The sequence below is a fragment of the Scleropages formosus genome, chromosome 17 (assembly GCF_900964775.1).
Source record: "Scleropages formosus chromosome 17, fSclFor1.1, whole genome shotgun sequence".
Lineage (NCBI taxonomy): Eukaryota > Metazoa > Chordata > Actinopteri > Osteoglossiformes > Osteoglossidae > Scleropages > Scleropages formosus.
This window is the reverse complement of record NC_041822.1, coordinates 22,288,055-22,354,077: the sequence shown is the minus strand read 5'-3', so window position 1 is coordinate 22,354,077 and position 66,023 is coordinate 22,288,055. Positions and strand designations below refer to the sequence as shown.

The 66,023-nt window shown below is 45.9% G+C and overlaps 40 non-coding genes across 40 annotated transcripts; 1 reads left to right on the top strand and 39 right to left on the bottom strand.

Annotated features, from left to right (window-relative positions):
- Positions 1-26,257: 26,257 nt before the first annotated feature.
- Positions 26,258-26,351, top strand: trnai-uau (transfer RNA isoleucine (anticodon UAU)). Its single transcript has 2 exons — positions 26,258-26,295; positions 26,316-26,351. It is a non-coding gene; the product is annotated as a tRNA-Ile (tRNA).
- A 3,778-nt stretch (positions 26,352-30,129) lies between these two features.
- trnai-uau (transfer RNA isoleucine (anticodon UAU)) lies at positions 30,130-30,223 on the bottom strand. Its single transcript has 2 exons — positions 30,186-30,223; positions 30,130-30,165 (listed from the first exon to the last, which is right to left on the bottom strand). It is a non-coding gene; the product is annotated as a tRNA-Ile (tRNA).
- Positions 30,224-30,747: 524 nt separating this feature from the next.
- trnai-uau (transfer RNA isoleucine (anticodon UAU)) lies at positions 30,748-30,841 on the bottom strand. The gene is made up of 2 exons: positions 30,804-30,841; positions 30,748-30,783 (listed from the first exon to the last, which is right to left on the bottom strand). It is a non-coding gene; the product is annotated as a tRNA-Ile (tRNA).
- A 524-nt stretch (positions 30,842-31,365) lies between these two features.
- trnai-uau (transfer RNA isoleucine (anticodon UAU)) lies at positions 31,366-31,459 on the bottom strand. Its single transcript has 2 exons — positions 31,422-31,459; positions 31,366-31,401 (listed from the first exon to the last, which is right to left on the bottom strand). It is a non-coding gene; the product is annotated as a tRNA-Ile (tRNA).
- A 527-nt stretch (positions 31,460-31,986) lies between these two features.
- trnai-uau (transfer RNA isoleucine (anticodon UAU)) lies at positions 31,987-32,080 on the bottom strand. Its single transcript has 2 exons — positions 32,043-32,080; positions 31,987-32,022 (listed from the first exon to the last, which is right to left on the bottom strand). It is a non-coding gene; the product is annotated as a tRNA-Ile (tRNA).
- A 524-nt stretch (positions 32,081-32,604) lies between these two features.
- trnai-uau (transfer RNA isoleucine (anticodon UAU)) lies at positions 32,605-32,698 on the bottom strand. Its single transcript has 2 exons — positions 32,661-32,698; positions 32,605-32,640 (listed from the first exon to the last, which is right to left on the bottom strand). It is a non-coding gene; the product is annotated as a tRNA-Ile (tRNA).
- A 536-nt stretch (positions 32,699-33,234) lies between these two features.
- trnai-uau (transfer RNA isoleucine (anticodon UAU)) lies at positions 33,235-33,328 on the bottom strand. The gene is made up of 2 exons: positions 33,291-33,328; positions 33,235-33,270 (listed from the first exon to the last, which is right to left on the bottom strand). It is a non-coding gene; the product is annotated as a tRNA-Ile (tRNA).
- A 533-nt stretch (positions 33,329-33,861) lies between these two features.
- trnai-uau (transfer RNA isoleucine (anticodon UAU)) lies at positions 33,862-33,955 on the bottom strand. Its single transcript has 2 exons — positions 33,918-33,955; positions 33,862-33,897 (listed from the first exon to the last, which is right to left on the bottom strand). It is a non-coding gene; the product is annotated as a tRNA-Ile (tRNA).
- Positions 33,956-34,479: 524 nt separating this feature from the next.
- Positions 34,480-34,573, bottom strand: trnai-uau (transfer RNA isoleucine (anticodon UAU)). Its single transcript has 2 exons — positions 34,536-34,573; positions 34,480-34,515 (listed from the first exon to the last, which is right to left on the bottom strand). It is a non-coding gene; the product is annotated as a tRNA-Ile (tRNA).
- A 536-nt stretch (positions 34,574-35,109) lies between these two features.
- Positions 35,110-35,203, bottom strand: trnai-uau (transfer RNA isoleucine (anticodon UAU)). Its single transcript has 2 exons — positions 35,166-35,203; positions 35,110-35,145 (listed from the first exon to the last, which is right to left on the bottom strand). It is a non-coding gene; the product is annotated as a tRNA-Ile (tRNA).
- Positions 35,204-35,727: 524 nt separating this feature from the next.
- Positions 35,728-35,821, bottom strand: trnai-uau (transfer RNA isoleucine (anticodon UAU)). Its single transcript has 2 exons — positions 35,784-35,821; positions 35,728-35,763 (listed from the first exon to the last, which is right to left on the bottom strand). It is a non-coding gene; the product is annotated as a tRNA-Ile (tRNA).
- Positions 35,822-36,351: 530 nt separating this feature from the next.
- trnai-uau (transfer RNA isoleucine (anticodon UAU)) lies at positions 36,352-36,445 on the bottom strand. The gene is made up of 2 exons: positions 36,408-36,445; positions 36,352-36,387 (listed from the first exon to the last, which is right to left on the bottom strand). It is a non-coding gene; the product is annotated as a tRNA-Ile (tRNA).
- Positions 36,446-36,981: 536 nt separating this feature from the next.
- trnai-uau (transfer RNA isoleucine (anticodon UAU)) lies at positions 36,982-37,075 on the bottom strand. The gene is made up of 2 exons: positions 37,038-37,075; positions 36,982-37,017 (listed from the first exon to the last, which is right to left on the bottom strand). It is a non-coding gene; the product is annotated as a tRNA-Ile (tRNA).
- A 524-nt stretch (positions 37,076-37,599) lies between these two features.
- Positions 37,600-37,693, bottom strand: trnai-uau (transfer RNA isoleucine (anticodon UAU)). Its single transcript has 2 exons — positions 37,656-37,693; positions 37,600-37,635 (listed from the first exon to the last, which is right to left on the bottom strand). It is a non-coding gene; the product is annotated as a tRNA-Ile (tRNA).
- Positions 37,694-38,229: 536 nt separating this feature from the next.
- Positions 38,230-38,323, bottom strand: trnai-uau (transfer RNA isoleucine (anticodon UAU)). Its single transcript has 2 exons — positions 38,286-38,323; positions 38,230-38,265 (listed from the first exon to the last, which is right to left on the bottom strand). It is a non-coding gene; the product is annotated as a tRNA-Ile (tRNA).
- Positions 38,324-38,847: 524 nt separating this feature from the next.
- Positions 38,848-38,941, bottom strand: trnai-uau (transfer RNA isoleucine (anticodon UAU)). The gene is made up of 2 exons: positions 38,904-38,941; positions 38,848-38,883 (listed from the first exon to the last, which is right to left on the bottom strand). It is a non-coding gene; the product is annotated as a tRNA-Ile (tRNA).
- A 522-nt stretch (positions 38,942-39,463) lies between these two features.
- Positions 39,464-39,557, bottom strand: trnai-uau (transfer RNA isoleucine (anticodon UAU)). Its single transcript has 2 exons — positions 39,520-39,557; positions 39,464-39,499 (listed from the first exon to the last, which is right to left on the bottom strand). It is a non-coding gene; the product is annotated as a tRNA-Ile (tRNA).
- A 524-nt stretch (positions 39,558-40,081) lies between these two features.
- On the bottom strand, positions 40,082-40,175 carry trnai-uau (transfer RNA isoleucine (anticodon UAU)). Its single transcript has 2 exons — positions 40,138-40,175; positions 40,082-40,117 (listed from the first exon to the last, which is right to left on the bottom strand). It is a non-coding gene; the product is annotated as a tRNA-Ile (tRNA).
- Positions 40,176-40,705: 530 nt separating this feature from the next.
- Positions 40,706-40,799, bottom strand: trnai-uau (transfer RNA isoleucine (anticodon UAU)). Its single transcript has 2 exons — positions 40,762-40,799; positions 40,706-40,741 (listed from the first exon to the last, which is right to left on the bottom strand). It is a non-coding gene; the product is annotated as a tRNA-Ile (tRNA).
- A 536-nt stretch (positions 40,800-41,335) lies between these two features.
- On the bottom strand, positions 41,336-41,429 carry trnai-uau (transfer RNA isoleucine (anticodon UAU)). Its single transcript has 2 exons — positions 41,392-41,429; positions 41,336-41,371 (listed from the first exon to the last, which is right to left on the bottom strand). It is a non-coding gene; the product is annotated as a tRNA-Ile (tRNA).
- Positions 41,430-41,953: 524 nt separating this feature from the next.
- On the bottom strand, positions 41,954-42,047 carry trnai-uau (transfer RNA isoleucine (anticodon UAU)). The gene is made up of 2 exons: positions 42,010-42,047; positions 41,954-41,989 (listed from the first exon to the last, which is right to left on the bottom strand). It is a non-coding gene; the product is annotated as a tRNA-Ile (tRNA).
- Positions 42,048-42,577: 530 nt separating this feature from the next.
- On the bottom strand, positions 42,578-42,671 carry trnai-uau (transfer RNA isoleucine (anticodon UAU)). The gene is made up of 2 exons: positions 42,634-42,671; positions 42,578-42,613 (listed from the first exon to the last, which is right to left on the bottom strand). It is a non-coding gene; the product is annotated as a tRNA-Ile (tRNA).
- Positions 42,672-43,195: 524 nt separating this feature from the next.
- Positions 43,196-43,289, bottom strand: trnai-uau (transfer RNA isoleucine (anticodon UAU)). The gene is made up of 2 exons: positions 43,252-43,289; positions 43,196-43,231 (listed from the first exon to the last, which is right to left on the bottom strand). It is a non-coding gene; the product is annotated as a tRNA-Ile (tRNA).
- A 521-nt stretch (positions 43,290-43,810) lies between these two features.
- trnai-uau (transfer RNA isoleucine (anticodon UAU)) lies at positions 43,811-43,904 on the bottom strand. The gene is made up of 2 exons: positions 43,867-43,904; positions 43,811-43,846 (listed from the first exon to the last, which is right to left on the bottom strand). It is a non-coding gene; the product is annotated as a tRNA-Ile (tRNA).
- Positions 43,905-44,432: 528 nt separating this feature from the next.
- trnai-uau (transfer RNA isoleucine (anticodon UAU)) lies at positions 44,433-44,526 on the bottom strand. Its single transcript has 2 exons — positions 44,489-44,526; positions 44,433-44,468 (listed from the first exon to the last, which is right to left on the bottom strand). It is a non-coding gene; the product is annotated as a tRNA-Ile (tRNA).
- A 527-nt stretch (positions 44,527-45,053) lies between these two features.
- On the bottom strand, positions 45,054-45,147 carry trnai-uau (transfer RNA isoleucine (anticodon UAU)). Its single transcript has 2 exons — positions 45,110-45,147; positions 45,054-45,089 (listed from the first exon to the last, which is right to left on the bottom strand). It is a non-coding gene; the product is annotated as a tRNA-Ile (tRNA).
- A 522-nt stretch (positions 45,148-45,669) lies between these two features.
- Positions 45,670-45,763, bottom strand: trnai-uau (transfer RNA isoleucine (anticodon UAU)). Its single transcript has 2 exons — positions 45,726-45,763; positions 45,670-45,705 (listed from the first exon to the last, which is right to left on the bottom strand). It is a non-coding gene; the product is annotated as a tRNA-Ile (tRNA).
- Positions 45,764-46,284: 521 nt separating this feature from the next.
- On the bottom strand, positions 46,285-46,378 carry trnai-uau (transfer RNA isoleucine (anticodon UAU)). Its single transcript has 2 exons — positions 46,341-46,378; positions 46,285-46,320 (listed from the first exon to the last, which is right to left on the bottom strand). It is a non-coding gene; the product is annotated as a tRNA-Ile (tRNA).
- Positions 46,379-46,906: 528 nt separating this feature from the next.
- Positions 46,907-47,000, bottom strand: trnai-uau (transfer RNA isoleucine (anticodon UAU)). The gene is made up of 2 exons: positions 46,963-47,000; positions 46,907-46,942 (listed from the first exon to the last, which is right to left on the bottom strand). It is a non-coding gene; the product is annotated as a tRNA-Ile (tRNA).
- A 536-nt stretch (positions 47,001-47,536) lies between these two features.
- On the bottom strand, positions 47,537-47,630 carry trnai-uau (transfer RNA isoleucine (anticodon UAU)). The gene is made up of 2 exons: positions 47,593-47,630; positions 47,537-47,572 (listed from the first exon to the last, which is right to left on the bottom strand). It is a non-coding gene; the product is annotated as a tRNA-Ile (tRNA).
- Positions 47,631-48,152: 522 nt separating this feature from the next.
- On the bottom strand, positions 48,153-48,246 carry trnai-uau (transfer RNA isoleucine (anticodon UAU)). Its single transcript has 2 exons — positions 48,209-48,246; positions 48,153-48,188 (listed from the first exon to the last, which is right to left on the bottom strand). It is a non-coding gene; the product is annotated as a tRNA-Ile (tRNA).
- Positions 48,247-48,782: 536 nt separating this feature from the next.
- Positions 48,783-48,876, bottom strand: trnai-uau (transfer RNA isoleucine (anticodon UAU)). Its single transcript has 2 exons — positions 48,839-48,876; positions 48,783-48,818 (listed from the first exon to the last, which is right to left on the bottom strand). It is a non-coding gene; the product is annotated as a tRNA-Ile (tRNA).
- Positions 48,877-49,397: 521 nt separating this feature from the next.
- Positions 49,398-49,491, bottom strand: trnai-uau (transfer RNA isoleucine (anticodon UAU)). The gene is made up of 2 exons: positions 49,454-49,491; positions 49,398-49,433 (listed from the first exon to the last, which is right to left on the bottom strand). It is a non-coding gene; the product is annotated as a tRNA-Ile (tRNA).
- Positions 49,492-50,019: 528 nt separating this feature from the next.
- On the bottom strand, positions 50,020-50,113 carry trnai-uau (transfer RNA isoleucine (anticodon UAU)). The gene is made up of 2 exons: positions 50,076-50,113; positions 50,020-50,055 (listed from the first exon to the last, which is right to left on the bottom strand). It is a non-coding gene; the product is annotated as a tRNA-Ile (tRNA).
- Positions 50,114-50,640: 527 nt separating this feature from the next.
- Positions 50,641-50,734, bottom strand: trnai-uau (transfer RNA isoleucine (anticodon UAU)). The gene is made up of 2 exons: positions 50,697-50,734; positions 50,641-50,676 (listed from the first exon to the last, which is right to left on the bottom strand). It is a non-coding gene; the product is annotated as a tRNA-Ile (tRNA).
- Positions 50,735-51,255: 521 nt separating this feature from the next.
- On the bottom strand, positions 51,256-51,349 carry trnai-uau (transfer RNA isoleucine (anticodon UAU)). Its single transcript has 2 exons — positions 51,312-51,349; positions 51,256-51,291 (listed from the first exon to the last, which is right to left on the bottom strand). It is a non-coding gene; the product is annotated as a tRNA-Ile (tRNA).
- Positions 51,350-51,879: 530 nt separating this feature from the next.
- trnai-uau (transfer RNA isoleucine (anticodon UAU)) lies at positions 51,880-51,973 on the bottom strand. The gene is made up of 2 exons: positions 51,936-51,973; positions 51,880-51,915 (listed from the first exon to the last, which is right to left on the bottom strand). It is a non-coding gene; the product is annotated as a tRNA-Ile (tRNA).
- A 530-nt stretch (positions 51,974-52,503) lies between these two features.
- On the bottom strand, positions 52,504-52,597 carry trnai-uau (transfer RNA isoleucine (anticodon UAU)). The gene is made up of 2 exons: positions 52,560-52,597; positions 52,504-52,539 (listed from the first exon to the last, which is right to left on the bottom strand). It is a non-coding gene; the product is annotated as a tRNA-Ile (tRNA).
- A 521-nt stretch (positions 52,598-53,118) lies between these two features.
- trnai-uau (transfer RNA isoleucine (anticodon UAU)) lies at positions 53,119-53,212 on the bottom strand. Its single transcript has 2 exons — positions 53,175-53,212; positions 53,119-53,154 (listed from the first exon to the last, which is right to left on the bottom strand). It is a non-coding gene; the product is annotated as a tRNA-Ile (tRNA).
- Positions 53,213-53,741: 529 nt separating this feature from the next.
- trnai-uau (transfer RNA isoleucine (anticodon UAU)) lies at positions 53,742-53,835 on the bottom strand. The gene is made up of 2 exons: positions 53,798-53,835; positions 53,742-53,777 (listed from the first exon to the last, which is right to left on the bottom strand). It is a non-coding gene; the product is annotated as a tRNA-Ile (tRNA).
- Between the last annotated feature and the right edge of the window lie 12,188 nt (positions 53,836-66,023).

Sequence of the window (66,023 nt, the reverse complement as noted above, 5' to 3'; positions counted from 1 at the left end):
GGAAAGAAAAGCAGCGGATTAATTGAGAGCGACGTGGTCTTTAATTAGAGTGATAGTCACACATTGTGATTTTATGAATGAATGATTTCGCCAGGTTTTTTTTCCTTTCTTTTTTTTCTTTTTTTTTTTTTTACGAGCCTTCATTACACTTAAGGAGCTGCTAGCTGCCATTACCATACATTTCTATAAATGGGACAATATGTTTCTGGTCATTTCTGTCCAAACAGCAGATTTTATCTCGAGGCTCCATCGCCGGCCTGGTGTTAATTAGGGGTGTCCGGGCGCAGGCATCCAATTACATTTTCCTTCGTTTATTTCATTTCGTTTTATTTTATTTTATTTCATTTATTTGCCGTTTGGTATACGATGCTATTTGGGACATTTAAATACAGGGTCGTCCACGCGCTTCCTGGAGACATTCGGATGCCCGGCACCGCCTTCCAGTTCTCCCGCACTTTTGATTAGCCGCACTTTTGATATGCAGGAATCCGGGCCCGGCTTAGCCTCGGCCGCGGACGTTTCATTATCTTCACGCTCTCGTGAGTTCCTCACAAATAAATTAGTGCATAAACAGGACGGAACACGCACGCGCCTAATCAATTATTTATTTTCTCGATATCCTCTTTAGCCGGGCCTCGAACCTTTGATCCTGTTGTTGCCGTGTTTACGCTCCCTTTGTGTCGCGTTTTAATTGAATTTCATATGAGCTCGGGAGAGGGCGAGGCGCCCGCGCAAGGATGCTCCTTCGCGTGTGTGGGCCAGAAAGGTCTCGGTTTCGCTCCCTGCGTCTGATTTCACGATGTCGCAGAGGCATAGCCTCCTCTGGTCGTTTCAACTAAATGTGACTGAACGGATCCATGTAAAAATTACCATTTGTTTCAGTTACATCAACAAATCAGTGCGGATTCTTCATCTACACGAGATTACTAACCATTATTTGTCTGATGGCTTTGTCAGAATCAATGTACACTGTTAGATTGCCAACTTTATTTTAATTAATGTTATTATTTTATTTGGCTGACATTTTTCTCCAACATACAGGATCGGGTCTTTTTATGTACACTATTATAATTATTTACTCAGTTACAAAGGCGAGTAATTCTAAACCCTCACTTTATTATTAAAGGGCTGTCCTCATTATTGATCAATTATTAAAAGCTCGTGGGGGGCGCGGTGGCGCAGTGGGTTGGACCAGATCCTGCTCTCTAGTGGGTCTGGAGTTCGAGTCTCGCTTGGGGTGCCTTGCGACGGACTGGTGTCCCGCCCTGGGTGTGTCCCCTCCCCCTCTAGCCTTACGCTCTGTGTTGCCGGGTAGGCTCCGGTTCCCCGCGACCCTGCATGGGACAAGCGGTTCAGAAAGTGTGTGTATTAAAAGCTGTTGAACTGATGTACAATGTAACTTCTTTACAAAAAGCACTTAAACTGATTTGTCTGTTTAGACGTCGGGGGGTGCGGTGGCGCAGTGGGTTGGACCACAGTCTTGCTCTCCAGTGGGTCTGGGGTTCGAATCCCGCTTGGGGTGCCTTGCGGCAGACTGGCGTCCCGTCCTGGGTGTGTCCCCTTCCCCCTCTGGCCTTACGCCCTGTGTTACCGGGTAGGCTCCGGTTCCCCGTGACCCTGTCTGGGACAAGCGGTTCTGAAAGTGTGTGTGTGTGTCTGTGTGTCTGTTTAGACATTTCAACGGTATCCATATAGCGCAAAGCACTTTGCCCAAGAGTACTATGAGAAAAGGAGGGGTTTGAACCCATGAATCTCTACTTGCATGACAATGGCATTGACTATATAGTGACTGGAGGCACAGTGGCACAGCAGCTTTAGTTCGCCCCTGCTCTCTGGTGGGTCTGCGGTTTGAGTCCTGCTTTGGGTGTCGTGCAACAGACTGGCATCCCATCCTGGGTGTGTCCCCTCCCCCTCCAGCCTTACGCACTGTGTTGCTGGGTTAGGCTCCGGTTTGCCGCGACCCTACTAGGGACAAGTGGTTTCGGCCAGTGTGTGTGTGTATGCAGTGACTCTCCCATTTATTCCACAGGCTCTCCTTGATGCATCAACCCATGATAATCTCCTTAACCCAGATGATTAGCTGAAAGTGAACCAACAACCTTCAGGACAGAAGACAAAAGCCAGCTGTATGAACAAGAAAAGTACTGCAAGTCGCTTTGGACAAAAGTGTCGGATGAATGAAGTGTAATTGTAACTAGACCTTATGGATCAGGTGTTCTGAAGGAGGTTCAGTTGAGTCACACACGGGAAGAGACTGGATGGGTCCACCTCGGTAAGACCCCTTATGAAGAGAAGGTGTCTCAGCATGCAGCTGACAAGCTGAGCCTCTAGACACCACCTGTACAGGTAATACATAACAGCCGGAGCGGTGCACGTGTGTGTCCTGTCGGAGGGCTCAGATGCTCTTCCGCCGCCTCCCTTGCGAATTCGGCTGCAATGAGAACTGACAGCGAAAATCACGTCACATTTAACCTCTCTAAGTATGGAGTGTAATGGACACGTGTCCTCCAGTAACACTGTCGGGGATCACAGTGTGTTGCGGGTGTGAAAGTTGCGCCTGGTTGACAGCGAGAAACAGGCGCCATGTACAGTATAAGGTACGTGTCATCCTGAATAAAGAGTAGCGGAGCAATAATAAATTCCTCCAAGTCACGTACAAGAGACCAGGGCTCACGCTATGAATTCTGTAAATGGGGATTTCACCAAGAGCAGGTGAAATACACACACACATATACAGTATATACAGGCTCTGGCCCACTGTGACCCTGACTTGGACAAGTGGTTAACAGCAGCAGTGTATGAGTGCAATGGTACGTGTGCAGTAGTGTGATACTGGAGGAAATCTGTGAGCTCTGTTGTCACGGATACGGAGAGGTTGCAGATGTTTCTCCTGCTCTTTGCATTTCCTTTCAGGGAAAGGAAGCATTTTGACAAAAGACCGGTCAAAAGTTTGAGTACACCATGCAACCTTCTCAATAACTTGTACATGTCTTATTTGTCTGGGAGTTGCTGTGGAAGAGCTGGGAAGAGATATCAGCTCATTTCCCATTCAAACTGGTTAACTGAGAGCACGACGTGGTCAAAAACTGGTTTCCGGCAAATGAACTCAAGGTCTATTACTGGTGCTGTGGCTTCCTGTAGTGAAGGGCCTAAGTGGTAGTCCTTTGCAGAGGGTTTCACTGAGTTGACCGTCAGCAGAGGTAATAAAGTTCACTTTTGATGGAGCTGAAGAACTACGAAGCACCCACCACCTTCCCAGTCTCCAAGACCCTAGGGCTCACCGTCTCACCATGCCTTGCCGAAGATGGGCGGATGGCTGGTCCTGCATCCCTGGGTCCTTTTAGGGGCCGGACTGTAATGAGAGTGTACTGTGGTGCCGGGTTGTCAGGATTCACTGAGGTGGGTGTCAGAGGCTACGAGGTTCATCCTTATCCTCCATGTTGCAGACGTCATGGCAACGGGAGCCAAACTTGGTGCAAAACCATGGTCCAAATGATCACAGTCCAAAAGACCATGGCAGATGACTCAAACAACTCAGTTTGTGAAACCTAACTGTCAGTCCCAGTATACCTCTGGTACTGGGTAGATAGATAATCCCAGCAAGGCTATTCAAAAATAATCTATCTATCTATCTATCTATCTGTTCACACAGTTATCAATAAACACTGGTAGTCATATGCTGACACATGTGTGTACGAGCACACACACACACACACAGACACACACACACACACGCACACGTAGACTGTGCAGTAATTGCACACCTCTACGGCTCTCCTCTTCTCTGGCTAATGAACATGTCTGCGCCTTGTGTTCTTGTCCGTGTTAAAGGAGCGGCTCTCCTCCGTTCCCCGGAGTGCTGCTTTTCGATCCCTGGCCCCCGAGTGCTCCGGAGAGGGCTGTGAATGGCCGGCCGACGCCTAATGCACCCGAGTCACACGTGCGTCCTTCAATAGGCTTTTATCCGCTCCGCCGGCAGGCCATTAATCCCCCCTCCCTGAAAGTTTGCACCCGCTCTTAAAGAGCTGGAGTCGAGATGTGTGGGAACAGGCGCGCGTCATTAGGCTGAGGGAGGTCTCGACCGTACCACGTCCCGACAAAAAGCCAGAGTCAAGATGGGTTGGGTACAGGCGTCCGTCGATAGGCAGAGGGAGGCCTCTTCCATACAACCCCCTGACAAAGAGATAGGCAGTGAGGAATCTATGTGCGTGTTTTGCTTTATTTATTTATTTATTTATTTATTTATTTTTTTTTTAGTTATTTATTTAATCACAAGAGATAAATACAGCAAAATCACGGTGAGGGCATACATGCATGTCTGGATCAGATTTAGGCCACGTGTACAACTTGGAAGTCTATGATGCATTATGGTGCTCATCTTTATTACTTATCTTTCCCACCAGCCCCCCAACCACCCCCAAAAAAAAATAAGATAAAAAAAACATGCATATCTTTGCAGCTGCTCAGTTCACATCTGAAGAAGCAGAAATCCTCCACTGCGATGGGATAATCTCGCATTTGGAGGCAAAAGGCCGGATCCCTGATTTACGGCGAGGAGTTCCTGCTGGAGGCCCGGTAGCCTGTTTGGCGACGCGCCTCTTTCCTGTTGCCCCCTCATCACCTCGTTTGTCAATGCGCGACGCATCTCGCCGCCGTCGCCCATAAACCTGCTTCAAAGGCCAGCGCTAGGATCGTGTTCCACCGATGCCCCCGCTCTCCTCGACAGAATAATGGAGCGTAATGGAAGTCTTAATCAGAATCACATTGACTCATCGATCTCCCGGGGACTGTTTTTTCTTCTTCCTCCCGTCCGGCTCGGTGGATAGGTGGTGTGTTGTGGTTGTAAACCTCTCGCACGCTAACATATTTCCAGGAATGAGGTGACTCAGGACAGGTCCCCCCAGCTGCGACGCGAGGGCCAGCTGGTGGCGCTGGGTGGTTGGTGTATCTTGAAGGGAGGCTCCACTGGAGGTCCATATTTGTGCGTTCGGCCTTACGTCCCCTCTTGGTGAATTCGCCATAAACCAACTATAAAGTCTCCGGTCTCGACAAAACCATTAATGACTGTGGTAAGATTAGTTCCTCATCTGCCTGCGGGTCTCATTTATTGCAAATAATTTCTCGCCGCAAACGGAACAGATGGTTTCCTCTAAGATGTGATCCAAAATCCAAATGAATGGATTCCGCTGGTTAACCGACACTTTATACAGTCCAGCACATTTATACGACATGACCACTGACCAGAGCTATTCCAGCTGGTTACCCCCCTCAAAGGTACGAGAGCATTCGACAGACTGATTGGACCGAACCGATTAACTAAACCACATACGCAAGCCAGGACACACAGAAGAACAACCACCGGACTAACAATAGCGATATATTTGCACTTCCATCATGGTCCTTTGTTCAACTTGCAGTCAATAAAGACATTATTATGTATGATAAAGTTTGGCTTCAATACAATGTTAAGTATAATTCCTCATAGAATTTTACTTATCAGCTGAAATGTAACCTTCAGAACTCCTTTAGAACTAATGGACTTCATATAGTTTGGTAGCACCTTGCATTCTTTTCACCAGTATTGACACACAAGTTTTCACCTGTCAGGCTGCTAAAACACAGAGTTCCAAAATTGTCCCCCCTTACTCTGGAAAGACCTGAGAAGTTTGGTAGACTAGAAAAAATTTCAGAAACCGGGGAGAGGTTTCGGCTTTTGCTTTGCTGTAGTTTGACATTTATATGAGGTTGGAGCTGTTGAGTGACCCCATGTAAACCGGTGAGGTGGAGAACTTGACTGTTGGCAGAAGTCAGTGGTCACAGATTGTTGTGTCAGGACACCTGTGAACCACCTGCCTGAAATGTTAAGCCTGGTCTTCAAAGGATTTGAAGTCCGTCCGTCCGTCCGTCCGTCCGTCCATCCATCCATCCATCCATTCAAATCAATAAAGAACCTCTGGCACAATGGGATGTTCAACTAGGAGTTCCAGAGATTCTGGAATTGCACACTCACCATATAGAAAAGACTTTACATTGATTTTGAAGAACTTCCAGGACCTGCTAGTAACCTTTGCCCTGTCAGAAACTGTAGTAATTTCCGGGAGCAACTCACCTCAAAGGAAGGACCTGTATGACTCCATGTAGGCATCATTCTGTGACCTTCAGATTCTCACAAATGTTGCCATGAACATTATTCACATTGATTCCCTCCACCACCTAGTATCCCAGGACTCAAGGTTTGCGCTGAGGCCTTGAACTTTGACAGCTTGCTGCATGTACAGATGACAGTCAGACACACACCCAACACACACCATTTGCACGTGCTTGCACCACATTGGTCGTCTCTCATTCAACACATAATGGACAAAGTGCTTCACAATTTCCCCGCCATTTTGGGTATTCTTTTGGCCACCGTGCTTTCTCCTTCCACCAGGCTTTAAGAGCTTGTTTAGCTTAGTACTCGACAGTCAACAGTTCCCACCAGACTCCTTTCAAAATCCATTAAGACTTTCATCTCCACTAAATTATCTACAGATGACTCCATCGTTATTTATCCTCCGCTGTTCCACAGTTACTCGTTTTTTTTTTTTTCCCCCCATCTTTCTACAGTCGTGTGATCTGATCCTTCCGTCTGGCATCCCTTTCGCCGCCAGCGTGCGCCACGGCCCGGGGGTTTCCGTGTGAACGTGAACGTGGACGCTGGCGGTTTGGGCGCATGTTGGTGCCACCTGCTCCTCGAGTAGCCTCTTAATTATGAGATCAAAGCCTCTGAAAAGGTGCTAAGTGTTTGGAAGCAGGAGCCACCAGCTCTCCTCTTTCATCAGTCCCACACTGGGCTGCCAAACAGTGGCCTCGCGGAGGCAGGAGGGGGCAGCGGTGGTGGAATTATGCCATATTGTGTTTTTTTTTGTCTTTTTGAATTAGTTTAGATTTGATTACTGTGACTGAAATGGCTCCTAGGGTACGTTGGTGCCCCCTCATTGCCTGGGCTGGCGCTCTTTGATGTCGCCGGGGCTGGCGACCTCCACTGAGTGGTGGGGGGGCCAAGAGGAAGCGGCTGATTGGAGCGAATTGGCTCTCTTTGTGTTGCTTGAAAAGGTGCACGCTCCTGTGGGACCGTGAGCCGAGGCTCTTCAGTCTTACCTGCGATGAGATGCTACGTGTTCTACCAGTGCCGTTTGAAGTCTAATTGTTACCGTGATCGAGTGTTCATGCACCCCCTCCCACAGACATCTACCCGCTTGTTCTACTACACCGGGTTTTCAGGGAAAGGAAGCATTTGACATTTATACATCAGCGTCTCAAGGGGCTGATCCTGCCATTTCCCCCTGTGCATTGAAAATACCCTCCTCCCTCAACCCCTGTGGACAATAATGACTTGCTGTTGTATGAGCGTCCTGCATAAAAAGCTTTGCGCATTGGCGTTGCTGGGTGGGCACTTCTGCGACATTGTCTTGACTCTGGGATGGGATAATCGATAGTATTGTCTGTGAAGGATGACTAAAGCATTGACTTGTCATGGATGACTTTGCTTTGACTCTAGGATGGACGGTAAAGGGATTGCCGTGTCTTGGGGATGAGAAGCTTCATGCTTTTGTATGAGAAGAAAGTATGCAATTGCCTTGACATGGGCTGGATGACAAAGGACTTGCTTTGACTCAAGGACGGATCACTAAGGCTTTGCTTTGACTCTAGGATGGACGGTAAAGGCATCGCCTTGTCTTGGGGATGAGAAGCTTGGTGGTTTTGTGTGAGAAGAAAGAGTATGGAATTGCCTTTAGTCTGGGATGGATGACTGAAGCATTGCCTTGACTCTGGCATTGCTGACTCTGAATAATTGCCTTGCCTCTAAGATACAGGACTAATGCATATCTTGGCCAGAATGAATAACTAAGGCCTCACTTAAACTCCAAAAATTCCAGCTTATATTTGATCCTATGGCTTCACCTTTGCCTTTTAGCTGGAAGTGTATTTTTTTAACTCATTGGAGGGTCAAGCAGATGTCATTTGGTAACACCCTTGGGTCTCAACACACAACCAATCAGGACAATTCAAGGAGTCTCAGCACCACAAGATGACTGATGACACAGATTTCCTTCTAGATTCATTTTAGCCAGAGCTTGTAATTTTATACTTTATCACTTTACCGGTCCATGATACTGATTAAAATGAAATAAGGATTTAACTGTGGTGCCCTTCCTGGGATTTGGACCACAAACCCTCCTGTGTCAAGTCTAGATCTATATCCATTCTGCAACCTCCTGTTCAGGTCCAGAGAAGAAATGTTGCCAGTTATCTTCGGAGCTCCTCCAGAAATGAGGCCGTTTATGACCGCACTGGGCTGGCTGGGCTGACAGTCAGAGCCTTGTGTTCCCAGACATTTTACTGGCAGCGTAGAGCAGCTAACGGGATTCCGGCCTGGGAGTTTGCTGCTTTGCAGCACTCAGGTGTTGTGTGCCTTTTACGGCCGTAACAGGTAATTAAAGCAGGGATCTCTGCATCACTGTATAACATCAGAAGCCCCTCGGCCTATAAAGCCAGAAGCCGTCCGGCACAGGAATGTCATAAAGCTTAAAGGGACTTCCTTCCCTTCATTATTCACCTTCAGCTTATTTTTATAACTTAATCCTGGATTCGTTTTCAGCAAAAAAAAAAAAAAAAATCACTGTTGTGTTGACAAGGTGAACATGACACTGAGAGCATGTTTGCTTCTGCCTGTGGGTCACGTGTCTGAAGGGGGAAATTCTCCATTAGACTATTTTGTGATTTTTTTTTTTTTTTTAATTGCTTTACACATTTACACTTTTCCAATTAATATGTAAGGTTACTTCACATGTTTTCTCCTTCCAAAAGAAACATATGTACAGCATCTATATATGTGTGTGTGTGTGTGTGTGTGTGTGTACAGTATCGTGATTAGATGTGCTCCCTTTTGGACACAGACTGTACAAATACCACTTCCTACTGTTGTACCCTTGTGCAAGGTACTTATTCTAAAGAACTACACTGAAAATTGTCAGCTGTATAAATGTGTAAATCAGTGTTAATACATAAATGTTATGTATAGAGTATAACATTCTATTGTAAGATACATGGCAGTGCCAGAGACACTGTGGAACCCCAGCGGTGAACAGTGAGCACTACGGTGGCATAATAGGGGCTGGCCATGGGCTCTAGTTCCCTGGCTGCAGCCCTGCAGCTTTGGAGGACCCACATATGGGATTGATAAAGGAGGTGTGTGGGGTGTTTTCTGGAGGGGCGCTGCAGTGTTGACACTTCTGAGGCTTCATGGTGTAAAGTTGCCTGAGAGAGAAGACGCCGGAACCGTCCCCTAAGGGCCCCACCTCGTCCACACCACACCGCCGTCAAACCGCATTCCTGCATTTCCAGTAGACCTCCAGGGATGGTTGGGTTACACTGCGAAGATGTGGTCTTGCAAGTGCCGCAAATTAAATACATTTATTGCCGTTCGCACCTGAAGCTTTTTTTACTTCTTAAACATTCCCCTTCACGCACATCCAGCTCCGCACGTCCTTCGCCCCGCGGCTCTGGAGTGTTCGTCACGCAAAGCCTAGCGCAAGCAAAAAAATAACTTGCAGATTTCCCCACATAACGGGCCAAATTCATACTGTGAAATAACCGTTATTTCTCAAGGGCGGGAAAAAATCAAGTGGAAGTTGAACCAAGTTGGACGGCGGAATCACGAAGACTCCAAAATAAAGACTTTGCAAGCAATAAAATGATCACACTGCCACATTTTACTCTAGTTGGAGCTATGGTTCTGTCTCAGTACCCACTCATTTGTATTTCAAAACTATACAGCTGATGCTTGATACACTTTTTTTTACCCACCTTCATCTATCCATTTTTATTAACCGCTTGTCCTGAACAGGGTCCCGGCAGTGCGGATCCTATCCCGGAATTACTGCGTCCAAGGCTTGGGGGGGTACACCTTGAACGCAGGTTTTTACAAAGGTAAAAAAAAAAATCAAATGCGGTATTTCAGTAAGAAAAACCCGTACCGCAGGTGCACATCCAGCTATTCTCAGTCATACCCTTCATATGTGAGTCCAGGGGTCCTTGTTTTCAGAAACATTGATTTGTTCAGTCAGCACTTTTCTGCAAACGTACTTACAGAGCAGGGTAGTTTTTTACTGGAGCAGTTCAGGGTAAGTACCTTGGTCAAGTGTACAACAGCAGGTGTGACTGGAACCTCTGTTAATCAGATGGAATGGAGCGGCACTAACCGTTACCCCACCTAGTGGCCCCCTTACAGTGCTGTACCGCATTCTACAGTCTGCGTGAACTCAACTCTTTCACTAATGCGAGCATAAAAATATAGAGCCTGCATCACTGGAGGACAACAAGGAGCACACGGGGAATCCAGAATGAGGAAAAAAGAGAGATATTTAAGCGTCCAGAGCGTGGACTCACCCAAACATCAGATTTTAGACGCCCGTTCCCGTTACGCTGCACACACGCACTTGTAATCCCGCTTCGCTAACAAGACATGACACGCAGCGATGGAGAAACAGAGAGAAACAACCCAGGAGGAAATGGGGGGGAAAGGAGAAGGGATTATTTCGGGCCTCCTGCTTGCGCGGTCGCAGTGCCGGGATAAACGTTTGACGTGCGCAGGGAATTCATCCAGAATAACGCCGCTGTTTACTTGTTCGGCGCTGTCGGTCAGGGTCGCGGATAAAGAGCGCGGACGCTGCCGATCGGATCAAACCGGCGGGCTGTCAAGCGGCCTGCGGGGAACGGCCTGTAAGGGGGGCCCTTGGGGGGGTCGGTGGCCGGCGAGCGGAGAGGAGACAGCTCGAGTGGGACGTCACACACGGAGACGGCGAGCTCCACGTGCCGTCGATACCCATTGCCCCCCCCCCACCCTGGCGCTCCTTCTGGGGCTGATTAGGCCCGAAGAGCCCGATGGCGCTGTGAGGGGCGCTTCGGCGTCGCGACACGGAGCCGCCCGCCAGTAATGGCGTGTTCTCGAGTTAAGTTGCGCGCTGAACTGTGAGCGGATCTCTCAAACATCCCGAATTCCGCTTTACCCCTCGTTGTTTTGTGCTCCTCGTTAGATGCGTCCTTTTTCATTTGTAGTTCCTTTTAAAGATTTTAAGAAGGGAAAATGGACTGTGCATGATTGCATCAAAAACGGTTGTATATGTATATTTTATATAGAATTATTATCAAAGATATCTAAGATAATCTAGGGTAATTATACAATCATATATACATGTAAAAATGTTATATAGATATACTGTATATATATATACACACACACATTTTCAGAACCGCTTGTCCCTGACGGGGTCACGGGGAACCGGAGCCTAACCCGGCAACACAGGGCATAAGGCTGGAGGGGGAGGGGACACACCCAGGACGGGACGCCAGTCCGTCGCAAGGCACCCCAAGCGGGATTCGAACCCCAGACCCAGCGGAGAGCAGGACCGCAGTCCAACCCACTGCGCCACCGCGCCCCCTGCCTATATATATATATATATATATATATATATATATATATATATATATATATATATATATATATATATATATATATATATATATATATATATATATATATATATATATATATATATATATATCCAGGATTACATCTATATATACTTTATTATTGTAAATCTATAAAATGCAAATACACAATTATCAATTTTCCTGTTGCATGATCATGACTCATTTATGATTAATAAACCGCACTGGGGAAAACAGACTTCTTGAAGTGTCCTCACAGAGGGTTTCTATATTACATCCTGCCAACTGAAGAAAAGACAATGTTCATTAAAAGTGATTTTGACAAATATCATACATTTACATATGGCTGTTTTACTCAGGTGGGTGCGGTGGCGCAGTGGGTTGCACCAGGTCCTGCTCTCCAGGGGGTCTGGGGTTCGAGTCCTGCTTGGGGTGCCTTGTGATGGACTGGCATCCTGTCCTTGGTGTGTCCTTCCCCCCTCCAGCCTTACGCTCTGTGTTGCTGGGTTAGGCTCTGGCTCACCATGACCCTGCTTGGGATGAGCGGTTTCAGAAAATGTGTGGGTGTTTATTAATAGACATACTATTCTGCATTTGCTTATTCAGATTCCACCATTCGCTCATCGGATCCACTTTCGAGTCTTCGCTCTAAAATTGCACATGGGGGAGGACAATAAGGGGACAATGAGACCGGTCACTCAGAGCCCAGCGCTTTCTTCGGAAGGCTGAGGATCTTGTGTCTTTACAGGGACGGATCTGTGTGACCTTGATGCTGGGGTCACGTGGGGAAAAGACGGAGGAGGGCTGCGCAATGGCTCGGCTGGAGGTGCGACACACACACACAGAGAGGCACATTCTCCCTTGTGGTCAGGCACAATGTGGACTGTCCTTCGCAACATTGCGTTCCTGCCTGGTCACAAGAGCCCTGACAGTGGCTTGCAGACAGTTTGAGGAAGAAAACACATGACTTTTATAAGTTTTACTTCTGCTTTATGAATCAGTGCTGGTGTGTAGGTTAACACGTTCGACTGTTTCCGCACAGATATAGTGTTCAGTGTATTGCATTTACATTTGTGGAGTTTGTGTGTTCTCCCCATCCCTGTGTGGGTTTCCTCTGGGTGCTCTGGTTTCCTCCCACACTCCGAAGACATGCTGTTCAGGTTCCTCCATAGTGTGTGAGTGACAGAGAGAGTGTGTGTCTTCCACTGATGTATGGATGAATGACTCATTGTAAGCAGTGTATCTAGCAGTGTAAGTCACCGTGGTGAATAAGGTGTGTGGGTTGATAACACTACACAGAGTTCGTTGGAAGTCGTTTTGGAGAAAAGTGTCCGCTAAATCAATAAATATAAATTGAAGTATTACATTAGTAATTATTAAGACTTTGGATTTGTAATGATATGACCAGAATCTCCACTCTACAGTGATGCCTACAAACTTCGGAGAAAAAAGAGGCAGAACATGATCAGTAACCAGATGGATGAACTCGAGCACAGTGACAATGGACACATCCCCTTTCAACGCTAAGGACACAAGCGGAACACAGAAGATTCTGGAAGGACTCCAAGTCTGTGGCGAACAAGAGTTGACATCGACTCAACTGCTCTCAGTGAGAATTATGCGCAATTGAGGCCTTTATATAATTCGTGTTTTGACAGTGATAAGAATTAATGTCGCTCTGTTTCATGGAGACGTTGCACGATTTTTAAGAAATATTAAGATCAAAGTCGCCACACAAAATAAAGTCGACTGAATGTAAGTGAAATAATTCAGTCCGGGCAAAACCATGTCAGTCGCCCCTCACCTCCTTCACTGTCCCCTCTTTTTAAATCTGTGAGTAGAGCCTCAGCCGCCATGTTCAATCCCCTCGCGTTCCTCGACTTTCCAGAGCTCAGTCTCTGCCGTCGCCTCCTTTCTGCGCAGCGTTCCTCCTTCGTTTTGTCCTCCTTCGACCGCCCTCATCCTGCTCTCGTCCCCGGTCTCCGCGGCTCGCCTACAATAGCAGCTAGACCGTCTCCGCGGGGAAGTTAGGGGGTGGGAGGGGAGGGCGAACGCAAGTCGGGGCGATGAGGGAGGGGGTCGCCCTCGGGTCGGCACGCAGAGTTCATGCGTGGACGGTCAGAGCGCTTGTGGTCATTATCCGATTCAACTCCCAATCCTCCCCGCACCAATTACTGTTGACCCAGAAGGTACACGCGCGGGGCATCGCTCTCCAGAGATGGGTGGGGTTGGGGGGGCATGCCAGGACTCCGAAGGCGGGGGTACGGCCCAAGGGACACCGTGAGCAGCCCAGACCCCGGCGTGGGCGGAGAACGTGACCCTGTCGTCTTAGGGAGGCGAAACTCTCCAGGTGTTGTGCTGCCGTACAGCTGTGAGGACGACACCTCACGCAAGGAGTATTTAGAGATCGCACTCTGTAGGTGGAGGGGGGGGGGGGGGCTGCGGACGACCGAAGGACGACCGCCACGTTACATTTCTACTTCGACGTGGCCGTGACTATAGCGAGGTCGTCAGATTACTGCGCAGGCGAAGCCCTGCTGTTCGACGGCAGATCGCCGAGCTGTTACCCCTCCCCCGCCCGTCAGCCTCGCACATAAATATCCGGCTGCTTTTATTTCCTCTCTTCGAAAAAAAAAATTCCTGTTTTTTTTTTTTTTCTTTTCACGTTATCGCTGTCGCGGCGGTGGAGCTCCGAGAAGCGGGATGCGGATGCCCTCCGCGCAGACGGCAGTGCCGGGGCGAGACGGCAGCGCTCCAATGTCGGAAAGGGCCCGCAGGAACTTGGAGAGCTCTCAGGCCAGATAATTAGGCTGCCTTCTCCCCCAGCCCCCTGTTTGCAGTGTGGCGCGCTGCGGTACGGCCCAGGTTCTGCTCTCATTTGTAAAGTAATGATCTAATCTCCAGCCATTAGGGACCGCCGGGCTCCGGCGTTTAGTGTCTGGCCAGGTGGTCCAGCTGCCCGTAATGTGAATTAAACGACTACATAATGAGGTGGCGTTGGAGCTTAGCGCTGCCACTTCTGCGCAGCGGCACTCCAGATCCCAAAGCGGAGATGTCCGGTCCTCCTCGTGATCGCGGAGCGCGCAGGCCGGCTCCGTGGTCCGGGGTGGGGTGCGTAGGGTGGGAGCAAGGTGGCCGGAGGGGGGGGTCCCCACCGCACGTAAGCAAGACACGATGAGTGTCACGTCGCATCACATGCGCGCCGCTGCGTCCGCTCCGGCCAAGCGCGGGCCCAAATATGTTTACGAGCCCTCGCCGCTTAATTAGCGTCCTTTGCGGGGAGTCCCGGGGCGCTCTTCCGTTCGTCCGGCACCACCGCAAGGGACGCGTGTGTGATTCTGCTCACCGACTCCAGTGGGTCTGGGGAAACATGGCCACGTCCTTGCAGGCTTCTGAACGTGAGGTTTCGTTTCCTACAACCGGTCTCCGTTGTGGAACGAAACACTCCTCTGTGGTCTCACACCAGGACAGCTTTTGCATTATTAACCTTTATTTAGCTGATGCTTTATTTGAAAGTGACTTACAATGTGAGGTTTGTCCTCAAAGCTACAATGATTCAGGGTAATTTTTACTGCATAAGGTTAAGTATCTTGATCATTGCCTTTTATTACATTTATTTCTTTGTCAGACACTTTTCTCCAAAGCAACTTCCAGTGAACTCTATGTAGTGTTATCAGCCCACACACCTTATTCACCATGGTGACTTACACTGCTAGATGCACTACTTACAATGGGTCACTCATCCATACATCAGTGGAGAACACACTCTCTCTCTCTCTCTGTCACTCACACATTACGGGGGAACCAGAACATCATGTCTTTGGAGTGTGGGAGGAAACCCACACAGGGACGGGGAGAAGATGCAAACTTCATACAGACTGAGCAGGGATCAAACCCATATCCTTTTTCCACCACCCAGGTGCTGTAAGACAGCAGCGCTACTCACTGTGCAACCATACTGGTTTTCAATTCAGGTCCCTTCATTGAAGGCTCTAACCACTAACTACCTAGTACATCTACATCTGCCATTCCAGGGTGTCATATCACCTCTCCTTTTTAGGATTTACCATCACTTTAAACATGGAGTCATCAAGTATCATGGTGATTAGTGCTGTCACCTTGTAATCAAGGACTTGGGTTCAAATTCCCACCCTCATTTTTGAATCCTTGATGAAGGTACTTTTTTGTCCAGTAAAAATGACCCAGCTTTATAAATCTTGAGTAAATCAGTTTAGTATACAAACCTAACATTGAGAGTCACCTTGGAAACAAGACTGAGCTACAACATACCACTGAACCGTTTGGCCCAAAACGAACAGTTAAGCGACGGATTGTCCGAATGCGGTGATGTCCGTAGACTTCAGTCAGTCAAGCGACAGAATGAAACAACAGCATAATGAGCTCAGATCCAGTGGATGTGAAGGACTGGGGCTGATCAGCTCCACTCTATAGCATTATTTATTGATATTGCAGGCTCATGTAATCGATCCAGGGGTGCAGCCATTGAACTGCATTTTTTCAGTATGTATGGCAGCTTTGCGAAGGAGGAGACGGTGACCCCTAGCTCGATTTTACGCATGCGTGCAACGGAGATGTCATTAACAGACAGAATGTGAATATTCAGATGGCTCTTTTAATTGAAGTGAACGAGTGTTCACACATGGCGGGGCTCTCGGTGTTGGGAGCTGCCTCGGGCCTCTGGGTCCCGTCCCGGACTCTGCTGGCTCATGCGATCACGGCTCAGTGACCATACGAGCCCAAGACGGTGCCGCTTGCTTTTGATGCCCTGCGGAGGGAGTGGGAAAGGAGTGGGGAGGGTGGCGTTTGGAGAGACAATACTGATGCGAATGAGCAAACACACTAAAGCCATCTCCAGAAGCAAGGAGGCATGAAAAGGGCTCGTGTGGTGGGAAGGCTGGGCAGCCAAGGGCCCCCCATCCTCCCCCATCTCACAAACAACTCGCAGAGTCCTTGTGGGCGCTGCAGCTGTGGCACAGAAAGTAAATGTGATAAAGGTTACATCTCTCTGAAAACACGTCTCAGTTCATGAACGGACCAAGAACTGGACCCAGAGGTACCACATCACGGAAGCTGCGTTGCCAGTGAGGATGGGTCACGGTGGAGGCAGAGGGGTTGTCGAGAGATGCCCTCTTCCAGCACAGGGCAGCCTCATCAGCAGCTGACTAACCTGTTTGGCCATTTCTCTCCCCCCATGCATGCCATCGCTATTAATTGACTGTCAGAATATGCTGAATTAACAGATTAATGACCCTGGATTAAACGCAAAGTTCGTCGACAGGGAGTCTTGCACACCGTCTCCCCACCCCGCCCTCTCTGCTTCCTACCCTGTGACCCCCCCCACCGTCTCCACGCAGTGCCGTTACAGATATGCATCCAGGACATTTGAGTGGATTGCATTTCATTAGTGTGATTTGAGCGGACAGCGCTAAGCTGCTGTCGGCCCCGCGCTGACAGCTAATTACAAGAATGAGGCTTGTACACTGATAGAGAACAATGGGCTAGGATGAGCTCCAACTCGCCAGGGGGAGGAAGTGTGTGTGTGTGTGTGTGTGAGTGCGTGTGCAAGCCCGTGCATCTGAGCATTTTGTCTGCTCCTTTGACTCGTCCCATAAAATCGTACATGTGTTTAAATCTCTATTCGTGCCCTGAGCTTTCAGTCACGTTGAGAAACACACTGTTTTAGAGATGGAAATGGACTCGAGAAGCTGCATTGTTTTTAGAAACGTGGGGACATCAGGGAGGAAGAGCGCCACGTCATGCGAGGGTTCGACTCCCCTCCACCCCCCCCCATCTCCCGAAGACATTCCCTAAAGGTTGCGCGCAGCATTGGCAGGGAGAGCCACGCACCGATCTGTCTGCCTCCATAACTCTTTTCATCTTCAAATAATCAACATTAGGGCCCGACTAAGACTTCCGCTCACTCATGTGGACGCTGTTTCCCCCTTAAAAGAAAATTAAATGGATTAGCGCAAACGTCAGTAAATTTAGCCGTGCGTTATACTCACTGCATTTAAACGGCATATCAGACTTGAGCGATTGGATTAGCGGCTTCTGCTCGGCGCAGCCTTTTGTCACGATTCTTATGTGAAATTCAAAGTTTCCCCCCCTTTTTGCTTTCTTACAAAACGCTTAACGATGGATCCACTTAGCGGAAGGAAAATGTTGAATCCCTATGAGCTGCGCTCGCTAACCACGCGGGGTTACTGGGTGATGTGCCGTTACTAGACCCTTGCATTTCTGGTTTGCTTTGACATTTCGGCACACAGGCCCTGAGATCCATCCATGTGACCCAATAAAACCCGGTTTCGTTATGGCTAAAAGTTCCGCTCGCTCTGTGACACCGCGGAGTCTCTGTGAGGACTGCGGCAAAGACCGATTTTTTTTTTTTTATTGTTTCCCTCATGCCAGCTTTTTGGTTCAGATTGCACCTCTCTTTGGTGTAACCAAGTCATTTTCCATGTGAGAACACGCCAGCTCTTGCTCTCATCTCTACATCCAGCCCACTGATTCTCATTCAGATGTTCTCCCCGGTCCTGGGGTGTCTCTGTGAGTCCGGCTCTGGCGCGTCGCCTTGGAGATGGTGGTAAATCGAGAGAATGGCAGAGCTGCTGCCCCAGTCCACGCTCAGCTCCCCAGGGTCAGACAACGGGGCGGCGGGTTTGTTAGTGGGATTTTTCTGGCTGGAAAAGCCCACCGTGTTGGCAGCGCTGCCAATCCCACCCCCCCCTTTCCTTACCCTCCCCCTACAACTGACAGGTGAGCTGCAGCATGACTCCCTGGCAGCCTAATTGTACCCCCTGGTCCTGTGTCCTCCCAGCCAGGGGTCGGTCTGTCCAACCCAGCCTTTCCAGCTGCCCAGGCACCACTCCAACACCCCCGCCCTCCGGCCGCCTGGCATTCAGCCTGAGAACGATCTCCCCAGCTGGGGATAGTGAATCCCACCTGGGCACCTGTCCCTCCAGCACCATGCCGAGGCAAGAGGGAGCGGGGTAGGAGGAGTCCCAAGCCTATACCACGGTGGTCATAACACAAGTTGGGGACCGCCACTGCTGCCGACCCTTGACTGGTCATCTTCGGCACCGGGCGGATGGATCAGGGTTGCGAGAACAGGCTCAGCTTCCCAGGGAACTTTTATAAAACAGCAGGGGTTTTTACAGGCTTCGGCGAAAAGACGGCACACTCCTGTCAGCTTTGAGGTCCAAATTCCCCCGTGTGTATGTGCTGCAAATGTAAATTGGGGAAATGTGACTATTTGTGACACATCGTCGACGGAACGTACACAGACACAACAAAGGGGAACTGTCTGACTATGGCGTTTATGGCTTGTGCTGATACAGCAAACAGATTGCTGTTCAGCTAATTTTTTTTATTGCCGTGCTCATTTACATCATCAGGCGGGCAAGTTCACGAGAAGCTCAATTAAAAAAAAATGTGAAGAATCTCCCATGATGCATTCTGATACCTGAGCTAACGATATATTATTATTATTTATTTATTTATATGGCTGACATCTTAGTCCGAGGCCACTTAAAATTTTTGTAAACTTATCTACTTATGGTGATTCAGCCATTTGAGAAGGACACCATAAAAGATTTATTTACTTATTTATTGATGGCTTTCCCCAGTGTACCTTACAGTGTTAACTTATTTAGAATGATTTAACAAATTATGCAGCAGAGTAATTTTTACTGTATTAATTCAGGGTGAGGACCTTGATCAGAAGTAGTGGAGCAGGGGCAGGATTTGAACCAGTCTCAGTCACAGCTCGACAGCTCCTAACACCACGCCGCCTTTACACACTGTCCTTTGGCTGGATCAATGCAAATTGCTCCCGAACCTTCTTTCATTAAGATAAACAAGCTAAAATAGCAAGTTACACAATGTACAGAAATTACTATGTTACTAAATCTAAAGGTACTTCTGCAAATTTTTTTCTTTCATTAGGGGCATCTGGTAGTGTAGTGGTTAGTGCTGCTGCCATTGAATCTAAAAGTTGCAGGTTTCATCCCACCTCTGGTTGTAGTACCCTTGAGCAAGGTACTTACACTAAATTACGCTAGTGAAATTACCCCACTGTACAAATGGATAAATAATTGTAAGCTTGTGGTAATTGTAACCTTGACATTGTAAGTGGCTTTGAAGAAAAGTGTCAGCTAAATGAAGAATACTCTACCTTTTGGTATAACAAGCAGAGTTGAGCACACATAGCTGAGTGTGAAGTGTGCTAGGTGTGTTGGTTATGTGGTGAGACATGATGGTTGGGGGTGGGTTTTGGGGGAGGGGGGGCTACGTGCCATTTCCTGGCACACACGTCCCCCCTGCGCCAGCTGCATTCAGCTGGTGCCGTTTCCTGCGGGCACGGCTCACCAGCCGGATGCCCACAATGCGCCGCCTCCTCCTCCTCTCCCACCTCCTTGGGCTCCACCCTCCTGCCTGCACCCAGCCCCTGGGGAAGAGTCTGCAGCTGCGGGGGCATTAATTAGTTTAGCCACCCCCCACCGCATACCCGTAACTTCCACGGTACCCGTTAAAGCAGGGACAAACTCACACGGGCAAGTAACTTGCGGAAATGGCGCCACGTGTACTCTGTTTTTATGGCCTGGAATGTAGGTTAGTGCTTTTTGGGAACACGGTCTCCATCCCTCTGTCATCTGGTCCTCTCTTTAGGTATGCCCTGTTACTGACACAACACTGCCATCCAGAGGTCCAGCCAAGAAATGCAGCAATGCATCGTTAGGGTTCGCGTAACGCTGAATAACGAAGGAAGGTGAATTCTCTATATGTATTACTAGGATTTTTAAAAAATATTTTATTGACAACAACAATAGATTTTTACCATTTTTAGTGCATTCACAGTGTTCCCAGTTTCATTATCCTACTGCTCACACACACACGGGCACCCGCACACACACAAATATGTTGTGGCTGTATCATCTATCCTTAATAATTTTCATAGATTTCCTTTCTAACAAAGGTAATTTCAAATTGGTTTTGTCATGTGCTTTTTCTTTTATTGGCACAGAATATGGGATTTGGACATGGAGCTCTTTCAGCAAACACCGGGTATGTGTTTACTGTCAAAAATGCCGTCTGAGAGCGGTAAAGATTTCCAATAGGTCCAGCTTTCAGCCACAGCTTTGTATCCACTTCCAATGCTACCTGCTTCCCTTGATACCTGCATGGGATTTTACCAAAGGTCTCTACAAATATGTGTGCATTCCATTCGGCTTCCATACAGCCCCATAGATACCTTTACCCTCCACACAACTCATCCAGGGTGTTCGATCAGGTCAGTTTGGGCTGCAGGGGTCAGTCAGATGCTCAGTTCACAGACCATGTATGTTCGGCCAGAATGTGCGTACCACGGCCACGGTGCCCGGACCTATGTACCGTAGCTGTCAGGTGCTCAGGTGTGCAGCTTGTTTACCGGGGACCGTGAGCACAGTCAGCTGTTGTTCTGTGGTGGAGATTACACAGCTTAATCATTAGCCCAGATAAGCCACAGCTGATGCCAGCCTCTACCCCCTTTGCACCTAATTAGCCCCATTAATGAGCTCTCCAGGTCTCCGCAGAGAGGGCTACCTCCCTGGGACCGCAGGTAAAAATACCTCACACAGGTACGCCTGAGCCTGCCTGCAATTACAGCACCTCCAGTCTTACTGCTGCCCAACACGCACAACACACACAACACAAACGCACATGCAAGCATAATCACATCAACATCCGTATGCACGGACAAACACACATATGTAAAAACACATGCCTAAAAAGACAGCTGGACACCTCCACACACAGATACATGCATGTACATGCCTTATACACACGTACAAATGCCAGTAAGCAGACAGACTTTAAGCAAGCTTTTCTTCCACTGTACCTGTATGCACCTCACACAGTGTGCTACTAAGAGGACGTCTCTGTCATCAAGGGAGGGCGAGGATATGCTATCCCCACTAAGCCAGAAGCAGTACGCCCTGCAGGCAGAGCAAGACCCCCCCGGGGGCCACCGCTATCCTCGGAGTGAAGTAGGCTCTGCTGCCTTGGCGACGTCCTTTCGCTGCACTGTACCTGGAGGAACTGGAGCTTCCCTTTGGCTTGTTTGTCACCATTAGCAGCTTCAGCTGAGAGGAAGCACAGGGCGCACTAATACAGATGCTAAACCGTGCTTCTCTCCTGACGGGGGTGGTCCTGTCCTGGGAGGATTGGCCCAGCCCAGAGGGGTTTGACCACACATATAATGAAGAGGAATTGTCCTGAAGGTCATGACAAACCATTCACCAGCCGAGGCTCTCTGCTCAGATTTTAAGTACAATGGCTTCTGAACAGGTCTTCATGTGAAATTCAGATACTTTAGACAGAACATGTCGAACGCGATGACCCAAACGAGCATTCCATTCATTTTGCTACAAATGAAAAACCCTACAATTCTACATTTTAAAAAATGTCGGGAAGTTGCGTTGTTTCTGGAAACCTGTATGCCCTGACTTTGAAATGTTTTCATGTCTTAATTTGCCTATCATTGCATCATTTATATTATTCCAGTCTTGCAAAGTGAAAATTTGCAAAATATGGGCAGCCTTTGTCCTACAGATGTCCTCTTGCAATTTTCCCACATTTTTACTTTTTAAACAAGTAAAATTTTACGTATGAAGTTTTGTATTTATTTTTACAGCGTATCTGTCATTTTCATCCTACCAACAAGCTGTAGGGCCATTTCTTTTGTTACTGATACGATTACAGAATGGAAGTATTGAGATACTTTTATATAACTATTATAACCATAACTACATCCCTAACCATGAATGCTGTCTTACTCCAGTGAAAGGGCAAGTGAGTATCGTTGAGCGAAGCGGATGCACAAAAACCCCAAGTCTCAGCTGGAAGGTCAACAGGGTTCATGAAGTTGGGGAATTGGAGGGGGGGGCTGCCCGTCTGGTATGTGTCACAAGGAGTTAGACCACTCCACCCATTCCTATAGGCGTGTATTGTCGTGACAACCAGACCAGCCCTGAGATGTGGTTTAAGTCCCCTGTTGGGCCGAAGGGAGACTATTTAAAAGAAACACCTACTGGGGCTGCTGAGCCCAAACAGTAGTGTACCAGCAGGCCCCTGGTGGTCTCCTTCAGTCTCAGAATCTACAGAGCTCCCCCGCCGCTCTCCCCACAGCCTGAAAATAGCACATCACACAGGTTCAAATACTGGAATATGACAAAAAATATTGATATTTATTGATAAATATCCAGCTTTACACAGAAGAAGCTGTCAGAGTCTATAAGTCACATAAATTGTGTTGGCAGGACAGCAGATTATTGAGCGGGTTTGTCAGATGCTAAACTACAGTTCCTGCCGACTAAAAGCCTACCCTGTCTTTTACAGAACTTACATTTTAGTAGATCCTAATTATTAAATAGATATCATCATATACTGTAAACCAGCTCTTAAAGCAAGAATAATGGTGCAAAAAATACATCATTAATTTCAGAATTCTGCCACAAATGGTGAACAGCAAGGTGTGACATGTTTCAGATAATTTGATGCGAGCCGTCTTCCTGAAATTTCTTTATTTCAGATGTTTCAGATAGTTCTGACAGTTAAAAATAAAATTAAATGGAATCGTATCAACGCATGATTGATTTTAAAGGACTGCACTTCACTGGCGGCACTTCAGATGTGTGAACTCGTTTCAGAAGTGCTCTTTCTTTTTATATGAACATATTCTTGTCTTGGAAATACTGTAGATGAAACACAACCTTTGCTCAGTAATAGACGTACTTTGTTTATTCAAAAGCAATTCTATTTTCTAACAGACATTTTGCAGATTTTTCTGTTCGTTTAAACATAGTAGTGATCTGTGCCTTTATGAACTTATGATTAATTTATTGATTCAATCAGCTATTAATAAATGATACTTGGAGTTTTTACCTTGCTGGGCCTGGTGGTAGCAAGACGCCCATCTTTTGGGCTCATGGGAAGCCAGCTCTGTGTCAGGCCTCTACGTGGAGATAGAAGAAACACACAGAAGCTCAAAAACAAAAAATCTGCTTGAAGCAGAATAGATGAAAAGGCTGTCGGACCCCAACGAAGCACATCGGCACTCTACTCCGCACATTGACCTCCACGTTCATTCATTTAGAAGACACTTTGGTCCAAAGCAGCTTGCAGGATGATTGCAAGAAAGTACAATAGTTGCATCTACTGTGGCAACAGGGTATCCAGAGGATGTCCGAATAAAGTACACCTGCCCCTCACCTAATGGGATTACATGAAATACCCATTAGGCAAATTCCTGCTGTAAGGGGGTTGAATTATTACTATTATTATTATTATTATTATTATTATAAGAAAGTGTTGCAGTCGTCCAGGTGGTATATTACCATGGCCTGGACCAGGAGTTCTGCAGAATTTCTTGTGAATTTATTGGGGAGGTGCAGCAATTATTCTATACTTGTATTAATTTAATATAATGCGTTAAATTAGTGAAAAAATATAACAGAACACTTTTATAGAACTGGCATTCAAGCGTTAATTGTTTATTTATCCTTATTGTTTATGTAATACATTATAATGGGATTTGAGAGTTACGACAAAGTCAAATTATGACAAAGTCGTTGGAATGGAGCCCCGTCATAAGTGGAGGACCACCTGTATTTCATCTGTTCCAGCGGATTTCTGTTGTGTGGGACCCCGTTATATGAGAAATGGGTCGATTTTTCGAAGGTGTCACCGCGATGAGCCGATCGTGGGTCGGCCCAGTGCGCCACCTCTCTGTCCGTGCAGGTCTCCAACACCTTCCAGCATGGGTTGAGTTGATCTCCTCTACATCCCACCCAGGCTTTTCAATGGCACCCAACTTTGAAGAGGTGCAGCCAAAGGTTCACGGCATCAGGCCGCAACATGGAGGACATGTGCCTGCGGTTCCAGTGCACAATGGGACAGGAGGGGGCTGGATGTCTGAGGGTGGCATGATGCTGTCACGGAATCGACATTGCACGCAGTGCTGCTCCACGGGAGACTGTCATGCTGCCAGCAGGGTGGGAGAACGGCCCAGGGGGGTTCGGGTGCGAGCTGGCGATGGAGTTTCCTGCCGCGTGCTCAGCTTCCCTCCTGCCGCACCTCTGCGGGGATGTGCCGGGGGTGGGGGTCTGGCAGTGAGCCTCCGGAAGGCAATGCTGACAGGTGAGAACTTCATTCCGGCGACAACTGCATGCGTGCGTCTGTGTGTGCGTTCGGCTCAGAGAGGGGATGTGGTGGTGGCGGGGGGTGTTCCAGAACCGTGCCCAAGCCCTCGGAACCGCAACAGCCCACAGCCAGACGTTGACGACTCATTATAGCAGAAGCCTGTCCCGTCCCGCCCACGGGAGCCTCGTCCCGGAGAGCAGAGTGTGACTGCACTCCCGGCGGAGCCCCCCCACCTCCCGGATGTCCACCCGCCGGATGTCACATGCGCTGTCCTCCGTGTCCCGTTCCAATTCAGCCCGAACCCACCCACAGTGTCCTGAGATTAATTAAGCACCCTCGTCCAGGCGGCTCCGTCAACCCACCTGTCAGCTCTCACAGGCTTCAGCGGGCAGAGCTGGGTGGGCGTCTTCCCTCCCTTGGGGTGGGGGATGTGGAGCCCACCGCTCTGGCGCTAAGCTCACCGAGTGTCCCGGCTGAGTTTCCGTTCTCTTCCGAGCTGGAACTGACGCACGTTGTCGCTTCTTGTTTACCGCCGCTGCTACCATGGTGACCGCTGTTGCTTTTGCGCCACGGCAGCCTTGTGCGTTCCTGGGCCCTTGCTTTGCGTAGCTGGGTGCCGCTCTTGTGCTTCAAGGAATCCTTCTGCCACCACGTTCTTTAAAAAAAAATAAATAAAAACGTTTCTCCTTTGTTCTTTTTGTCACACTCATTTCCTGTCCTTAAGGAAGGCGTGCGAGCGCGCGGGGGTCGCAGGCGTCCGTCGGCGAGGCGGTCGCCCAGATAGGAAGGCCGGTGGACACTGGCGTGGATCCTTAATTGAGACACGCTGTCAGAGTGACAAACATTTGCATGGCGAGTGTTTCGTCTGGGCAGCGAGGTGTGTGAGCGCCGGCGCTGGCGTGATGTTAATGAGCTTCACCGCCGTCCTGCACCGCTTCATCTCAGCTCTACATGACAGATTCCACATGTCAGGGGGGTCCGGGGTGGGTTTCTTTCATTCTCCTTCTCCATGGCTCATTTGCTCCTGTTTGTTTCCCTTTGTCTGGGACTCCAATGGCCTCTTGTGCCTCCATCCTGACTGCCTGCAGATCCAAAGGAAATAAATTTTCAAAATCTGAATGAAATGAAAATGTATGTATTATATATAAACAGGATTCGAGGCGGAGCACTGGATGCCTTAGCAGGTAAGTTATGAAGAGAAAATAAGTGAAATAACTGGAAAGCAACTGAGTTGAACCCCTTCTGTGAAAGATGCAGATGAGCAACTAGATATTACAGTCAGACTCTTTCAATCAGCAGACACTTTTCCCCAAAGATATATAATAACTGTTATACCTTTGTACAGTTGCATCGTTCATTCTGGGGACAATGCTAAGAAAGGATCCTTTCTCAAGGGTTTCATCGGCTACAGCGGCACGGCGGCACAGCTGGAGCTCTTATATGAGCGAACATATAGGTATAACTAAAAAAGTGGCCAGTAAGTGTATGTGGTTGAGGACAAAATGAACTCTCTGAACCTCGATTACAAGAAACCACAACAAAGAAGTAACAAATTATTCCCTAGGCTCCAGTGGCGCAATGGGTTAGCGTGTGGTACTTATATAGCAGTACTCAATAGAGCAATGCCAAGGTTGTGAGTTCAAACCTCACCTGGAGTAGGACCCTTTTGGCTCAGCAGGTGGAGAGGTGGTTGGAGGCAATGCTACTCCAATGAATGGTCCACTTTGCTCAATACAGTACTTTACGTGAATTGCTGCAGCAAAAATTACCCAGTTTCCCCTGTATAGAAGGACAGGTGATGTGGTTAGACAGTGGGTTAAACCAGTATTTCATAGCTGTGTGGGGTTCGAGTCCAGCTCTGGGTGTTTTAACTTAGTATGTTTCTCCATGTTGATGCAACCCCCGCGCAACAGCAAACCACTTCTCTTTGCCCCTCCTCCCTCACCTTGGAATCATGAGACTGGGCACTTTGAGTTGGAATTGATGGCACAACCATCTGTAGAGGATTGCAGGTCACTTACTTTACAAACCTGAAGTTAGGCTCCTTGGCCGGAAGGTGGTATTTCATTGACTATTAATAATAATGAATTAATCTTCCATTTAACATCTGTATAGCACTCTTTAACAAGTACAGTATAATAAACTTAGTGGTGCCTGTGAGGAAAAAAAAAATCACAAAAGGTTAAAGGTTAATCGGCTTTGACCAGACAAACACCAACAAAAATAACATTTGAAAGTTATTTATTTACACCTTGAGCTGACACTTTTCTCCAAAGGAACTTACAATGTTTCGGTTACATTTATTACAAAATAACAATTATTTACTCATCTATACAGCTGGGTCATCTTTTTTTATTTGAGCGAATTAGGGTTAATACGTTGCTCAAGGGTACTACAGTGGGAGGTGGGGAATTGAGAAGACTTGATCAACCGCTACACCCCAACCAGACCGCTTTGCTCATCTACTTCTGCCCGCTTGGTGGTCCCACGCACGAAAGGTAAAGCACGGAGGTTCTCAGTTCTGGCTCTGTTGCGGTGGAATGACCTTCCCCTCTCACTCAGAACTGCTGAAACTCTGTCCAGATTTAAAAAGAATCTGAAAACTCACCTCTTCCAGACTCACTTCGCCCATCGTCTCTTAAGTTCATGTAAGGTGTAAATGTTTATGCACCGTAACTTTATGATCATGTGCAGATAAGCCTTCACATAGCTGCTACTCCTGTATTGTTTGTAAATGTTTGTTTACCTTTTAAAACAAAAAAAAAAACTGTAGGAAGGTGATCAGAATTAGTCTATTCTGAGTTTTATGCACCTACACGTGCGATGAACATTGGTGCGTATAGTGCAAAGAAACTAATTTTACTTAAGAATCACACGTCTGCAACTATGTCTCCCTTTCCCCTAATGTAATGCACAAACTGTATTTCTCTGAGATGTACGTTGCTGTTGAGAAAAGCGTCTGCTAAATGAATAAATGTAAATTGAACCTACAGCCTTTGAATCCAAAGGCAGCAACTCTAACCACTATACAGCCAGCTGTTATTAAAGCACTACTGTTCAGACTGCTGTTCCAGTAATTTTCAAGAAGAATTATCACTGAACCAGAACACCCCAAAAGTGCGGGGAAGGTGGAGGACAGCACTCGCACCCCATCACTGGAGTTTATGAGCGAGCACAGCGTTGTCATGCCCACGCCATCAGCCCAAGCGACGGCACCTGCACCGAATCAAAGCAGCACGGTACAAAAGCACGGCGTCCACTCATCGGGTTGCGGAACCTTCTCGGAACCACTGCTTTGACTACACATCCACAGAGCATACGGATACTTTCCCCGTCCCTCTCGATCCTCTTTGTTCCTGATCTCCTTGCTCCACGTCTTTGGTTCCAGACCTTGACTTCTCTAAATCAACCTTGGCTCCTGTTTTGTCCAGGGAACAACGTTGCCCCTCGACTGACCCGTCCCTGTCCCATGACTACGATTCTGGTTTGCCCTTTTGGTGTTCTTAATAAAAGTTCCCACAGTTGGGTCCACCTTTCCCTTTACCTTTCAGTCTCGTCCATGACAAGCATCAACCAACAGCTACTGAAGGTTCTGTCTTTGAATCCCCACTCACACTGTAGCACCCTTGATCAAGTCACTTAATCTGAACTGATACAATAAAAATACCCTCCTGTATAAATGGGTGCATCTTTCTTGATTATACAATGCTATACTGTAAGTCACTCTGGACAAAGGTGTCAATTAACAAAAGGATAATTATGATAAATGTAGTAAAAGGGCCAGAAATACTACAGTCTATTATAGGACAAAATTGCAGCTCTTATTCAGGCATGAGGATCTCCTCCATTGACAGACGTTGTCTTAATGAGGGTTTCAAGCACAGAGTGGACCGCCCAACCCATCCCCCCATCACCACCCATCACCCCCCATCACCAAGCACAGAACATTCACTAATGTGTTTCATTGAAATGCAAGGCTTAACAAACATTTGCTCCATAAACCCCTTAGATGACCCGATAGCCCGATGACCAAACTCATGGCAGAGGGCACTTCAAGTGGACACAGAAGAAAAGGCCGGCTGTGGCAACACAGTGCTTGAACGTACCTAACATCTGCCCAGGAACCCAGCCTTTTGTCCGTCTCAGAAGGTATGTGTTCAAGGGTTAATCCGGACCCTGGTGACGGTGGGGGACCGATTTCGGAGTCATTCATTCTGACTAAGCAGCTTTGGTTTGCATCTGTCTTCCTTGTTTGCAATTGTCACGTTACATTTGACATCTTTTGTCGCTCACTGTGTTTTTTGAAATGTTCATGCAGTGTTTAGGCTCCTAAACTCCCACCTCCAGAAAAGTAGAAAAAAATACGCTTTTGTTGTGTAACCCTCATCAATTACAGTTTTATAATTATTCGTTGACAAACTGAACATGCCAGTCGGTGAAATATTAGTTTTCTGAGTTTTAAAGGGCCTTAAACATCATTCAAATGAACTTTTTCTGACACTGGGTTGATGTGAAATCCTGTAACGGTCAGACCACGGTTATTTATCAAGTTGAGGGAAATGTTAACTGACCAGCAATGACCACTTTAAGCATTTTACCAGTTTAATAGGATTTAATTAGCAATTCACTTAATGAATGACAGGTAGCAGAGCAGTGCTGTCTTTGCATTCACAGGTTGTAGGTTCAGATCCCACCAACTGATGTTGACCCTTGTGCAAAGGATCTATTTTGAAATCCTCCAGTAAAAATGATCCAACAGTGAAGAAGTGGGTTAAAAACCACTGAAGGTACATTTACGTTGTAAGGTACCAGCTTGGAGAAACATGTGAGCTGAGAAGAGAACATATTTTGCATTTATATATGTATACATAGACATATATACACATGAATACATACTGTAAATATGTATAGATATATCTTAATACATATATAAATATATTTTCACTGAATTTGCTTCTTATTTTTCACTGACATTCTCACCTATTATTGGCGGACTGGTGTCAATGACTCCAAATTCACCGAACATATTCAAAAACAGAAAATTCTGAATGTTAGTTTTAGCAATGAACCCCAGGCAATGACAGACATATGACCATGCATTAGTGATCGTGAACTACCTTACTCATACTACTGGTCTTTTTCTTTTTAATTAACCATTACATAGCTGATTTGTCCAAGGCTACGAACAGTGTGAAGTTTTTGTACTCAAGCAAATTGTCTCTTGCGTGTGTGAATTTCAAGTGGACAGAGAGCAGACAACGTGATGGAGAAAGGAGCAGAGTAAATACAACCCTGTTCAAAGTGCATTATAGGAGGTTGACTCATATTGGTTTATTGAACACTTTTTTCCAGAGTAACTTACATTGATTTACCCATTGATACATGTGGGCAATTTTAACTGCAGCACTTCAAGGTAGTGGCAGCCTTAAAATTTCATGCTCCAGGTGAGGCTCGAACTCACAACCTCGGCATCACTCTCGTGAGTACTGCTATATAAGTACCACGCGCTAACCAATTGCGCTACTGGAGCCTGACACCCCTGATGGTGACAGTAAACTTCTATTGTGACTTCTTCTTGTTCCATCCCAAGGAGTGTATTCGTCCTCTTGTTCACTACATGCACTTACCGACCACTTTTTAGGTATACCTGGATGTTCACACATTCATCTCACATCTCACAGTTAGTGAGTCACATGGTTGTGCAGTCCCCAAAACTGGATGAATGGAAACTGCTTAGAAATTGGTGAAAAGAATGAATCCGTTGACACATAACAGCAGTACAGACTGGTGGTGGTGGTGGTGTAATGTTTTGGGGGGTGTCACAAGCAAATTGTCTCTTGTGTGTGTGTGAGTTTCAAATGAACAGAAAGGGGACAAGGTGATTGAGAATGGAGCAGAGTAAATACAACCCTGTTCAAAGTGCATTATAGGAGGTTGACTCATATTGGTTTATTGAACACTTTTTTCCAGAGTAACTTACATTGATTTACCCATTGATACATGTGGGCAATTTTAACTGCAGCACTTCAAGGTAGTGGCAGCCTTAAAATTTCATGCTCCAGGTGAGGCTCGAACTCACAACCTCGGCATCACTCTCGTGAGTACTGCTATATAAGTACCACGCGCTAACCAATTGCGCTACTGGAGCCTGACACCCCTGGTGGTGACAGTAAACTTCTATTGTGACTTCTTCTTGTTCCATCCCAAGGAGTGTATTCGTCCTCTTGTTCACTACATGCACTTACCGACCACTTTTTAGGTATACCTGGATGTTCACACATTCATCTCACATCTCACAGTTAGTGAGTCACATGGTTGTGCAGTCCCCAAAACTGGATGAATGGAAACTGCTTAGAAATTGGTGAAAAGAATGAATCCGTTGACACATAACAGCAGTACAGACTGGTGGTGGTGGTGGTGGTGTAATGTTTTGGGGGTGTCACAAGCAAATTGTCTCTTGTGTGTGTGAGTTTCAAATGAACAGAAAGGGGACAAGGTGATTGAGAATGGAGCAGAGTAAATACAACCCTGTTCAAAGTGCATTATAGGAGGTTGACTCATATTGGTTTATTGAACACTTTTTTCCAGAGTAACTTACATTGATTTACCCATTGATACATGTGGGCAATTTTAACTGCAGCACTTCAAGGTAGTGGCAGCCTTAAAATTTCATGCTCCAGGTGAGGCTCGAACTCACAACCTCGGCATCACTCTCGTGAGTACTGCTATATAAGTACCACGCGCTAACCAATTGCGCTACTGGAGCCTGACACCCCTGGTGGTGACAGTAAACTTCTATTGTGACTTCTTCTTGTTCCATCCCAAGGAGTGTATTCGTCCTCTTGTTCACTACATGCACTTACCGACCACTTTTTAGGTATACCTGGATGTTCACACATTCATCTCACATCTCACAGTTAGTGAGTCACATGGTTGTGCAGTCCCCAAAACTGGATGAATGGAAACTGCTTAGAAATTGGTGAAAAGAATGAATCCGTTGACACATAACAGCAGTACAGACTGGTGGTGGTGGTGGTGGTGTAATGTTTTGGGGGGTGTCACAAGCAAATTGTCTCTTGTGTGTGTGTGAGTTTCAAATGAACAGAAAGGGGACAAGGTGATTGAGAATGGAGCAGAGTAAATACAACCCTGTTCAAAGTGCATTATAGGAGGTTGACTCATATTGGTTTATTGAACACTTTTTTCCAGAGTAACTTACATTGATTTACCCATTGATACATGTGGGCAATTTTAACTGCAGCACTTCAAGGTAGTGGCAGCCTTAAAATTTCATGCTCCAGGTGAGGCTCGAACTCACAACCTCGGCATCACTCTCGTGAGTACTGCTATATAAGTACCACGCGCTAACCAATTGCGCTACTGGAGCCTGACACCCCTGATGGTGACAGTAAACTTCTATTGTGACTTCTTCTTGTTCCATCCCAAGGAGTGTATTCGTCCTCTTGTTCACTACATGCACTTACCGACCACTTTTTAGGTATACCTGGATGTTCACACATTCATCTCACATCTCACAGTTAGTGAGTCACATGGTTGTGCAGTCCCCAAAACTGGATGAATGGAAACTGCTTAGAAATTGGTGAAAAGAATGAATCCGTTGACACATAACAGCAGTACAGACTGGTGGTGGTGGTGGTGTAATGTTTTGGGGGGTGTCACAAGCAAATTGTCTCTTGTGTGTGTGTGAGTTTCAAATGAACAGAAAGGGGACAAGGTGATTGAGAATGGAGCAGAGTAAATACAACCCTGTTCAAAGTGCATTATAGGAGGTTGACTCATATTGGTTTATTGAACACTTTTTTCCAGAGTAACTTACATTGATTTACCCATTGATACATGTGGGCAATTTTAACTGCAGCACTTCAAGGTAGTGGCAGCCTTAAAATTTTATGCTCCAGGTGAGGCTCGAACTCACAACCTCGGCATCACTCTCGTGAGTACTGCTATATAAGTACCACGCGCTAACCAATTGCGCTACTGGAGCCTGACACCCCTGGTGGTGACAGTAAACTTCTATTGTGACTTCTTCTTGTTCCATCCCAAGGAGTGTATTCGTCCTCTTGTTCACTACATGCACTTACCGACCACTTTTTAGGTATACCTGGATGTTCACACATTCATCTCACATCTCACAGTTAGTGAGTCACATGGTTGTGCAGTCCCCAAAACTGGATGAATGGAAACTGCTTAGAAATTGGTGAAAAGAATGAATCCGTTGACACATAACAGCAGTACAGACTGGTGGTGGTGGTGGTGGTGGTGGTGGTGTAATGTTTTGGGGGGTGTCACAAGCAAATTGTCTCCTGTGTGTGTGTGAGTTTCAAATGAACAGAAAGGGGACAAGGTGATTGAGAATGGAGCAGAGTAAATACAACCCTGTTCAAAGTGCATTATAGGAGGTTGACTCATATTGGTTTATTGAACACTTTTTTCCAGAGTAACTTACATTGATTTACCCATTGATACATGTGGGCAATTTTAACTGCAGCACTTCAAGGTAGTGGCAGCCTTAAAATTTCATGCTCCAGGTGAGGCTCGAACTCACAACCTCGGCATCACTCTCGTGAGTACTGCTATATAAGTACCACGCGCTAACCAATTGCGCTACTGGAGCCTGACACCCCTGATGGTGACAGTAAACTTCTATTGTGACTTCTTCTTGTTCCATCCCAAGGAGTGTATTCGTCCTCTTGTTCACTACATGCACTTACCGACCACTTTTTAGGTATACCTGGATGTTCACACATTCATCTCACATCTCACAGTTAGTGAGTCACATGGTTGTGCAGTCCCCAAAACTGGATGAATGGAAACTGCTTAGAAATTGGTGAAAAGAATGAATCCGTTGACACATAACAGCAGTACAGACTGGTGGTGGTGGTGGTGGTGGTGGTGTAATGTTTTGGGGGGTGTCACAAGCAAATTGTCTCTTGTGTGTGTGTGAGTTTCAAATGAACAGAAAGGGGACAAGGTGATTGAGAATGGAGCAGAGTAAATACAACCCTGTTCAAAGTGCATTATAGGAGGTTGACTCATATTGGTTTATTGAACACTTTTTTCCAGAGTAACTTACATTGATTTACCCATTGATACATGTGGGCAATTTTAACTGCAGCACTTCAAGGTAGTGGCAGCCTTAAAATTTCATGCTCCAGGTGAGGCTCGAACTCACAACCTCGGCATCACTCTCGTGAGTACTGCTATATAAGTACCACGCGCTAACCAATTGCGCTACTGGAGCCTGACACCCCTGGTGGTGACAGTAAACTTCTATTGTGACTTCTTCTTGTTCCATCCCAAGGAGTGTATTCGTCCTCTTGTTCACTACATGCACTTACCGACCACTTTTTAGGTATACCTGGATGTTCACACATTCATCTCACATCTCACAGTTAGTGAGTCACATGGTTGTGCAGTCCCCAAAACTGGATGAATGGAAACTGCTTAGAAATTGGTGAAAAGAATGAATCCGTTGACACATAACAGCAGTACAGACTGGTGGTGGTGGTGGTGTAATGTTTTGGGGGGTGTCACAAGCAAATTGTCTCTTGTGTGTGTGTGAGTTTCAAATGAACAGAAAGGGGACAAGGTGATTGAGAATGGAGCAGAGTAAATACAACCCTGTTCAAAGTGCATTATAGGAGGTTGACTCATATTGGTTTATTGAACACTTTTTTCCAGAGTAACTTACATTGATTTACCCATTGATACATGTGGGCAATTTTAACTGCAGCACTTCAAGGTAGTGGCAGCCTTAAAATTTCATGCTCCAGGTGAGGCTCGAACTCACAACCTCGGCATCACTCTCGTGAGTACTGCTATATAAGTACCACGCGCTAACCAATTGCGCTACTGGAGCCTGACACCCCTGGTGGTGACAGTAAACTTCTATTGTGACTTCTTCTTGTTCCATCCCAAGGAGTGTATTCGTCCTCTTGTTCACTACATGCACTTACCGACCACTTTTTAGGTATACCTGGATGTTCACACATTCATCTCACATCTCACAGTTAGTGAGTCACATGGTTGTGCAGTCCCCAAAACTGGATGAATGGAAACTGCTTAGAAATTGGTGAAAAGAATGAATCCGTTGACACATAACAGCAGTACAGACTGGTGGTGGTGGTGGTGGTGGTGGTGGTGTAATGTTTTGGGGGGTGTCACAAGCAAATTGTCTCTTGTGTGTGTGTGAGTTTCAAATGAACAGAAAGGGGACAAGGTGATTGAGAATGGAGCAGAGTAAATACAACCCTGTTCAAAGTGCATTATAGGAGGTTGACTCATATTGGTTTATTGAACACTTTTTTCCAGAGTAACTTACATTGATTTACCCATTGATACATGTGGGCAATTTTAACTGCAGCACTTCAAGGTAGTGGCAGCCTTAAAATTTTATGCTCCAGGTGAGGCTCGAACTCACAACCTCGGCATCACTCTCGTGAGTACTGCTATATAAGTACCACGCGCTAACCAATTGCGCTACTGGAGCCTGACACCCCTGATGGTGACAGTAAACTTCTATTGTGACTTCTTCTTGTTCCATCCCAAGGAGTGTATTCGTCCTCTTGTTCACTACATGCACTTACCGACCACTTTTTAGGTATACCTGGATGTTCACACATTCATCTCACATCTCACAGTTAGTGAGTCACATGGTTGTGCAGTCCCCAAAACTGGATGAATGGAAACTGCTTAGAAATTGGTGAAAAGAATGAATCCGTTGACACATAACAGCAGTACAGACTGGTGGTGGTGGTGGTGTAATGTTTTGGGGGGTGTCACAAGCAAATTGTCTCTTGTGTGTGTGTGAGTTTCAAATGAACAGAAAGGGGACAAGGTGATTGAGAATGGAGCAGAGTAAATACAACCCTGTTCAAAGTGCATTATAGGAGGTTGACTCATATTGGTTTATTGAACACTTTTTTCCAGAGTAACTTACATTGATTTACCCATTGATACATGTGGGCAATTTTAACTGTAGCACTTCAAGGTAGTGGCAGCCTTAAAATTTCATGCTCCAGGTGAGGCTCGAACTCACAACCTCGGCATCACTCTCGTGAGTACTGCTATATAAGTACCACGCGCTAACCAATTGCGCTACTGGAGCCTGACACCCCTGGTGGTGACAGTAAACTTCTATTGTGACTTCTTCTTGTTCCATCCCAAGGAGTGTATTCGTCCTCTTGTTCACTACATGCACTTACCGACCACTTTTTAGGTATACCTGGATGTTCACACATTCATCTCACATCTCACAGTTAGTGAGTCACATGGTTGTGCAGTCCCCAAAACTGGATGAATGGAAACTGCTTAGAAATTGGTGAAAAGAATGAATCCGTTGACATATAACAGCAGTACAGACTGGTGGTGGTGGTGGTGGTGGTGTAATGTTTTGGGGGGTGTCACAAGCAAATTGTCTCTTGTGTGTGTGTGAGTTTCAAATGAACAGAAAGGGGACAAGGTGATTGAGAATGGAGCAGAGTAAATACAACCCTGTTCAAAGTGCATTATAGGAGGTTGACTCATATTGGTTTATTGAACACTTTTTTCCAGAGTAACTTACATTGATTTACCCATTGATACATGTGGGCAATTTTAACTGCAGCACTTCAAGGTAGTGGCAGCCTTAAAATTTCATGCTCCAGGTGAGGCTCGAACTCACAACCTCGGCATCACTCTCGTGAGTACTGCTATATAAGTACCACGCGCTAACCAATTGCGCTACTGGAGCCTGACACCCCTGGTGGTGACAGTAAACTTCTATTGTGACTTCTTCTTGTTCCATCCCAAGGAGTGTATTCGTCCTCTTGTTCACTACATGCACTTACCGACCACTTTTTAGGTATACCTGGATGTTCACACATTCATCTCACATCTCACAGTTAGTGAGTCACATGGTTGTGCAGTCCCCAAAACTGGATGAATGGAAACTGCTTAGAAATTGGTGAAAAGAATGAATCCGTTGACATATAACAGCAGTACAGACTGGTGGTGGTGGTGGTGGTGGTGGTGGTGTAATGTTTTGGGGGGTGTCACAAGCAAATTGTCTCTTGTGTGTGTGTGAGTTTCAAATGAACAGAAAGGGGACAAGGTGATTGAGAATGGAGCAGAGTAAATACAACCCTGTTCAAAGTGCATTATAGGAGGTTGACTCATATTGGTTTATTGAACACTTTTTTCCAGAGTAACTTACATTGATTTACCCATTGATACATGTGGGCAATTTTAACTGCAGCACTTCAAGGTAGTGGCAGCCTTAAAATTTCATGCTCCAGGTGAGGCTCGAACTCACAACCTCGGCATCACTCTCGTGAGTACTGCTATATAAGTACCACGCGCTAACCAATTGCGCTACTGGAGCCTGACACCCCTGGTGGTGACAGTAAACTTCTATTGTGACTTCTTCTTGTTCCATCCCAAGGAGTGTATTCGTCCTCTTGTTCACTACATGCACTTACCGACCACTTTTTAGGTATACCTGGATGTTCACACATTCATCTCACATCTCACAGTTAGTGAGTCACATGGTTGTGCAGTCCCCAAAACTGGATGAATGGAAACTGCTTAGAAATTGGTGAAAAGAATGAATCCGTTGACACATAACAGCAGTACAGACTGGTGGTGGTGGTGGTGTAATGTTTTGGGGGGTGTCACAAGCAAATTGTCTCTTGTGTGTGTGTGAGTTTCAAATGAACAGAAAGGGGACAAGGTGATTGAGAATGGAGCAGAGTAAATACAACCCTGTTCAAAGTGCATTATAGGAGGTTGACTCATATTGGTTTATTGAACACTTTTTTCCAGAGTAACTTACATTGATTTACCCATTGATACATGTGGGCAATTTTAACTGCAGCACTTCAAGGTAGTGGCAGCCTTAAAATTTCATGCTCCAGGTGAGGCTCGAACTCACAACCTCGGCATCACTCTCGTGAGTACTGCTATATAAGTACCACGCGCTAACCAATTGCGCTACTGGAGCCTGACACCCCTGGTGGTGACAGTAAACTTCTATTGTGACTTCTTCTTGTTCCATCCCAAGGAGTGTATTCGTCCTCTTGTTCACTACATGCACTTACCGACCACTTTTTAGGTATACCTGGATGTTCACACATTCATCTCACATCTCACAGTTAGTGAGTCACATGGTTGTGCAGTCCCCAAAACTGGATGAATGGAAACTGCTTAGAAATTGGTGAAAAGAATGAATCCGTTGACATATAACAGCAGTACAGACTGGTGGTGGTGGTGGTGGTGGTGGTGGTGTAATGTTTTGGGGGGTGTCACAAGCAAATTGTCTCTTGTGTGTGTGTGAGTTTCAAATGAACAGAAAGGGGACAAGGTGATTGAGAATGGAGCAGAGTAAATACAACCCTGTTCAAAGTGCATTATAGGAGGTTGACTCATATTGGTTTATTGAACACTTTTTTCCAGAGTAACTTACATTGATTTACCCATTGATACATGTGGGCAATTTTAACTGCAGCACTTCAAGGTAGTGGCAGCCTTAAAATTTCATGCTCCAGGTGAGGCTCGAACTCACAACCTCGGCATCACTCTCGTGAGTACTGCTATATAAGTACCACGCGCTAACCAATTGCGCTACTGGAGCCTGACACCCCTGGTGGTGACAGTAAACTTCTATTGTGACTTCTTCTTGTTCCATCCCAAGGAGTGTATTCGTCCTCTTGTTCACTACATGCACTTACCGACCACTTTTTAGGTATACCTGGATGTTCACACATTCATCTCACATCTCACAGTTAGTGAGTCACATGGTTGTGCAGTCCCCAAAACTGGATGAATGGAAACTGCTTAGAAATTGGTGAAAAGAATGAATCCGTTGACACATAACAGCAGTACAGACTGGTGGTGGTGGTGGTGTAATGTTTTGGGGGGTGTCACAAGCAAATTGTCTCTTGTGTGTGTGTGAGTTTCAAATGAACAGAAAGGGGACAAGGTGATTGAGAATGGAGCAGAGTAAATACAACCCTGTTCAAAGTGCATTATAGGAGGTTGACTCATATTGGTTTATTGAACACTTTTTTCCAGAGTAACTTACATTGATTTACCCATTGATACATGTGGGCAATTTTAACTGCAGCACTTCAAGGTAGTGGCAGCCTTAAAATTTCATGCTCCAGGTGAGGCTCGAACTCACAACCTCGGCATCACTCTCGTGAGTACTGCTATATAAGTACCACGCGCTAACCAATTGCGCTACTGGAGCCTGACACCCCTGGTGGTGACAGTAAACTTCTATTGTGACTTCTTCTTGTTCCATCCCAAGGAGTGTATTCGTCCTCTTGTTCACTACATGCACTTACCGACCACTTTTTAGGTATACCTGGATGTTCACACATTCATCTCACATCTCACAGTTAGTGAGTCACATGGTTGTGCAGTCCCCAAAACTGGATGAATGGAAACTGCTTAGAAATTGGTGAAAAGAATGAATCCGTTGACACATAACAGCAGTACAGACTGGTGGTGGTGGTGGTGTAATGTTTTGGGGTGTCACAAGCAAATTGTCTCTTGTGTGTGTGTGAGTTTCAAATGAACAGAAAGGGGACAAGGTGATTGAGAATGGAGCAGAGAAAATACAACCCTGTTCAAAGTGCATTATAGGAGGTTGACTCATATTGGTTTATTGAACACTTTTTTCCAGAGTAACTTACATTGATTTACCCATTGATACATGTGGGCAATTTTAACTGCAGCACTTCAAGGTAGTGGCAGCCTTAAAATTTCATGCTCCAGGTGAGGCTCGAACTCACAACCTCGGCATCACTCTCGTGAGTACTGCTATATAAGTACCACGCGCTAACCAATTGCGCTACTGGAGCCTGACACCCCTGGTGGTGACAGTAAACTTCTATTGTGACTTCTTCTTGTTCCATCCCAAGGAGTGTATTCGTCCTCTTGTTCACTACATGCACTTACCGACCACTTTTTAGGTATACCTGGATGTTCACACATTCATCTCACATCTCACAGTTAGTGAGTCACATGGTTGTGCAGTCCCCAAAACTGGATGAATGGAAACTGCTTAGAAATTGGTGAAAAGAATGAATCCGTTGACACATAACAGCAGTACAGACTGGTGGTGGTGGTGGTGTAATGTTTTGGGGGGTGTCACAAGCAAATTGTCTCTTGTGTGTGTGTGAGTTTCAAATGAACAGAAAGGGGACAAGGTGATTGAGAATGGAGCAGAGTAAATACAACCCTGTTCAAAGTGCATTATAGGAGGTTGACTCATATTGGTTTATTGAACACTTTTTTCCAGAGTAACTTACATTGATTTACCCATTGATACATGTGGGCAATTTTAACTGTAGCACTTCAAGGTAGTGGCAGCCTTAAAATTTCATGCTCCAGGTGAGGCTCGAACTCACAACCTCGGCATCACTCTCGTGAGTACTGCTATATAAGTACCACGCGCTAACCAATTGCGCTACTGGAGCCTGACACCCCTGGTGGTGACAGTAAACTTCTATTGTGACTTCTTCTTGTTCCATCCCAAGGAGTGTATTCGTCCTCTTGTTCACTACATGCACTTACCGACCACTTTTTAGGTATACCTGGATGTTCACACATTCATCTCACATCTCACAGTTAGTGAGTCACATGGTTGTGCAGTCCCCAAAACTGGATGAATGGAAACTGCTTAGAAATTGGTGAAAAGAATGAATCCGTTGACATATAACAGCAGTACAGACTGGTGGTGGTGGTGGTGGTGGTGTAATGTTTTGGGGGGTGTCACAAGCAAATTGTCTCTTGTGTGTGTGTGAGTTTCAAATGAACAGAAAGGGGACAAGGTGATTGAGAATGGAGCAGAGTAAATACAACCCTGTTCAAAGTGCATTATAGGAGGTTGACTCATATTGGTTTATTGAACACTTTTTTCCAGAGTAACTTACATTGATTTACCCATTGATACATGTGGGCAATTTTAACTGCAGCACTTCAAGGTAGTGGCAGCCTTAAAATTTCATGCTCCAGGTGAGGCTCGAACTCACAACCTCGGCATCACTCTCGTGAGTACTGCTATATAAGTACCACGCGCTAACCAATTGCGCTACTGGAGCCTGACACCCCTGGTGGTGACAGTAAACTTCTATTGTGACTTCTTCTTGTTCCATCCCAAGGAGTGTATTCGTCCTCTTGTTCACTACATGCACTTACCGACCACTTTTTAGGTATACCTGGATGTTCACACATTCATCTCACATCTCACAGTTAGTGAGTCACATGGTTGTGCAGTCCCCAAAACTGGATGAATGGAAACTGCTTAGAAATTGGTGAAAAGAATGAATCCGTTGACATATAACAGCAGTACAGACTGGTGGTGGTGGTGGTGGTGGTGGTGGTGTAATGTTTTGGGGGGTGTCACAAGCAAATTGTCTCTTGTGTGTGTGTGAGTTTCAAATGAACAGAAAGGGGACAAGGTGATTGAGAATGGAGCAGAGTAAATACAACCCTGTTCAAAGTGCATTATAGGAGGTTGACTCATATTGGTTTATTGAACACTTTTTTCCAGAGTAACTTACATTGATTTACCCATTGATACATGTGGGCAATTTTAACTGCAGCACTTCAAGGTAGTGGCAGCCTTAAAATTTCATGCTCCAGGTGAGGCTCGAACTCACAACCTCGGCATCACTCTCGTGAGTACTGCTATATAAGTACCACGCGCTAACCAATTGCGCTACTGGAGCCTGACACCCCTGGTGGTGACAGTAAACTTCTATTGTGACTTCTTCTTGTTCCATCCCAAGGAGTGTATTCGTCCTCTTGTTCACTACATGCACTTACCGACCACTTTTTAGGTATACCTGGATGTTCACACATTCATCTCACATCTCACAGTTAGTGAGTCACATGGTTGTGCAGTCCCCAAAACTGGATGAATGGAAACTGCTTAGAAATTGGTGAAAAGAATGAATCCGTTGACACATAACAGCAGTACAGACTGGTGGTGGTGGTGGTGTAATGTTTTGGGGGGTGTCACAAGCAAATTGTCTCTTGTGTGTGTGTGAGTTTCAAATGAACAGAAAGGGGACAAGGTGATTGAGAATGGAGCAGAGTAAATACAACCCTGTTCAAAGTGCATTATAGGAGGTTGACTCATATTGGTTTATTGAACACTTTTTTCCAGAGTAACTTACATTGATTTACCCATTGATACATGTGGGCAATTTTAACTGTAGCACTTCAAGGTAGTGGCAGCCTTAAAATTTCATGCTCCAGGTGAGGCTCGAACTCACAACCTCGGCATCACTCTCGTGAGTACTGCTATATAAGTACCACGCGCTAACCAATTGCGCTACTGGAGCCTGACACCCCTGGTGGTGACAGTAAACTTCTATTGTGACTTCTTCTTGTTCCATCCCAAGGAGTGTATTCGTCCTCTTGTTCACTACATGCACTTACCGACCACTTTTTAGGTATACCTGGATGTTCACACATTCATCTCACATCTCACAGTTAGTGAGTCACATGGTTGTGCAGTCCCCAAAACTGGATGAATGGAAACTGCTTAGAAATTGGTGAAAAGAATGAATCCGTTGACATATAACAGCAGTACAGACTGGTGGTGGTGGTGGTGGTGGTGTAATGTTTTGGGGGGTGTCACAAGCAAATTGTCTCTTGTGTGTGTGTGAGTTTCAAATGAACAGAAAGGGGACAAGGTGATTGAGAATGGAGCAGAGTAAATACAACCCTGTTCAAAGTGCATTATAGGAGGTTGACTCATATTGGTTTATTGAACACTTTTTTCCAGAGTAACTTACATTGATTTACCCATTGATACATGTGGGCAATTTTAACTGCAGCACTTCAAGGTAGTGGCAGCCTTAAAATTTCATGCTCCAGGTGAGGCTCGAACTCACAACCTCGGCATCACTCTCGTGAGTACTGCTATATAAGTACCACGCGCTAACCAATTGCGCTACTGGAGCCTGACACCCCTGATGGTGACAGTAAACTTCTATTGTGACTTCTTCTTGTTCCATCCCAAGGAGTGTATTCGTCCTCTTGTTCACTACATGCACTTACCGACCACTTTTTAGGTATACCTGGATGTTCACACATTCATCTCACATCTCACAGTTAGTGAGTCACATGGTTGTGCAGTCCCCAAAACTGGATGAATGGAAACTGCTTAGAAATTGGTGAAAAGAATGAATCCGTTGACACATAACAGCAGTACAGACTGGTGGTGGTGGTGGTGTAATGTTTTGGGGGGTGTCACAAGCAAATTGTCTCTTGTGTGTGTGTGAGTTTCAAATGAACAGAAAGGGGACAAGGTGATTGAGAATGGAGCAGAGTAAATACAACCCTGTTCAAAGTGCATTATAGGAGGTTGACTCATATTGGTTTATTGAACACTTTTTTCCAGAGTAACTTACATTGATTTACCCATTGATACATGTGGGCAATTTTAACTGCAGCACTTCAAGGTAGTGGCAGCCTTAAAATTTCATGCTCCAGGTGAGGCTCGAACTCACAACCTCGGCATCACTCTCGTGAGTACTGCTATATAAGTACCACGCGCTAACCAATTGCGCTACTGGAGCCTGACACCCCTGATGGTGACAGTAAACTTCTATTGTGACTTCTTCTTGTTCCATCCCAAGGAGTGTATTCGTCCTCTTGTTCACTACATGCACTTACCGACCACTTTTTAGGTATACCTGGATGTTCACACATTCATCTCACATCTCACAGTTAGTGAGTCACATGGTTGTGCAGTCCCCAAAACTGGATGAATGGAAACTGCTTAGAAATTGGTGAAAAGAATGAATCCGTTGACACATAACAGCAGTACAGACTGGTGGTGGTGGTGGTGTAATGTTTTGGGGGTGTCACAAGCAAATTGTCTCTTGTGTGTGTGAGTTTCAAATGAACAGAAAGGGGACAAGGTGATTGAGAATAGAGCAGAGTAAATACAACCCTGTTCAAAGTGCATTATGGGAGGTTGCCTGATATTGGTGTATTGAACACTTTTTTCCAGAGTAACTTACATTGATTTACCCATTGATACATGTGGGCAATTTTAACTGCAGCACTTCAAGGTAGTGGCAGCCTTAAAATTTCATGCTCCAGGTGAGGCTCGAACTCACAACCTCGGCATCACTCTCGTGAGTACTGCTATATAAGTACCACGCGCTAACCAATTGCGCTACTGGAGCCTGACACCCCTGATGGTGACAGTAAACTTCTATTGTGACTTCTTCTTGTTCCATCCCAAGGAGTGTATTCGTCCTCTTGTTCACTACATGCACTTACCGACCACTTTTTAGGTATACCTGGATGTTCACACATTCATCTCACATCTCACAGTTAGTGAGTCACATGGTTGTGCAGTCCCCAAAACTGGATGAATGGAAACTGCTTAGAAATTGGTGAAAAGAATGAATCCGTTGACACATAACAGCAGTACAGACTGGTGGTGGTGGTGGTGGTGGTGTAATGTTTTGGGGTGTCACAAGCAAATTGTCTCTTGTGTGTGTGTGAGTTTCAAATGAACAGAAAGGGGACAAGGTGATTGAGAATGGAGCAGAGTAAATACAACCCTGTTCAAAGTGCATTATAGGAGGTTGACTCATATTGGTTTATTGAACACTTTTTTCCAGAGTAACTTACATTGATTTACCCATTGATACATGTGGGCAATTTTAACTGCAGCACTTCAAGGTAGTGGCAGCCTTAAAATTTCATGCTCCAGGTGAGGCTCGAACTCACAACCTCGGCATCACTCTCGTGAGTACTGCTATATAAGTACCACGCGCTAACCAATTGCGCTACTGGAGCCTGACACCCCTGGTGGTGACAGTAAACTTCTATTGTGACTTCTTCTTGTTCCATCCCAAGGAGTGTATTCGTCCTCTTGTTCACTACATGCACTTACCGACCACTTTTTAGGTATACCTGGATGTTCACACATTCATCTCACATCTCACAGTTAGTGAGTCACATGGTTGTGCAGTCCCCAAAACTGGATGAATGGAAACTGCTTAGAAATTGGTGAAAAGAATGAATCCGTTGACATATAACAGCAGTACAGACTGGTGGTGGTGGTGGTGGTGTAATGTTTTGGGGGATGTCACAAGCAAATTGTCTCCTGTGTGTGTGTGAGTTTCAAATGAACAGAAAGGGGACAAGGTGATTGAGAATGGAGCAGAGTAAATACAACCCTGTTCAAAGTGCATTATAGGAGGTTGACTCATATTGGTTTATTGAACACTTTTTTCCAGAGTAACTTACATTGATTTACCCATTGATACATGTGGGCAATTTTAACTGCAGCACTTCAAGGTAGCGGCAGCCTTAAAATTTCATGCTCCAGGTGAGGCTCGAACTCACAACCTCGGCATCACTCTCGTGAGTACTGCTATATAAGTACCACGCGCTAACCAATTGCGCTACTGGAGCCTGACACCCCTGGTGGTGACAGTAAACTTCTATTGTGACTTCTTCTTGTTCCATCCCAAGGAGTGTTTTCGTCCTCTTGTTCACTACATGCACTTACCGACCACTTTTTAGGTATACCTGGATGTTCACACATTCATCTCACATCTCACAGTTAGTGAGTCACATGGTTGTGCAGTCCCCAAAACTGGATGAATGGAAACTGCTTAGAAATTGGTGAAAAGAATGAATCCGTTGACACATAACAGCAGTACAGACTGGTGGTGGTGGTGGTGTAATGTTTTGGGGGTGTCACAAGCAAATTGTCTCTTGTGTGTGTGAGTTTCAAATGAACAGAAAGGGGACAAGGTGATTGAGAATAGAGCAGAGTAAATACAACCCTGTTCAAAGTGCATTATGGGAGGTTGCCTGATATTGGTGTATTGAACACTTTTTTTCCAGAGTAACTTACATTGATTTACCCATTGATACATGTGGGCAATTTTAACTGCAGCACTTCAAGGTAGTGGCAGCCTTAAAATTTTATGCTCCAGGTGAGGCTTGAACTCACAACCTCGGCATCACTCTCGTGAGTACTGCTATATAAGTACCACGCGCTAACCAATTGCGCTACTGGAGCCTGACACCCCTGGTGGTGACAGTAAACTTCTATTGTGACTTCTTCTTGTTCCATCCCAAGGAGTGTATTCGTCCTCTTGTTCACTACATGCACTTACCGACCACTTTTTAGGTATACCTGGATGTTCACACATTCATCTCACATCTCACAGTTAGTGAGTCACATGGTTGTGCACTCCCCAAAACTGGATGAATGGAAACTGCTTAGAAATTGGTGAAAAGAATGAATCCGTTGACACATAACAGCAGTACAGACTGGTGGTGGTGGTGGTGTAATGTTTTGGGGGTGTCACAAGCAAATTGTCTCTTGTGTGTGTGAGTTTCAAATGAACAGAAAGGGGACAAGGTGATTGAGAATAGAGCAGAGTAAATACAACCCTGTTCAAAGTGCATTATGGGAGGTTGCCTGATATTGGTGTATTGAACACTTTTTTCCAGAGTAACTTACATTGATTTACCCATTGATACATGTGGGCAATTTTAACTGCAGCACTTCAAGGTAGTGGCAGCCTTAAAATTTCATGCTCCAGGTGAGGCTTGAACTCACAACCTCGGCATCACTCTCGTGAGTACTGCTATATAAGTACCACGTGCTAACCAATTGCGCTACTGGAGCCTGACACCCCTGGTGGTGACAGTAAACTTCTATTGTGACTTCTTCTTGTTCCATCCCAAGGAGTGTATTCGTCCTCTTGTTCACTACATGCACTTACCGACCACTTTTTAGGTATACCTGGATGTTCACACATTCATCTCACATCTCACAGTTAGTGAGTCACATGGTTGTGCAGTCCCCAAAACTGGATGAATGGAAACTGCTTAGAAATTGGTGAAAAGAATGAATCCGTTGACACATAACAGCAGTACAGACTGGTGGTGGTGGTGGTGGTGGTGTAATGTTTTGGGGTGTCACAAGCAAATTGTCTCTTGTGTGTGTATGAGTTTCAAATGAACAGAAAGGGGACAAGGTGATTGAGAATAGAGCAGAGTAAATACAACCCTGTTCAAAGTGCATTATGGGAGGTTGCCTGATATTGGTTTATTGAACACTTTTTTCCAGAGTAACTTACATTGATTTACCCATTGATACATGTGGGCAATTTTAACTGCAGCACTTCAAGGTAGTGGCAGCCTTAAAATTTCATGCTCCAGGTGAGGCTCGAACTCACAACCTCGGCATCACTCTCGTGAGTACTGCTATATAAGTACCACGCGCTAACCAATTGCGCTACTGGAGCCTGACACCCCTGGTGGTGACAGTAAACTTCTATTGTGACTTCTTCTTGTTCCATCCCAAGGAGTGTATTCGTCCTCTTGTTCACTACATGCACTTACCGACCACTTTTTAGGTATACCTGGATGTTCACACATTCATCTCACATCTCACAGTTAGTGAGTCACATGGTTGTGCAGTCCCCAAAACTGGATGAATGGAAACTGCTTAGAAATTGGTGAAAAGAATGAATCCGTTGACACATAACAGCAGTACAGACTGGTGGTGGTGGTGGTGGTGGTGGTGGTGTAATGTTTTGGGGGGTGTCACAAGCAAATTGTCTCCTGTGTGTGTGTGAGTTTCAAATGAACAGAAAGGGGACAAGGTGATTGAGAATGGAGCAGAGTAAATACAACCCTGTTCAAAGTGCATTATAGGAGGTTGACTCATATTGGTTTATTGAACACTTTTTTCCAGAGTAACTTACATTGATTTACCCATTGATACATGTGGGCAATTTTAACTGCAGCACTTCAAGGTAGTGGCAGCCTTAAAATTTTATGCTCCAGGTGAGGCTTGAACTCACAACCTCGGCATCACTCTCGTGAGTACTGCTATATAAGTACCACGCGCTAACCAATTGCGCTACTGGAGCCTGACACCCCTGGTGGTGACAGTAAACTTCTATTGTGACTTCTTCTTGTTCCATCCCAAGGAGTGTATTCGTCCTCTTGTTCACTACATGCACTTACCGACCACTTTTTAGGTATACCTGGATGTTCACACATTCATCTCACATCTCACAGTTAGTGAGTCACATGGTTGTGCAGTCCCCAAAACTGGATGAATGGAAACTGCTTAGAAATTGGTGAAAAGAATGAATCCGTTGACACATAACAGCAGTACAGACTGGTGGTGGTGGTGGTGTAATGTTTTGGGGTGTCACAAGCAAATTGTCTCTTGTGTGTGTGTGAGTTTCAAATGAACAGAAAGGGGACAAGGTGATTGAGAATGGAGCAGAGAAAATACAACCCTGTTCAAAGTGCATTATAGGAGGTTGACTCATATTGGTTTATTGAACACTTTTTTCCAGAGTAACTTACATTGATTTACCCATTGATACATGTGGGCAATTTTAACTGCAGCACTTCAAGGTAGTGGCAGCCTTAAAATTTCATGCTCCAGGTGAGGCTCGAACTCACAACCTCGGCATCACTCTCGTGAGTACTGCTATATAAGTACCACGCGCTAACCAATTGCGCTACTGGAGCCTGACACCCCTGGTGGTGACAGTAAACTTCTATTGTGACTTCTTCTTGTTCCATCCCAAGGAGTGTATTCGTCCTCTTGTTCACTACATGCACTTACCGACCACTTTTTAGGTATACCTGGATGTTCACACATTCATCTCACATCTCACAGTTAGTGAGTCACATGGTTGTGCAGTCCCCAAAACTGGATGAATGGAAACTGCTTAGAAATTGGTGAAAAGAATGAATCCGTTGACATATAACAGCAGTACAGACTGGTGGTGGTGGTGGTGGTGGTGGTGGTGTAATGTTTTGGGGGGTGTCACAAGCAAATTGTCTCTTGTGTGTGTGTGAGTTTCAAATGAACAGAAAGGGGACAAGGTGATTGAGAATGGAGCAGAGTAAATACAACCCTGTTCAAAGTGCATTATAGGAGGTTGACTCATATTGGTTTATTGAACACTTTTTTCCAGAGTAACTTACATTGATTTACCCATTGATACATGTGGGCAATTTTAACTGCAGCACTTCAAGGTAGTGGCAGCCTTAAAATTTCATGCTCCAGGTGAGGCTCGAACTCACAACCTCGGCATCACTCTCGTGAGTACTGCTATATAAGTACCACGCGCTAACCAATTGCGCTACTGGAGCCTGACACCCCTGGTGGTGACAGTAAACTTCTATTGTGACTTCTTCTTGTTCCATCCCAAGGAGTGTATTCGTCCTCTTGTTCACTACATGCACTTACCGACCACTTTTTAGGTATACCTGGATGTTCACACATTCATCTCACATCTCACAGTTAGTGAGTCACATGGTTGTGCAGTCCCCAAAACTGGATGAATGGAAACTGCTTAGAAATTGGTGAAAAGAATGAATCCGTTGACACATAACAGCAGTACAGACTGGTGGTGGTGGTGGTGTAATGTTTTGGGGGTGTCACAAGCAAATTGTCTCTTGTGTGTGTGAGTTTCAAATGAACAGAAAGGGGACAAGGTGATTGAGAATAGAGCAGAGTAAATACAACCCTGTTCAAAGTGCATTATGGGAGGTTGCCTGATATTGGTGTATTGAACACTTTTTTCCAGAGTAACTTACATTGATTTACCCATTGATACATGTGGGCAATTTTAACTGCAGCACTTCAAGGTAGTGGCAGCCTTAAAATTTCATGCTCCAGGTGAGGCTCGAACTCACAACCTCGGCATCACTCTCGTGAGTACTGCTATATAAGTACCACGCGCTAACCAATTGCGCTACTGGAGCCTGACACCCCTGATGGTGACAGTAAACTTCTATTGTGACTTCTTCTTGTTCCATCCCAAGGAGTGTATTCGTCCTCTTGTTCACTACATGCACTTACCGACCACTTTTTAGGTATACCTGGATGTTCACACATTCATCTCACATCTCACAGTTAGTGAGTCACATGGTTGTGCAGTCCCCAAAACTGGATGAATGGAAACTGCTTAGAAATTGGTGAAAAGAATGAATCCGTTGACACATAACAGCAGTACAGACTGGTGGTGGTGGTGGTGGTGGTGTAATGTTTTGGGGTGTCACAAGCAAATTGTCTCTTGTGTGTGTGTGAGTTTCAAATGAACAGAAAGGGGACAAGGTGATTGAGAATGGAGCAGAGTAAATACAACCCTGTTCAAAGTGCATTATAGGAGGTTGACTCATATTGGTTTATTGAACACTTTTTTCCAGAGTAACTTACATTGATTTACCCATTGATACATGTGGGCAATTTTAACTGCAGCACTTCAAGGTAGTGGCAGCCTTAAAATTTCATGCTCCAGGTGAGGCTCGAACTCACAACCTCGGCATCACTCTCGTGAGTACTGCTATATAAGTACCACGCGCTAACCAATTGCGCTACTGGAGCCTGACACCCCTGGTGGTGACAGTAAACTTCTATTGTGACTTCTTCTTGTTCCATCCCAAGGAGTGTATTCGTCCTCTTGTTCACTACATGCACTTACCGACCACTTTTTAGGTATACCTGGATGTTCACACATTCATCTCACATCTCACAGTTAGTGAGTCACATGGTTGTGCAGTCCCCAAAACTGGATGAATGGAAACTGCTTAGAAATTGGTGAAAAGAATGAATCCGTTGACATATAACAGCAGTACAGACTGGTGGTGGTGGTGGTGGTGTAATGTTTTGGGGGATGTCACAAGCAAATTGTCTCCTGTGTGTGTGTGAGTTTCAAATGAACAGAAAGGGGACAAGGTGATTGAGAATGGAGCAGAGTAAATACAACCCTGTTCAAAGTGCATTATAGGAGGTTGACTCATATTGGTTTATTGAACACTTTTTTCCAGAGTAACTTACATTGATTTACCCATTGATACATGTGGGCAATTTTAACTGCAGCACTTCAAGGTAGCGGCAGCCTTAAAATTTCATGCTCCAGGTGAGGCTCGAACTCACAACCTCGGCATCACTCTCGTGAGTACTGCTATATAAGTACCACGCGCTAACCAATTGCGCTACTGGAGCCTGACACCCCTGGTGGTGACAGTAAACTTCTATTGTGACTTCTTCTTGTTCCATCCCAAGGAGTGTTTTCGTCCTCTTGTTCACTACATGCACTTACCGACCACTTTTTAGGTATACCTGGATGTTCACACATTCATCTCACATCTCACAGTTAGTGAGTCACATGGTTGTGCAGTCCCCAAAACTGGATGAATGGAAACTGCTTAGAAATTGGTGAAAAGAATGAATCCGTTGACACATAACAGCAGTACAGACTGGTGGTGGTGGTGGTGTAATGTTTTGGGGGTGTCACAAGCAAATTGTCTCTTGTGTGTGTGAGTTTCAAATGAACAGAAAGGGGACAAGGTGATTGAGAATAGAGCAGAGTAAATACAACCCTGTTCAAAGTGCATTATGGGAGGTTGCCTGATATTGGTGTATTGAACACTTTTTTCCAGAGTAACTTACATTGATTTACCCATTGATACATGTGGGCAATTTTAACTGCAGCACTTCAAGGTAGTGGCAGCCTTAAAATTTCATGCTCCAGGTGAGGCTTGAACTCACAACCTCGGCATCACTCTCGTGAGTACTGCTATATAAGTACCACGTGCTAACCAATTGCGCTACTGGAGCCTGACACCCCTGGTGGTGACAGTAAACTTCTATTGTGACTTCTTCTTGTTCCATCCCAAGGAGTGTATTCGTCCTCTTGTTCACTACATGCACTTACCGACCACTTTTTAGGTATACCTGGATGTTCACACATTCATCTCACATCTCACAGTTAGTGAGTCACATGGTTGTGCAGTCCCCAAAACTGGATGAATGGAAACTGCTTAGAAATTGGTGAAAAGAATGAATCCGTTGACACATAACAGCAGTACAGACTGGTGGTGGTGGTGGTGGTGGTGTAATGTTTTGGGGGGTGTCACAAGCAAATTGTCTCTTGTGTGTGTATGAGTTTCAAATGAACAGAAAGGGGACAAGGTGATTGAGAATAGAGCAGAGTAAATACAACCCTGTTCAAAGTGCATTATGGGAGGTTGCCTGATATTGGTTTATTGAACACTTTTTTCCAGAGTAACTTACATTGATTTACCCATTGATACATGTGGGCAATTTTAACTGCAGCACTTCAAGGTAGTGGCAGCCTTAAAATTTCATGCTCCAGGTGAGGCTCGAACTCACAACCTCGGCATCACTCTCGTGAGTACTGCTATATAAGTACCACGCGCTAACCAATTGCGCTACTGGAGCCTGACACCCCTGGTGGTGACAGTAAACTTCTATTGTGACTTCTTCTTGTTCCATCCCAAGGAGTGTATTCGTCCTCTTGTTCACTACATGCACTTACCGACCACTTTTTAGGTATACCTGGATGTTCACACATTCATCTCACATCTCACAGTTAGTGAGTCACATGGTTGTGCAGTCCCCAAAACTGGATGAATGGAAACTGCTTAGAAATTGGTGAAAAGAATGAATCCGTTGACACATAACAGCAGTACAGACTGGTGGTGGTGGTGGTGGTGGTGTAATGTTTTGGGGGGTGTCACAAGCAAATTGTCTCTTGTGTGTGTGTGAGTTTCAAATGAACAGAAAGGGGACAAGGTGATTGAGAATGGAGCAGAGTAAATACAACCCTGTTCAAAGTGCATTATAGGAGGTTGACTCATATTGGTTTATTGAACACTTTTTTCCAGAGTAACTTACATTGATTTACCCATTGATACATGTGGGCAATTTTAACTGCAGCACTTCAAGGTAGTGGCAGCCTTAAAATTTTATGCTCCAGGTGAGGCTTGAACTCACAACCTCGGCATCACTCTCGTGAGTACTGCTATATAAGTACCACGCGCTAACCAATTGCGCTACTGGAGCCTGACACCCCTGGTGGTGACAGTAAACTTCTATTGTGACTTCTTCTTGTTCCATCCCAAGGAGTGTATTCGTCCTCTTGTTCACTACATGCACTTACCGACCACTTTTTAGGTATACCTGGATGTTCACACATTCATCTCACATCTCACAGTTAGTGAGTCACATGGTTGTGCAGTCCCCAAAACTGGATGAATGGAAACTGCTTAGAAATTGGTGAAAAGAATGAATCCGTTGACACATAACAGCAGTACAGACTGGTGGTGGTGGTGGTGTAATGTTTTGGGGGTGTCACAAGCAAATTGTCTCTTGTGTGTGTGAGTTTCAAATGAACAGAAAGGGGACAAGGTGATTGAGAATAGAGCAGAGTAAATACAACCCTGTTCAAAGTGCATTATGGGAGGTTGCCTGATATTGGTGTATTGAACACTTTTTTCCAGAGTAACTTACATTGATTTACCCATTGATACATGTGGGCAATTTTAACTGCAGCACTTCAAGGTAGTGGCAGCCTTAAAATTTCATGCTCCAGGTGAGGCTCGAACTCACAACCTCGGCATCACTCTCGTGAGTACTGCTATATAAGTACCACGCGCTAACCAATTGCGCTACTGGAGCCTGACACCCCTGGTGGTGACAGTAAACTTCTATTGTGACTTCTTCTTGTTCCATCCCAAGGAGTGTATTCGTCCTCTTGTTCACTACATGCACTTACCGACCACTTTTTAGGTATACCTGGATGTTCACACATTCATCTCACATCTCACAGTTAGTGAGTCACATGGTTGTGCAGTCCCCAAAACTGGATGAATGGAAACTGCTTAGAAATTGGTGAAAAGAATGAATCCGTTGACACATAACAGCAGTACAGACTGGTGGTGGTGGTGGTGGTGGTGTAATGTTTTGGGGGTGTCACAAGCAAATTGTCTCTTGTGTGTGTGTGAGTTTCAAATGAACAGAAAGGGGACAAGGTGATTGAGAATGGAGCAGAGTAAATACAACCCTGTTCAAAGTGCATTATAGGAGGTTGACTCATATTGGTGTATTGAACACTTTTTGCCAGAGTAACTTACATTGATTTACCCCTTGATACATGTGGGCAATTTTAACTGCAGCACTTCAAGGTAGTGGCAGCCTTAAAATTTCATGCTCCAGGTGAGGCTCGAACTCACAACCTCGGCATCACTCTCATGAGTATTGCTATATAAGTACCACGCGCTAACCAATTGCGCTACTGGAGCTTACCCATTACACTTGATTTACCCATTGATACATGTGGGCTGTTTTTCCTGCAGCGATTGACAGTAGTGGCAATCTTAAAATTTCATGCTTTAGGTGAGGCTCAAACTCACAACCTCAGCATCACTCTAGAAAGTACTGCAAAGTAAGTACCACATGTTACCGGAGCCTCCCATAGATGGAAACAACAGTAAACTTCTATTGTAACTTGTTGTTGTTCCATCCCAGAGAGTGTATTTCTCCTCTTGTCAACTACATGCACTTACTGACCACTTTTTAGGTATACCTGAACGTTCACATATACAGTTCATGCCTCACAGCTACTGAGTCACATGGTTTTAGATATTATGCACACAAGGTTGAGAGGTATGGTTGCTGTCTAAGTGCTGGTTTGAATGGACAAGACGCATACAGAAGGGTATCTCAGAAGGCAGAACTCATCAAACCTCGAAACAGATGGGCCACAGCAGCAGAATTCCATGGCAGGTTCATCTGCTGTGGGCTGAGATCAGGAAAATAACATTCCAGTGTGCATGCAGTCCCCACAACTGGAAGAATGGAAATTGCTCAGAAATTGACGGAAAGAATGAATCCGCAGACCCACGTCAACAATACACACTGGTGGTGGTGGTGTAATGCTGTGGGGGTGGTTTCCCTCGGACACATTTAACTGGGTCGTCTCAGCTGATCATGGTACAAATTCCATAAAGTGTTTAAAGGATCATGGAACATGAATGTACTAGCAATAAACCTGCAGAAACACTAATAATCTGTCAAGCCACCATGGACCGTGAACCCTGTGGAACCTTCCAGCACCACCCAGTACTGGCTGGGCGTACCTAATAAACCAGCCAAAGTCTAGAGCATAATATTGTTCTGTTCTCCTTTGGTGTTATAAGTCTCGAAAGTGTTATGTCCCTTCACATCCATATGCTGTTCAGCTGTGACCAAAAGCCTAACAAACATTTTTATTTGTCATTTAGGAGTAGATACAAAAGATGTTAAATATTAACTCACAGAAGCCAAATTAAAGCCATAAAAATTTTAAATTGGTGGACATTACTTTAATATCTTGGTTGCATACTGATAAAATTATCTGAAATGTGCCTTACACCGCAGTCTGCTGTCTACATGAGGTGTGTGATAAATGCCATACACTTTCCCACCTCTTTAGAACACCCTCCTGCAGAGGTATGACAAGCCGGCACAAGAAAATATTTTAAATGCACAGTCATTAGAAGACTGTGGATGGCATTAATTACTCGTCTCAAAGTGTAATGGTTTAGCGCTGAAGTGAGATGAGTTCTCCTTGTCTAAATCACCGCATATGAAATTGCACATTTATTTCTTCTCCATTTTGTGCCTGGACTGTTATAGCGGTATTTAATTTTTCGTACCATTTTCAGATTTTCTAAGTAATATGCGCATAAAAAGATATTTCTGCATTTTTTGACCCTTATAGACTGCGATGGGGCCACATATACTAGTTATATATAGTTATATTTAATTTAATTTTACCGTCTAAACATGCAAAATAGGCAAAAAATAAGTAAAAAGACAAATTGCAAATTTTTGTGAGGGATGGGCGTGGTGGTGCGGTGGCATGGTGGGTTGGACTGGGTCCTGCTCTCCAGTGGGTCTGGGGTTCATGTCCTGTTTGGGGTGCCTTGCGACGGACTGGTGTCCTGTCCTGGGTGTGTCCCCTCCGGCCTTGTGCCCTGTGCTGCTGGGTAGGCTCCGGTTCCCTGTGACCCTGTATGGGACAAGTGGTTCAGAACGTGTGTGTGTGTGTGTGTGTGTGTGTGTGTGTGTGTGTGTGTGTGTGTGTGTGTGTGTGTGTGTGTGTGTGTGTGTGTGTGTGTGTGTGTGTGTGTGTGGTCGAGTCTGCATTGGCTTAGCTGCCTTGGGGGGGGGTGATTGCTTGTTCTGTGCTCGAGTGGCATAATAGGTTAGCATGTGGTACTTATAGAGCAGTACTCAATGGAGGGCTGCTGAGGTTGTGAGTACGAGCCTCACTTAGAGCAGAAGTTTTGGGTGACAGCTGAAGGAGTGTCCACTGGAATGCAGCACTGACACGGATCTGACCACGTTCGTCACGAAAGTCATTTCAAAACAGCGAAGCTGCCCAGTAAAAGTCATGAAGAAAACTGGTGTGCACCTCTGTCTTTGGCCTTTAAAAGCATAGGTTCAAATCCCACCTGTTGGTTTGGTACTGTACAGGTTACTCACCCTAAACTCACATATCCAAACAGGTAAATTGTAACAAATGATTTTGGGGGTAAAGTGCCAGTGATTTGAAGAAACATTTGATGATATGAATGTAATCACTAGATATGGGCTTGAATCCCACTCCCTGGGTAGTGCCTTTGAACAAAGGGTTTGCCCTCAACAGATGCAGTAGAAACCGCCCAGGCTTTGGACAGCAAGTAGTGTAGCTGTAAGAAATATTAGGTAGGTAAGGTGGCGTGGTCTTGTTAAGTAGGTTAGTTTAAGTTTGTGGAGTGGTGTATTTGCAGATTTTTGTTGGCAGGTATGGAGGTATGGTGTAATCCGGGATGGTTTGACTTTGTGAAGGTGGTGCACTTGCAGGTATGCGTGGAACTGTGGTTTAATCGGTGTAGTTGAGTGTGTGGAGTTGAGTTATTCATTGAGGGTGGAGGAGGAGGTGGGTCTGGGACACCAGGCTGCATTGTTGAGCCTTCTGGAGGTGTCGTGGGCCTAATTCAATGAAACGCCGGTGAAGGGAGGTGCCCGCTTGACAGCATCAATGAAATGCCCATGTCAGCACCCTGGGGTTAGCCTGCTTAGGGAGGGAAGTTAAGCTTCTTGGTCTCGAGTCATAGAGATGTATGTTGGCAATGTTGAATGTTGTTCTCTGTGCCTTCATGGTGAGGTTGGTTGGACTGGGTCCTTGTGTTCAACTGTGGTAATATACACATGGGGTGTAATCTCTTGTCCTGTGTATCTTGAATGTTTGGACCCAAAGGTTGCAGGTTCATGCCTTACCTCCAGCTGTTCTACTCTTGAACAAAGCATTTACCTGAATTTGCTCTGTTAAAATTGCCCAGCTGTATTAATGAGTAAACAGTGGTAAGGACCTTAAAATTCTAAGTTGCTTTGGAGAAAAGCTACATGAAAAAATGCAAACAATTTTCTTTGGGAAAAAGTGTCAGATCAGTGAAACGCTGGACTTCCTGTTCCCCGAAGTGAGCCCCCTTTAAGAAGCTATCATGATTTTTCTCTACATTTCACATACGTCTTGATGCTGTTGGGTGTAGATCTTCAATTCTGGGCCATTTGGAGTCTCTGCTGTTTGTTCCCCTCATTTTCCTCTGATGTCCTTCTTCATGCCCAAAAATCCCAAACGCAAGCGGCGACGGCAACAAGGCTCCCCCCCCGGCAACGCTCTTCTTCGGCACGTGCCCAGGTGACGCTCACCGCGACAGCCCACCTTCGGCAGCACTAATTGTTATAGGATGTGAACAACGGCAAAAAAAAGGTGTGTGATTGATGTGAAGAGAACGGAACCTTTAACTAGATGTGCTGCTGTCGTGTCGGGGCGTTCCGGAGAGCCACGAGCACACACGCGCACACACACACACACACACACACAACTCAAACATCGCACGCACGCCAACGGTCGCGCATCGCGCCGCCAGAGGCTTCGGCTGTTGACATGACCGGGGCAGAGCCTGGAGCTCCTCTGGAGCGGTGCAGGAGAAGGTGGAAGTGTTCGCAGCACCGTGACAAGTTGGCTTCACGCCTCATCCTGCGGCTCAGGCTTAATTAAACAGCCTTTCATTCCCCCCCACAACTCTCTCTCTCTCGCTCGCTCGCTCGCACCTCCTCGCTTTGTTCCCAAACCCTTAATGAAGCAGTCTCCACCCTCCCGCTCATCGGCAGGCCGCAGCCTTTGTTTGTCGGCATGGTGCCAGCTCCAAACCCCCCCTCCGCCAGCTCTGTGTGTCTAATTAGCTCCGTTGTTCTCGCCCTCTTCAAGTTTCACCCAGCTTCCAGTTGAGGCCGACAAGACCATCCTTGACCATCACCTCCCCACACGTCACCGTGAACACGTGCTGATGGCCCAACACCGAGAAAGGGAGTGTGACCCTGCTGTTGACCTCTGCTGATGACTGAATCAGTGCCGTTCTGTCAGAACCATTCTGCAACGTTCACGACCCCTCACATGATGTCCGGTGTTTAATGGTCTCATGTTGCTACTGTACTTCTGGCCTGAAGTCTGGATGTGCTATCGCTATAACTATACAGTGTGTGCGTGTGTGTGTGTGTGTGTGTGTCCAACATGTTAATTGATGAATTACTCCCTATAAATTGCCTATAGTGTGTGTGTGTGTGTGTGTGTGTGTGTGTGTGTGTGTGTGTGTGTGTGTGTGTGAGTGTGAGATTGCCCTTTCAGAGACTTGATCCCACATCCTACCTTAGACCCTATGCTTCCAGGATAGGCACTGGACCATTGTGACCCTGGACTGCAAAAGCAGCTACTGTTTATAGGTGACTAGCTCTTGAATATCCACACACAAACACTGACTAGCTACAATGGGAATTAATAAGTAAAGAATACATAAGTATTAATAATAAAATTCATTTTATAAAATAAAAATATGCAATATAATTTTAAAAATCATATAAAAAGGTTGCGTGGAGTTTGTGGTCATCTTGAATGTACGGTCACTGAAATGCAGGTGTGGAAACCCACTCTCGGTCCTATTGGAGTCCCTCTGGAGTCCCTCCTTGTGGTCTTTCCCAGCATGTTGTGTCAGAGGACCAGCAACCAACTGGTGCACAGCCCTGGAGTAAATGGGTCTTTAATCAAATTCCCTAAAGGAGCCATTGCATCTACGGTCATGTTTGTACTTATCAATCTAGCAGACCGTTTCCTCTAAAGCAACATTCATCTCAGAGTAAACTGAAGTCCATCGAATACAGATGAAAACAGATGAAGAACTTTAGACACAAACATAGGATTGTAAAAGTTATGCTTGTGTGTCTGATACCAGCATGTTGCAGGTTCACATCCCTCCAGTGGCAGCCTGTAGACGTGACATTCAAATATCAAAAACCTAGATAATCATAGCAGTTGGCACACACACACACACACACACACACACACACACACACACACACACACACACACACACACACATTTTCTGAACCGCTCGTCCCATACGGGGTCGGGGGAACCGGAGCCTAACCTGGCAACACAGGGCAAAGGTCGGAGGGGGAGGGGACACACCCAGGACGGGTAGCAGTTGGCATTGGGCTCATTTATGCAGGAGATCAGGAGGAAAGAGGCTCTGAAAGAGGTGGGTTTGAGACCTGTCTTGAGTGCTGAGATTCAGCAGCTCTGAGGGAAAGAGGGAGCTCATTTTACCACACTGAGCAAAAACTGAGGACCGCTGGTCTTTTGCTTTTGGACCCCATGTGAGCAGGACCACCAAGTGACCAGAAGGCCAGTAGCATGACACTCTCACCAGAAAGGGGGGTGGAAGGGACGTGACCCATGTGTAAACTGGTGCCCAGTAGGAGGGCATCTCCCAAACTTCCCGGTGAGAATTAATGAAGGTTCATCCATCCATTAAATACAATTCACTGGCACTGAAAGGATTTGAGGTCAGAGCAACAGCCCGGTTACGCTCCACGGCTTGGACAGCAGTAAAACCGGTGTAAAAACTGAGGACGACAGGCTTATAGTCCTGGAAACGCAGTCTTGAAGAGTTGGAAGTGAATGTTACAATTTGCTTATTTTTTAACACCAAAAAGCAGTATAATGCACCACGGTATTTATAATACAGTGTCAGGTCAATGTTTTACTTCAGTGTCGGGGAGGTGTGAGTCACTGGGGTGTGTGGGCTGAGAAAGAACCGGTTGCCCGAAAGTCTCAGTCGTTCAGAAGCCGCTCATTTCTTATCACACATCATATGGAGTCTTTTTACTGTCTTTTTTCCCATTTTTTGGGCTGAATTTTGTTGTTTCGTATCTTGAAAGTACTACATCTTGTCCATGACCGAGCGGTCGTCCGTGCTCTTGATGTCCACAGTCGACACACCGATCTTCAGCTCTCTTTTACATCAAAAAATCGACTAAAGCAAAACTAAACATGCATTAACACACAAACCTTCATATGCTCTTCCATATGAGGATATGGTTGCAATTCGAACCCAGCTCCTTCTGAAGAGAAGACTGCGCAGACAATTCCTAGACTACCCAGCAGGGGGACTGTGACCTTCCAATCAGAAGGACTTGAGTTCAAATTCCAGGCAGCCATACAGGTCAGATCCCCATGGCATGTTACACCCTGAAGAAACACTGAACACATTCATTAAAATAATATTAAAAATGCAACATTAATATCTGAACCTTTATAGGCTTTTATGTGTCAGGCTGCAGTGATGCAGTTGGTTACCATGTGCTGCTCAAAGAGGGAAAGGTGTGGTTGTAATTTGAAGATGCAGTAGTGGTCAGAGCTGTACTCGTCTCACCAGAAGTTCTTGGTTCATATCCCACTTCTACTATAGCACCCCTGATGAAGTGTGCACCCTAAACTGGCCAGTAGGTGGAGTAGTGGTTAGTGCTGTTATTTTGTAGCCTGCAGGCTCTTGCTTTGTATCCCAATCCAGAGCAGGACAGGGAAAAGGAAAAACTCCACTAAACATTGGAGCAGAAACAAGATTTAAAAATACCGTGGTAAGACAGGAAGGTCAACGTATATAACTGGTCGGACTGGAGTGTAACCATATTGCCAGCACTTTTCTCAGAACCAACACAATTATTTTTCACTTTAACACATACGACTGGTATGGCCAACTAGAGTAAGGAGCTCCATGGAAACTCCAACAGCAGGTGGGATTTGAACCTCCAACCTGTACGCTATAGGCTTCCTCAACCTCCCCCTGGAAACATAAATGATGACAGTGAGGTTTACTTTGGACGTGTGGATTTTTTCAAAAACACTGTAATGGTTGTAAACATTGGAGAAAAACGAGGGAGAAGACGAGCAGCAACCAGAGGGATGGACTCAACCACAGTGACTTTGGACCCAACCCTTTCAACACTAAGGACACAAGTGGGGGAAAGAACATTCTGGAAGAACTCTGTGTATGGTTGAAAGTCAACATCACCTTGACTGCACTGAAAAAAATCAAGTGGAAGGGTCTCTTTCAGGCTCTAGTGGCACAAATGGTTAGCGTGTGGTACTTATACAGCAGTGCTTAGCGGGGCGATGCCGAGGTTGTGAGTTCGAGCCTCACCTAGAGTATGAACTTTTAAAGGGGGTAGTTCACATATACAGAAGTGAAAAAGTAAAAATAACCTAGGTGAATAAATAGGTAAATCACAGTAAATATATTCACCATATGTTGTCAGTTGCCATGGAAACAAACCAGCGGAACAAATAAATGTAACATCACCAAACTCAAGTCCTTTAATGTACAAAAAGAATGGTGCAGGTTACCTTGGACAAAGGTGTCATAAATAATGGTGAATAACTGCAAATGAAGGCTTGAAGGGGTGGTAGTTCACGCTATCTAGAGGTGTCTCACATATGACAAATACCGACCAAAAATATCACTCTAAAATTGGCATTTGTAAATGCATTCCTGATAAACGGAGGCATTAACACCAGTCTGGCAATGTTACATAAAGTTCTTGAAAACTGTAAGAATAGTTTGTGAAGTCAGGGCAGCAGGTGGTTAGAGTTCCTACATTGTGGTCATAGGTTCCAATCCCACATTCTGCTCTAGTAAAGATTCTGAAGTAATGTTACGTTACATATTACCCAGCTGCATAAATGGACAAACATACTAACATGTTTGTTTTTTTTCAGCAGAGAATTTTCTCAAAAGTGACTTACAATGATTTACCCATTTGTGCAGCTGGGTAGATGTGGGTACTTTTACCGGAGCAAGTCAGGATAAGTACCTTGCTGCTGGAAGTGGGATTCAGACCTGACACCTGTGGGTCCACAGCACTAAGCACTACTCTAGCAGCTGGGGGTAAAGCAGGTAGAGTACAGTCAGAATACCTTGGTGTCTGTGAGTAAATGCTGTTGAAGTATATGTACATTAATAACAATAATACACACGTGTTACGCACGTGTCCTCGTTCACATACAGGATTGATCTTATTCCAGTTCATATCTCATAACCTAGTGGCGGTTTAATTGAAGAAGCCCAGTAACATCAGTGCCATTGATCTTTCACATCAAAGGTTTTTTTATCGTTAGTAAAGAAGCCAAATATGTAATGAATATTAATGACGTGTTTTACAGTGTCACCTGGGGGTGGCGCCGTGTGGTATATCACTCTGTTTACCGTACGGTGCTCCATCCCCCTACCCCTAGGTGGAGTTGGGAAGGAGACAAGAGGGCAGCCAGTGAAGTGCTTTCGTCGCAGTGCACGGGAACTCTCGAACCCTTTCTTGGATTGAGGGGAGGGGGGGTGCAGGGGAATATCTGGTATAATTAATGAGTCTCTGGGTTACTGGATGTTTCATACTGCGCGTCTGTGTTTAAGGGCGGCCTCAGTGGACAGGTCAGCGTATGGCAGAGATGGGAGCGTGGGTCCGACCCCCTCGACGCTCCCCTTCCGCTGGGGGGGGGTTAAGACCTGCCCTGGAGGTGGAACCCCCCCGAGCTATAATTACTGACTGCAATTAGCTGTCTTCCTCGTTACAAAGCACCATCTCAGGGCGCTCGGGTCTCTGTTATTAAAATCCGCCCCCACTCTCCGTGATAATTGAAATTGGGGGGGGACGCGGTAATTAAAAGAGGAAGAGTGTGCGAGAGGCGCCGAGAAGTTTTTTTTTTTTCTGTTTGCTTGTTTGCCAAACTTTAGTTCGGATTTAACAATCGGAGAAAACAGATCAGTTGAGATGGTTCCGGTGCTGCTGATGAGCACACATTAGAGAAAGGAACCTCCCACGTTCACACACGTTCACACACACACACAGCACCTGCACTCGCTCCTCTCCTCTCTACCAATTTGAAGCGGCTGCGGTGAAGCAGAGGCCTACAGGGGTTAACGCCACACACACAGTTTGCAGTGGAGTCGTCGCTGTGTTGTGGTGCTCGAACCCGCTGCACAAGTTTACCGTGGAGAGGAGGCCCGGTGGTGAGAGCTGCTGTCGCGTGCTGGGGCGATCCCGCGCCGGTGGACTCGAAGGGTCAAACTGTATCCCTTGTGTGAATTTCAGCTGGGTGGAGAGGAGATGAGCAGACGGAGAAAGGCCAGCATGTGAGCGCAGAGGGTTGAGACTGCTGAAGCGGCGGCTCTGGGTGCAGAAAACACAACTTTCTGCAAAGCACAGTGTGGTGATTTACAGTAGAGGCTACTTACAGTTATTCTATTCAGCCTAGGAACTTTTACTGCATCAATTCAAACATTCATCAAGGGCATTGCAGCAGAAGTGGGATGTGATCCAATAACCTTCTCCTCCTTGAAAAATCATGCGCCAGGTGAGGCTCAAACTCACAACCTCAGCATTACTCTGCGGAGTACTGTTGTATAAGTACCATGCGCTATCCCATTGCGCTACTGGAGCCCACACAAAAATTTCCCCCAAACACAGAGCTTTGTGTATCAATGCATTTTTAATAATTTAATATCATTAAATTATAATTTAATAGAAATTTATTAACTTTGTTCAAAGTTACCTGTCCTGGTTGTGTCCCCTCCCCCTCTAGCCTTGCACCCTGTGTTGCCGGGTTAGGCGCCGGCTCGCCGGGACCCTGCTCGGGACAAGCAGCTTCAGATTCTGTGTGTGTGTCTGTGTGCGTGTGCGCATGTGTAACATGTCATGGGAGCCTGACATGCCTGGCTGTCTGGAATTGGAACCCAGCTCCTTCCGATTGCACGCTTACAGTCCTGCCACCAGGTAGCCCAGAAACAACAAGTGCGTCCTTGTATTCAGAAGAAGCCGGGACTGAATGACCACTCCAATCGTACAGCTCCTGAATGTGAGGGTCTGGATTTAATGATGACAGAAAACAGTGCTTTTTTATCATTAATTCTAGCATTTATATCAGGCAGTTCCTAGCGCATGAACAAATTTGGCGGGAGGCGTGCATATGAAATTATACGAATACCGTGAGGTCGGAACCCACAGTTTGGTCAAAAAACCCAGAAGCTGCAGACGAGCATGTTCAGTGCGCTCGTCTCCCAGGGCATCTACAGTCCCTCAGGTGAGAACAGTCCAGCAGATCTCTACTGCCCTCTTCTGCCTCCTTAATGCACCTGCGTGGAGGAGGATTTGCCCCCAGATGGTACTGGTTTTGGGGGGAATCGCTTTCTTGAATTCAGATATCAGTAATAACAGGGCACAGCAGAGCAATACGGTTCATGTGTATGAAATGCATTTTTAATGACAGTTATTATAAAACTTTGCTTCAACACTGTAAATGTAGAGGGTGGTGTGGTGTTTAGTGATTTCACCATGCACCTGAACAGCATGGGTTTGAGCCCCTGCTCATACCGTAGCACCCCTTACCAAGCCAGAATTACCCTGTTTTATAGTGACCGAATGCTGCCTCCAGACTCCATCATTCTGGGTTTGAATCCCACCTCTCGCTGCTGTACTTCTGAGCAAAAAGTACCCGGAACTGGTCGTGTAAATATTACACAGCTCTGATAATGGTCAAACTTGGAGAAAAGCACCATTCAGATGATGGAATGATTGTCTTGGAGAAAAAGTTCAACTAATAGTGGTTAATAATTTGTCCAAAGCCAGGGCGCCTGGTACCCTGGTGATTCGATCTGCAGCCTTTGGTTCGAGTTTCACCTATTGCTGTAATACCCTTCAGCAAGGTATTTGTCCTTAATTGTTCTAGCAAAACTACCCTGCTGTATAAATGGGTAAATAATTGTAAGTCGCTTTGGAGAAAAGTGTCAGATAAATGAAAAAAATGTGAAATTATCCTGCATCAGTTGAAACACAGTGGAAACGAGATCCCTTCCCAGAGGATGAGGTTGCTCGATGTCGAGCGTATGATGTTTGCGAGGTGTTGACCGCAGCTGAACGCGTAAAGGTGAACGGAGGGAGAAACCGGTGCGCTTCGTGTGAGGGGCTGAAAAGGAATGACGACACACTGAAGAACGGCGTGCAACACCACCGTCTCCGTTCCACCTCTAGGGAGATGAACCCAGCTGTGGCAAAATAAATCACCTCTGGCTAGAAGAGAATTTACAGCACTAGACACACAGGATCTGTTGACTGTAAATAACTGTAAACGCAAACATCCTGCATGAGAATTACGGCTCATTAAGCGTTGAAGACGAGTTCTAATATTCGGAGCTGTTTGTACTCACAGGTCCGCACCGTGGAGATGAACTTTGCTCAGACTCCGCTCATGATATTGGTATCGACTGTATCGATCGCTCTTCCTTCGACCACACCCCCCACGGCAGATCACGGAAGCCCCTAACGGCGACGTGCTCTAATTCTCCTCCAACGGGGCGCCATCGACCGCGCTGCAAACCTGACAACTTTGTGCGAACGTGCGATCCCTCACGAGCGCAGTTCTACATCTTTCTCTCTCACCCACACCACCCACCCCTCGTCTCCGCGAAGGCCCTGGCGGGAGAGATCATTCCCATCCCTTAGTGTCAATTAAAAGTGAAATATCTGCATTTGTCAACATCGCGGCTGCGGCCCGTCGTGATGTTTATCTGATTTGTCGGCCATTTCTGACACCTGAGAGAGAGTCTGGGGAGGCGCTCATTAAAGCGCGCGCGCTCTCTCGCCGCAATGCGTCACGCCACACCGCGCCATCTCCCCACCGTGACACCCGCCAGGCCCTGTCATACGGAGAAGCGGGCCAGCTGGGGTGGGCTTCGGGTGGTATTAACAGTTCCAACGTCATTTCACATGACAGATCATGCCGTACAACATATAGAGGTGGTCAGCTGGACTGGACTCACCTGTAATACACCTGTTTGGGGGCTGGTATATACACACACACACACACATTTTCATAACCGCTTGTCCCATACGGGGTCGCGGGGGAACCGGAGCCTACCCGGCAACACAGGGCGTAAGGCCAGAGGGGGAGGGGACACACCCAGGACGGGACGCCAGTCCATCACAAGGCACCCCAAGCAGGACTCGAACCCCAGACCCACTAGAGAGCAGGACTGTGGTCCAACCCACTGCGCCACCGCGCCCCTGCGGCTGGTAT